This window comes from Antechinus flavipes, chromosome 5 (genome assembly GCF_016432865.1).
Source record: "Antechinus flavipes isolate AdamAnt ecotype Samford, QLD, Australia chromosome 5, AdamAnt_v2, whole genome shotgun sequence".
NCBI lineage: Eukaryota > Metazoa > Chordata > Mammalia > Dasyuromorphia > Dasyuridae > Antechinus > Antechinus flavipes.
The window spans coordinates 115,255,396-115,327,484 of NC_067402.1; the positions used below are offsets into that span (position 1 = coordinate 115,255,396).

A 72,089-nucleotide genomic window follows, 5' to 3' on the forward strand; every position below is an offset into this window, starting at 1 on the left:
TTCCCAGGATGTGTTTCCTCTTCATGTCTATTTTTCAGAATTCTTGGCTTTTTTCAAGAATCAGCTAAAGCATCACTTCTTTGATGTAGCATTACCTGATCCTCCTAGCTGAAAGTATTGTTCTCCTTCCTCAAATATTCCTTGATCATTTCTCTAGAGCTATTGCTTAGCCCCATGGATTACACCAATCTTTGAATGTGTTTATTTTCAATAGAATATGAACTCTTTGAGGGCAGGGAATGTTTCATTTTTGTCTTTGTGTGTCCAGGACCTAGCACTGTATCATATATAATAGGTAAATGAATGGAAGCTTAATGAATCTTTGTTGCATTTATCTGAATTAGCATTATTTGTATATGCCTCTTATTTTCCTGTGGTTCTTTGAGAGTTAGACTGTCTTATTTATCTTTGTGTACCCTTCAGCAACTGCATGTAATAGCTCAATAAATGTTGTTGAATTGAATTATCAAGCAATTCAAGGTATCAATATGGGGGAGGGAGGAGGATAGAGAATTAGGACTAAGAGTGCTCAGGAGAAGCAGGAATAACAATATCAAACTCTGGGACTGGCAAGAATATTTGTCCTAATAGTGAATAGCATAATGTGCCATTCCTGTGCCCCATCATTATATTCATAGTGTCCCAAAGAACCTTGATCTTCTCCCCTCATAACCACTTTTTAGAATTCCAACTTGATAGTAAGAACTCTCAAACTCAGAATTAAGTCAGTCTAGCAATTCTTTGCCTTTCAATTCTCCTAATACTGATATGGACACCCAAGGCATCTGGCTTTCTTATTAAGGTCTGAGTTGAGTACCATATCTTGTATCTACGATTTTTGCCAGTATTCTACAATTGGTTTTCTGTTAGCATTGTTTCCCATTCAATCAGCTGGATGCAATTAGCCATGCTATGTCATGATATCTACACTTATTGACTTGTTCTAGAAAAGAGACAAAGGAAGGTGATGACTTTCCCTAGGTTTTAGGAAAATGGTGAATTTGGTTTGATGCTCCTCATTTCTCCTATTAGGTTCAAAGCTCTCTATTTCCCTACTATAGCAGGGATGGAAGTCCATGGAACATGTGCATAATAGAGCTTAGGAGGTCCATTTCATAGAACATATGCCTGAGTTGCCCAAGCAACTTCCTGGGACATGTTTGACTCAGTACTGAAGGACTTGGCACTTTGATATGACATAATAAATTCTAGGTCATTCATTGGTTCTTTCCTGTCCTCTGAAAGAGGTTTCATTTTTTAAAAAAGGAGAGATGGTTTCTGGCTCATTCTTTTCCTTAGGCTTTCCCACTAATTTAAAATGTCAGAGCATAATACAATTTGAAAAATTGCTAAATTGGCATTTCACCTTGACTCTACACTGTTAAAACGATTTCCTTCAGGTTCCAACCTCATCTCCTCCTGCTGGTGGTCATCTTCATTTTTAAGATGGTAATAATAGATGTAGAGAGAGTATTGTCATGGGCCAGGATAAGACCAAGAGACTGCCTAGGATTTGCTACATAATGCCATAATATCAAGCTCTGCCTTTTTTCTTTTAATCAAATTTTAATTTAATGCTGATTTATTGTACATAATCTTTTATTTAACATTATAAAAATAAAAGTTGGTTTCCTCCTCTTCCCTTCACCTGGCTCATTATTCTTGCTTGTTTTCATTTACTTGTTTGGTTAGACATCTAGTGGCCAAGAACCATAAAACATGAGAAAGTAACATCTGAGTTTGGGTTTTGGGCTAACAAGCCAAGATTCCAGACTCAAGTTAATTTAGCCAAGTCCTATCTCTTGGGCTTCCCTTTATTGTCTCATGGGAAATTTATAAAGGAAGAACTACTTGTCATATAGGAGACAGAATAGAAGGAAGGAAGAAAGGAGGGAGGGAGGGGAAAAGGATAGAAGTTTGTCTCTCCTGTGTGTGTGTGTGTGTATGTGTGTGTGTATATGAAAATCATTTGGGGCCATTCAGAACCACAGGACATGGCAGCCCAAAATTGCTAAAGTGATTTTGGGTTGAATTAATAAAGGCATGAAAAGGGAGAATTAGCCTGAATTGGTGAACAAAAAGCTGCCCTTGGAGTCAGGAAGAGCTGGGTAGAATAATTAGCTTGGTATAGTGGATAGAAGGCTGGACTTGCAGTCAATAAGATCCAAGTTTTCAGAAATTTACTGGTTGTGTTACCAGAAACTAGTCACTTAACCTCTTAGCATCACAAACAACTCTAGAAGGCTATTATAGAGCAACCTACAAGGGAAAAGGGAAGTCTCATTACCAAAAATTCCCTACACCAATGCACTCCCAGATCTAATCCAAATTTATTTGAAATAATTAAGACAGTGTCCAGCATAAGAAAGATGATAACTACATCGAAGCAAATGGAAGGCTTTAATTGCAGTATCTCCTGAAAGATTTTTAAAAATTATTTTCAATTAATAATCATTTTTTCTCCTTCCCTACACACTACAATTGGAACACCAAAAAAAGCAAAGCTCTTGAAATAAATAAGCATAGTCAAGAAAAACAATTTTCTACATTAATGACCTCCAAAGATGTATGTGTCATTATGCACATTGTATAATCACCTTTCTGTCAGGAGGTAAGCTCTATCCTCAGCCCTTTGGAACTGTGGTTGTAAAAACATGAATAGGCGTTCTCTAGTCTTTCTAAGTTTTTGTCTTTATAGTTGTAATATTACATGATGGTTCTTTTTCTGGGAAGCAAACTGCCCTGCACTGTTCCTAGGGTAACCTTGGGTGGAAGGAAGTAATGTTGCATTAACAAGTTGATAGGGTCTGCACAAGCACATTACTCAATGGTATAATGTTATAAATTGTTCTCCTGGTTCTGCTTACTTCACTATGCATCAGTTCATAGAAGTTTTCCAAGGTTTTTCCTGAAACTGTTATCTTTCTCGTCAGAAAAAGGATACCCTATTGTCTTTATATACCACAATGTGTTCAGTCACTTTTCAGTTGATGGGAATTGCTTTTGTTTACAGTTTTTTGTCTATATTAAAAAATATAAATGGAAATAAAGCTCCAATATGCCTTTTTATGTAATTGGGTTCTTTTCCTCTCTTTAACCCCACTGGGCATACACCTACTAGTGATATTATAGAATCAAAAGATATGCAATATCAGAATATAGTTCCGAGTTGTTTTCCAGATTATTTGTACTAAATCCTAGACCTGTCAATGGGAGATCAAGGTATCTTCTCTTCCTTTAGTTTCTCCAACATTTGGAATTTTCATTGCTTAATAATTTTACCTAGTTGATTTCTATGAAATGGAAACTCAGAATAGTTTTTTTTTTCAAGGAATAAGTATTAATTTTTTTTCTTGCCCTTTTCCTCTTTCTCCCCCTTCAGAAAGAAGAATATATATATGGCAGCTAGGTAGCACAGCAGATAAAGCACTGGGACTAGAGTCAGGAAGACTGTGGTAGGGCAAGTCATTTCACTCTGTTTGCCTCAGTTTCTTCATCTGTAAAATGAGGCAGAGAAGGAAATGCCAAACTACTCCAGTATTTCTGCCAAGAAAACTCCAAATGGGATCATGAAGAGTCGGACTCAACTGAAATGGCTAAACAACAACAAAAATGTATGTATATATTTATATATGTAAATGTATGTCAGAAGGTGGGTAGAATGTTTCATCATGAGTCTTCTGGAAACATAGTCATCATATTGATCATAGTTCTTAAATCTTTCAAAGTTGTCTTTACAATATTGCTATAATTATAATGGTTGTTCTGCTTCCATTCATACAAGTTTTCCAAGTATTTCTTAAACTCTCTTCATTTTTTATGGCACAATAATACTCCATGATTCCACTATTCTACAATAGTATTCAATACATATACCATAATTTTTCAGCTCTTCTCCGATCAATGGATATCCCCTTACTTTCCAGTTCATTGCTATAATAGAAAGAGTTGCTATAAATATTTTTAGATCTTTTCATTACATTTTATTTATTTTAGGTCCTAAATATGTATAGGTCCTTTTTCTTCTTTGATCTCTTTGTAGTACAGGTGCAGTAATAATATGTCTGGGTCAAAGAGGGTCTAAAGTTTAGTAACTTTTGAGACATAGTTCCCAATTAGCATTCAATTTGATTTGTCTCATTGTTGCCTTCTCTATTTACATTGTTGTGGTCATTGTATGGATTGTTTTCTTGGTTTTACTTATTTCACCTTCTATCAGTTCATATAAATCTTCCCATGCTTCTCTGCTGATTTCTTTTACTAACTTATTCCCAAATTGATAAGCACCTGAGAAATTCTATATTTTTACTATATATAAAGAATTATAGTACTAGAAGAAGCAATAATGGGGATTGCTACTTGGTATTTAATTTTGACCAACCAAAAGAAGATTGATTAAGAAGAAGGGACTCAAGGGACAGCTAGCTGGTGCAGTGGATAGAGCACCCGCCCTGAACTCAGGAAGACCTGAGTTTAAATTTGACCTCAGATACTTAATATTTCCTAGCTGTGTGACCTGGGCAAGTCATTTAATCCCAATTGTTTCAGGAAAAAAAAAAGAAGAAGGGACTCAGAACTTTCTCAGGGAATGGTCATGCCATTTCAGAATTTACTTAGAGTTAAGGGAGGGAATAATTTCCAAACTTATTTGTAGGCATACTTGTACTCCTGACTTTAGGAAATCATATTTCAATAAATTTCAGAAAAAACAACAATAATCCAGCATGTATTTTTATTCTTTTTCTAAAGTCTATTATATTTTGAGTCCTTCTTTCTTCACCATTCCCCACTGGAAAAAAAAATCAACAAACTGTACCAATAACAATTTAAGTACAGACAAACTCTGTCTGTAAGGCAGCATATTAAATATGGGAGATACAGAAGCAAAAGAAAAAATAGGCCTTGCCACCAATGAGCTTACATTCTACTAGAAATAAATAATAGGTATGATCTCATGAAGAACCTCTCCCAGGGAAGACAACTCAGCATGTAAGGAAGCCTTGCAAAAACAAAATTCTGACAATATCATGGAAAAACGATCCCTTTGAGGGAGAAAGGGAGATGCGTCAGCAGCTTGGAGCCCTTGCAGCTGACTGTTTATAGCTTCACAGCAGAAGTGCCCTGGGGATGCTAGGACACAGACTTGGCAGACTAACAGTCTCCTCCCACTTTGGTCCAGCTTTAGCCAGGTCTGTAGATCAGTTGCTGGTCTAGTTCCTTGATGCTGGTGATTCTGATCTGATTCTTCCTTGTTTTGATGGGGACTCAGGGCAGACTGATGATTGGTTACTAGGTGTTGTTATAGTCAAGCACTCCTAGGGAATTCAACTCCTGCTAACACCTTAGTGCTGTCTTTCTGATTTCTATGCTGGTTCAAGGAAGAGAGATTTTTTTTTTTTTTGTATATTCTTAAGGCAATGGGAATACTTTGTGGGGACCCTGTTTGTCTATATCTTTATAGCTGGCAGGAGTTAGGGGAAGATGGTCTAAGCTAGCCAGGATCCTGGGCATAGTCCCTGTTGTTAAACACAAGCCCTAGAGTAGTCTGCCTGTATTTGGTCCAAGAGTATGGAAAATCGTACACTTAATAGGGGAAGCTGGTGGCTTAGTAGATAGACTTCTAGATTAGGAATCTTGAAAACCTGATTTCAAATGTGACCTCAGACACTGGCTGTGTGACCTTTGTTTTGTTTTGTTTTTGTTTTTGTAAAATGAGAATAATAATAGCACCTACCTCCCAGAATTATTGTAAGAATAAAATGAGCTAATATTTGTAAAGTGCTTAGAAAAGTGCCTGAAATATGGTAGTCACTTATATAAATGTCAGCTATTATTACTGTGAGGTTCAATCCTTTTCCTATGATCCTTAATGATGGCTACCAAGGAATCTAATCTAATCCAATCCAATAAATACGTATTAAGTGCCTGCTATGTTTTAAGCATTGTGCTAAGCACTAGGGAAATATTTAATAGAAGGAAAGACAATCCTTACTTTACAGAAACTTACAATCTAATGCAGGAGGAAGACAACACACAAAAGGAGACAGAAAAAGTAAGGGAATGGTTGACAGGGGTATCCAGCACAGAAGCATCTTGTTCTGTAAAAATCTCAAGAAAACTATACAGCCTAGGATGAGTTGAAGCCAGGGGTGTGCTGGAGCCAGTTCTTACTGGCTTGAGAGAAATGATTGTTACCTTTTATGTGTGGGCAAATGCCAAAGCTCAGAAATTGGCAAATTCTATAAATCAGGGTTAGATTTTGTTTTGTTGATTATATAGACTTAAGAGAGTGATGGAAGAAAATTGATGAAAAAAAGTTAAATTTCAAAATGTGCTTGGCTTATGTTGTGAGTTTTTTTATGGAGAGCTTATTATGTAAGAATATATAATACACATATGCACACATTTATATATTATATAAACACATGTATATGCACATATATACACACTATACGTATTTTGGCTTACAAAAATAATAAAATCAATGAAAAGGGGCTTTGAAAAGATCCCTTTCAAAATAAAAATAGAAGAATAAAGAAAGGATAGACCTACACATAGAGGAGATGGTATAATATTAACTTGTAATTTAAAAAAAATCAACTTGTAATTTGTTTCTTCTTTAAGAGAATAATTTCCAAACTTGAAAACTTAGAAGAAACATAGTTAAGTTAAAATTAAAATTCAAGATAAATAAGGCATAAGTAATTACTTATGTGATTTAGAACATTTTAAAATATGATTATAGATAGCTTTGATTTATTCTTCTGAAAATGGTTTGCTCATGTCCTTTGACCATTTTTCAATTGGGGAATGGTTCTTACTTTTTAAAATTTGGCTTGGCTTCCTATATGAAAACCAAGGCCTTTATCAGAAGACTTGCTGAAAAAAAACTGTTTTCCCCAGTTTCCTCCTTTCCTTCTAATTTTGGCTGCATTAGTTTTGTTTGTAAAAAACCTTTTAATTTTATATAATCAGACTTATCTATTTTACTCCCCTTGATCCTCTCTATCTCTTTTTTTTAACATTATTTTAAAAAATTAATTTATGGGATAAAACAAGCATTTCCATGACATAGCACAATAATACATAAAATTGCAAATCTCTCATATACAACTTGCTATTCCTTTCAAATCCACAGCAAGATTATCATGTAAATTTCTTTTTTCTCCATTTTTATTTTCTATTTTTAGAGATGGCTATCATAAAACACACACACACATATCTATATGTATGTATGTACATATATATGTGTACATATGTATACACATGTGCATATATATATATACATATGTAATATGTAAAAATATTCTATATATACTTCTATTTATCACTTCTTCCTCTGGATACTGATAGTTCCTTCTACAATGTCCTTTATGCTTATTTTGGGTATTTATAATAGAAAAAATAACTTATTTGCTCAAAGTCATTCTTTTTTTTTTTTTTTAAAAATCGGTTTATCTTGCTCTTTATTTTATTTTAAATGTTTTTATTTTCCCCCATTATATTTAAAACAATTTTTTACATTTATTTCTAAAATTTTGAGTTCCAGATTCTTTCCCTTATCCCCACCCCTAGCTCCCATTAAGAAAACACATGCAAAATTATGCAATACATTTCCATAAGTCATGTAAAAGACTCCCCCCCCTAAAAAAAAAATCCTAAGGAAAAATAAAGTTTTTTAAAAATGAGAGAAAAAGTATGCTTCATTCAGTATTCAGATACAATCAGTTCTTTCTCTGTGTATGGACAGGATTTTTCAACCTAAGTCCTTCAGAGTAATCATGGATCATTGTTTTGCTGAGAATAGCAAAGTCATTCATAGCTGATCATCCCACAACAAAGCTACTGCTTTGTACAGAGTACATTTCATTTTGCTTGAGTTCATGAAGTACTTTTCAGGTTTTTAGAACAGCATCCTGCTCATCATTTCCCACAGAACAATAATATTCCACCATAATCAATGGTGGAATCTATTGAGGAGAACCACTAAAAATATTTTTGCACATATAGTTCCTTTCCCTTTTTTAAATCTCTTTTGGGATTCATGCCTAGCAGTGGTATTATTAGGTCAAAGGATATGAATGATATTTAGTCCTTTGGGCATAGATCATATCTTTTGATCATTTTTCAAGTGGGGCATAGCTCTTATTTTTTATAAATTTGACTCAATTCCCCATATATTTGAGAATGAGGTCCTATCAGTGAAATTTGTTTCAAAAATTTGTGTTATTCTGACTATGGCTTCACTACACTGAATTGTTTCTTTCTGGATGCTTGCAATATTTTCTCCTTGACTTAAGAGTTCTGGAATTTGGCTATAATATTCCTGGGAATTTTCATTTTAGGATCCCTTTCAGGTGCTGATAGGTAGATTCTTTCAATTTCTATTTTACTCTCTGGTTCTAGAATATCAGCTCACTTTTCCTTGATAATTTCTTGAAAAATGATATCCAGGCTCATTTTCTGATCATGATTATCAGGTAGACCAATATTTTTAAAATTATCTCTTGGATTTGTTTTCTAGATCAGTTGTTTTTCCAATGAGATATTTCACATTTTTCTTTTTTTTTCATTCTTTTGATTTTGCTTTATTGTATCTTGATTTCTCATAAAATAATTAGCTTCCATTTGCTCAGTTTTAATGTTTCAGTAATTATTTTCCTCAATGAGCTTTTGTATTTTCTTTTGATCTGTTCTCAATTCTTTTTCTAATTTTTCTTCTGTCTCTCTTACTTGATTTTCAAAATCTCTTTTGAGCTCCTCCATGGCCTGAGATCAATTTTTCTTGGAAACTTTGGATGTAGGAGCTTTGTTTTTTTTTTTTTTTTTTAAATAACTTTTTATTGATAGAACGCATGCCAGGGTAGTTTTTTTACAGCATTATCCCTTGCATTCACTTCTGTTCCGATTTTTCCCCTCCCTCCCTCCACTCCTTCCCCTAGATGGCAAGCAGTCCTTTGCATGTTGAATGGGTTGCAGTATATCCTAGATACAATATATGTGTGCAGAACCAAACAGTATTCTTGTTGCACAGGGAGAATTGAATTCAGAAGGTATAAATAACCCGGGAAGAAAAACAAAAATGCAAGCAGTTTATATTCATTTCCCAATGTTCTTTCTCTGGGTGTAGTTGCTTCTGTCCATCTTTGATCAATTAAGGCTCTCTTTATCGAAGAGATCCACTTCTATCAGAATGATGTAGGAGCTTTGTCAAAATCATTCTTAAAACAATATTGTTAAAAAAAAAACAATATTGTTGTTATTATGAATAGTATTTTCTTGGTTCTGCTCATTTTGTTCTTATTTCATGTTAAATTTTTCCATGTTTGCCTAAGATCACTGAGCTCATCATTTCTTGTATCAGAATATTCCATCACAATCATATACTACAACTTGTTCAGCAATTCCTCAATTGTAGGGCATCCCTTCAATTTCTTGTTCTTTGCCACAAAAAAGAGCTTCTATAAACATTTTAGAACCTATAAGTTTTCCTCTAATCATCTTTGGAATTAGTTCAAATAAAAGTACAGCTGGGTCAAAGGCTATAGGCACTTTCATAACTTTTTGGGCATACTTTCAGATTGCTCTCCAAAATGGGATCTTCTCTCTGCTGTTTCATGAACTCTTCCCTTATACAAAGATCTGATAAATCAAATTGTTCATGCTACCCAAATTTGCTTATGATGCCATATTTTATGTCGAAATCATGTACCTATTTTGACTTTATTTTGGCATACAGTGTGAGATGTTGGACTATTTCTAGTTTCTGCCGAACTGCTCTAATTTTCCCAGCAAATTTATATCAAATAGTTCTTGCCCCAAAAGCTTGGATCTTTAGGTTTCATTAGATTACTATAGTAATTTACTATACACCAATGTATTATATACCTAATCTATTCCAAAGACCTACCACTCTATTTCTTAGTAAGTATCAACTTGTTCTGTTGAAATATAATTCAGGTATGACCCTGGGAAAGTTAGTTAACCGTGATTACCTCAAAAAAAAAAAAAGCAAAAAGAAATATAGTTTGAAATCTAGTATTGCTAAGTCCCCTTCCTTTATATTTTTTCATTAAATTCTCTCATATTCTTGATCTTTTATTCTTCCACATGAGTTTTGCTATTTTTTAGCTTTATAAAATAATTCTTTGGCAATTTGATTAATATGGCATTGAATAAATAAATTAATTTAGATTTAATTTTCATTTTCATTATATTGGCTTAGCCTATTCATGAGCAATGAATATTCCTCCAATCATTCAGATATGTCTTTATTTGTGTGAAAAACATTTTATAATTGTGTTCTTAGAGTCCCTAATTTCATCTTGGCAGGTATACTCCAAAGTATTTTATAATTATAATTTTGAAATGATTTTAAGTATAATTCCTCTATCTCTTCCTGCTGGATTTTGTTTGTAATATGTCATATAATAAACTCTTAATGTGTTTCCTGATCAATTTAATCTTTTAGAAAGCTGAATGAAGAAGAAAAGTTGTTCAGATTTCTAGATGAATGATATCCCGGGGTACTGAATAAACTTAAAGAATAAAAGAACTACCAAAAATCTTTGAAGAATTATGGAGAATGGAAGATGGAACAGACAAACATGACAAATTTTCTAATTTTCAAAAGACAGAGACAGGGTAGACTCTGGAAACTATAGAATGATAAAGCTTTCTAGTGATCTTTGGGAAAATTTAAGAATGTAAATAGTTATCACTTAAAAGAGAGACATAGAATACTCAGAACCTCCTTCATTCAGAAATATCTAGTTAGCTATTTTGGATTTTACAAACTTTATGAATTATAACCCTCTCCAATTATATCTCAGTTAGCCTTTATATATGTTTTATCTTTACTAATGAGTAAGATGATATACTCAGTTCATAATAAATAGTTTGTAGTATTAAATAGTAGCCTCTAACCTGTTGGTGGCCAGAATTGGACAGAGCGGGTTAGAGACAGGAGAATCAGGAATCAAATAGAAGTTTATCTTTTTTTTTTTTGATTATTTTAAAAAATAATTTGGATTGATTTTTAAATTTTTTTTTTACATTACCCAGATTTCCCCTTATAATCCCTTCCCATTCCCATCTCAGAGAACCATTCCTTTTAACATTTTTTTAAAGAAAAAAAGGAAGAGGAAAAATAAGCAAAGTTGATTATTGTATTTTTACAAATCTGACTTTATATGCAATGTTCCTCATTGCACTCCCCCCATACCTCTGCAAAGGTCTTCTCATAGCTCTTTTTTTTTTTTTTAGCATAATTTTGCAATTAATTTCTTCCTTCTTTGCTTCCTTTCTTCTTTCCTTCTTTTCTTCCTTTCTTCCCTCCTTCCTTCCTTTCTTCTGTCTCAGAAGTTTAATTTCAAAGTGAGGGAATGGCTTGCAAGTAAGGAAAGGAAAAAAGTCCTCTCCTTAGTGAGGGGATCTGAGGTAGTGTGGGGAAGTCTCAATATTTAGATCAATGGCTATGTAGTTAGCCCAGACAATGAAGAGTAACTGCAACAATGAGACAAGTTTGATTGATAGCAGGTCTTCATGACCAGAAGGATACTTGTCCGTGCTTGTCTAAGCTCAGAACACCTGGTGCTGGTCAAAGCAATACAATAATTATGTAAGTTTTGCCAGAGTGTGAGATCATCTGGAGGGCAAGTACAAAGAATTATTGTTATGCCAGGCTCAGGGCACAGCTTGCTGCTGGGTTTTTGCTCTGGAAATTGGGGTATCTCCTAATATCTTGACATTAGTAACTATTTTAATTTGTTTAAATAAATAACAGTAACAATAACAACAAAATATCTCACTCCCAAATCTCAAGCACTTTTATACAAACACACATACATACTTTAAGAAGAATGGACCTGGATCAGAACATGTGGAACACACATGCTGTTGTTCAGATATTTCAGTCTTATCTGTCTCTTCATGACCCCATTTGGTGTTTTCTTGGCAAAGGTACTAGAGTGATTAGAGATTTCCTTCTTTAGCTCATTTTACAGATAGGGGAAACTAGGGCATTTAACTGGGGTTAAATGACTTGTCTAAGAACACATAGCTAGTACGTATCTGAGGCTAGAGATAAATTGAGACTTTTTTTCTGATTCCAGGTCCAATGCTCTATCTAATGGGATCCTCAATCCTTGGTCCTTGGTAGCTAGGTGGAATTGATAGGAGAGAGTCTGAATTGCTCTCCAGCTACTCCTGAGACAACCAGGGAGAGAACTGATTTGATCTCCTTAAATGGACCTTTTATTCTTAAATAGGACTTTTGTTTCTTGACACTGACAAAATCAATTTAACTCTACAGTTAATGTATCTAATCAGAAGGCCAAGTTATGATGTCAACCCCTGAAGTTATTTTTCCCCTGTGAAAGAACCTACCAGTACTTGATCCCAACCCTAATTTCTTTAGGAATTTAGTCCACTTTATGGAGAAACAGCCTACTATATAGCAGCAAGTTCTCTAGGGACTTTATTTGCCTTATGGTGTCTTCTCTTTGTTATGGTGGGTTCATTAGGAATTTCTCACACCTTATGGAATCTCCCCCTTAATGCCATCCTCCCCCTGTTCTGATATTTTCCCCCTTGTTAATGGCTAAAAATCCCATATGGAAAATAGCTAGTAGCAGCATAATAAACTTTGCCTCTTGATTTAGAGATGGTTTAAGTCTACAAATTTTTTTGAGACACTTCGAGATATTGGCCAAAAATCCCAATATACTTTTGGGGTCCAACCCCTGCTCCCCACATTTGGCAGACTGTATGAGGAGTCTTGAAACCCTAATATATTTTGGGGGTTCAGCTCTTCTGCAACTCCATAACCCATTACATTTGCTGTGTCATCTCACTGACTTTATATATAGCCAAGATTCTGAATGAAAATTGGATACAGAAGAAACATACAATTAGGGTACCCATATGGAGGGGCCATGCATTCCTCCAACACCAAAAGGCAGCCTGTGATTTCTTTTGATGTCTTCACTCTTAATCTCAACCAGTCTCTGGGGAGTTTAATAACTGATAAGCTTTTCCTCAAGGAAGATCATTTCAATTTTCATAGCCTTTTCTTTCAGAGTGCTATTGTACCTCATTTATGGTCCTTATATGAAGTGCTCTCTCTAAGGCTAAGATTTCTATTCTATCCTCTACCTATGGTAAATGCTATTTAAGTTTCATGCCTATAATGAAGACTACAATCCAATCACTACATAGTGCTTTGTTTTATATAATGGCGCAATTATAATATAATTTTATCCCTTACCAACTGCAAGTTTCTTGGGGACAAGGTCCCTGTATTAACTTTTCATTTTCTCCCAGAACTTAACAAAATGCCATCAAAACAATAGACACTTAACCTTTATGCACCTGAGTATCCTCATATTAAAAAATGAGAAATCTGAATTTGATGACCTATATGATTTTTTTCAGCCCCAAATTCATAAACCCATGGTTCAGTGATCTGTATACTGCCTTTATAACTCTCTATTCATTCTAAGACAAATAAGTTTTTTCTTTGTTTTCCATACTAAACATTCTGTATTTCTCCAACCAAACCCCATATGGCATAATCTTTTTATCCTCATGCCATCCCATTTACCCTCTTCTAGCCACAGTTCACCTTATCAATATCTCTCCTAATCTATGGCACTCACATACAAACAAAATACATTACACATGGTCTGAAGAGCATAGCACAGAATGGGACTATCACCTCTCTTATTCTAACTACTATTTCTATGAATAGAGTTTAAAATGTCAAAAGCTTTTTTAACAGCCATATCAAATTATTGAGTCTTATTGAAATTGAGGTCCACTGAGACTCCTCTCACTTCACCTGTTCTACAAGAACTGTTGGGTCATCAAGTCTCCTCAGTCCTATCCTTGATCTTGTAAAGCCTAAGGATAGGATTTTATATTTTTCCTAAATATATTTCATCTTATTAGTTTCAGCCCTAGGTTTCAACTGTCAAAATCTTTCTGAATTCTAATTATGTCACACAAAATCTTAGCCTTTCCAGCTTTATTTTATTATCAAATTTGGTTCCTATGCCTTCCATGTTTTCATTCAAATGAGTAGAAATGTTGATAAGCACAGTACCAACTTATGAAGCCAACAAAATGCCACTAGAAATTTATTTCCAGTTGCATGTTGATCTATTAATGAGTATATTTTTGATCTCACTTCTGAATCCATACAATATTATTATTCATCTTGCATTTTGTCAAATGTCTTTTTGAAATGTATATAAACTATGTGTAGAATTCCCCTAATTTACAAGTCCAAAAAAGAAAAAGTCTGGCATGACTTGTTCATTGTGAACTCATCTTAGCTCCTACTAAGTTGAGAGAGAACTACGAGAGGATTGGGACAAAGTTTAACTGTTTTTTAGCCTTATCTAACCAAAAAAGTAGTGACTTTTTTGCAAAAGCCTAAGAGGTCATGTTAGGAAGAAGTTAAAATAGCTTCTTTAGCACAACAGAACCTAGTTCTTTAGGAAGTAGCACCCTGGGCAAATTTATCTCAGTCAGGAGGTATGAAAGGACCTAAAGAGTTTTTGTTTGTTTTTTTTAAACAATCTTCCATAAATTAGGTGACAGCTAAACTGAGAGGGGGCAGCAACAATAGCTATAACTCATATTTACATAGCACTAGTCCATTTAAATTGTTTTAAAAAGGGGAAAAGGAAGTTAAAGAGAGTTCAAAGTATAAAACTGATCCCAGTTTTAGGTCTCTGTACTTTCTGGATCAGGATAGCTAAAAAAAAAAAAAAAGAGGGTTTTAGTCAGAGTGAGAAAGCTAGCTAAGGAAAGATGTAACCTCCTTTTACCCCCCAATTTTATTACAGTGTAGTGACAAAGACATTTTAAAAATTATTTTTGATTTTCAAGAGGTAATTGAGATTAAGTGACTTGCCCAGGATCACACAGCTAGTAAGTATTAAATATTTAAGTTCACATTTGAACTCAGGTCCTCCCCTCCAGGGCAGGTAATCTACCCATTACCACAGACAAAAAACATTTTAATTGGCTACTGAGCCAGAATCAAGAGGTAATGTGGAAAAATCACTAATCTTGGAGATAGGAAAGATCCGGCTTTACATTTCAGCTTTGATGCTTATTAGATATATGACCATGGACAAGTCACTTAACCTCATAGCCCATTTCTATGTCTGTATCTATAAAATGAGAATAATGTCTGTTGTTCCTATATTACTAGATTGTTATAAGAATGAAACAAGTCTTTGTGTTTTGCCAAGCAAAATAAAGCCTAACCTATATTTGATATTATTGTAAACCTGTATGCTTGCATGGAAGCTGAGGAACTTTAATCTCTTTTATGAAGACATAGACAGGAAGCAAATTGTGATGCTCTTAGAGGAAACCCTGTGTGGGGACATGAGCCAAAAAGAATGCAGTTTGTGAGAAACCCCCACTCTTAAACTTGGACTTTGATTCTTAGCTATGGAAGATGAATTAGATTTGTTTTATATGATTCCCAGTGTAAATTTCACAGACAGGCAAATTTTCACTGATTATAGGAAATTCATATTATTTAAAGTGATCCAAAAATGGAATAGACTAATTTGTGAGATTGTCAGCTCTCTTTCTAGGGGTCTAGCTGAATTTGTTAGGAATGTTAAATAGGGATTTCCTACATGATATGAAAGATTGGACTAATTGAACTCTAAGGACTCTTATAATTCCAAGACTCCACAAATCTATGATTGTTATGTTAGTCATTAAATTATAGGTCTCTCATTTACTATGTGACTCTAGACTAATCATTACACCCTTTTAAGCCTAAATTACATCACATAAAAAAACGAGGAGGCAAACTGAATGATTTCTAAGGTCCCTTCACAGAGCTCATTTCCTAATGAGAGAGACAACAAGCATGTACATGTAACATTTAAAGGGGAGGTAATCTCAGAGCAGTGAGGAAAGGCTATGGCAGAAGGTGGAGCTGTATCTGAATTATGAAGAAAGCCAAGGAATCCAGAAGGTGGAAATGAAAGAAAGCATTTTAGGCACAGGATGTGTTTCCTTCTATGATTGTCAATTGAGATAATTTAATTGCTCTGTAAGAAATGACCAGCAGGATGAATACAGAGAGGCTTGGAGAGACTTACATGAACTGATGCTAAGTGAAATGAGCAGAACCAGGAAATCATTATATACCTCAACAATGATACTGTATGAGGATGTAGTCTGATGGAAGTGGATTTCTTTGACAAAGAGACCTAACTCCATTTCAATTGATAAATGATGGACAGAAGCAGCTACACCCAAAGAAAGAACACTGGGAAATGAATGTAAACTATTTGCATTTTCGTTTTTCTTCCCGGGTTATTTTTACCTTCTGAATCCAATTCTCCCTGTGCAACAAGAGAACTGTTTGGTTCTGCATACATATATTGTATCTAGGATATACTGCAACATATTTAACATATATAGGACAGCTTGCCATCTAGGGGAGAGGATGGAGGGAGGGAGGGGAAAAATTGGAACAGAAGCGAGTGCAAGGGATAATGTTGTAAAAAAATTACCCTGGCATGGGTTCTGTCAATAAAAAGTTATATACATATATATAAAAACTGAGATAATTTAGCCAGTCAGCTTTATATAGCTCTTAAAAATGGGTATTTTTAAAGGTGATATAGAAAGAATAGTGGCTATAAACATTTTCCAAAAGTTTGAAACATGTCTCCTACAAGTTCATACAGGATCCAACAAAAAGCAGGTTAATGGCTTAGAGTGTAAAAAAAAAAAAAAAAAAAAAAGGTAATTTATAGCTCTGGGTTGTTGGAAGTATTTCTCTCCACTTTGTGGGATATCCAAGATATTTTCCTTGAGCATAGTGTAAGTTCTTTGCTGGATTTTTGATAAGACTATGAATCTTCACTCAGTCCGTGGCTCTTAATTTGAATACTGCCACCAAACTCTTCTGGCTGTGGAAAGTTGATTCTAGATTCATGGATAAGATGGGGAATCTTAGAGACCTTTTCAAACTCTGAAAAACCTGAGCCTCTCCTTCCATGGAAGCAGTTCCTTCTGTTAGGAGTTTTTATTTTTATTTTTAACTTTTTTTTTTTTTTTGGTGTCTTGCCCAGGGTGACACAGCCAGGAAGTGTTAAGTCAGAGGGTGGATTTGAATTTGGGTCCTCCTGACTTCAGGGCTGGTGTTCTATCTCTTAGGAGTTTTACTGGAATGCCAAGATCTCTTCAGACTTTTGAATAATCCTGGTTCTAATAGTTTAGCTTGATACTTTATAGATGAGCTGCAGGGAATGACCAAGTTTCTTCAGCCAGTCTAAACAGAGACACACAAAATTTTCCAGTGCATAGTTAATCTAAAGCCTTTGATTGATTGATTGGTCAGTGAAGTTTTGTTTTCACCCTCCTTAAAGTGCTGAGACATCTTGACATTTAGTGAGTGGGGAAACTGATGGATTTATTCAATTAGTCCCACTCTTACATTCTTTGGGAAAGTGAGGGATATACTGGGAAATGTAAGTGACATGAAAGCAAAAGATATTTTAAAACATTTGCTTTAAGAAATAACAAAATAAAATGAGAGGAAGGGGCAGGGCTGGGTGATCTCTAGTATCTTTTCTAGTGCTGGGATATTGTGATTTTTGTGGTTGAAAACATTCTACTACTGAAATAGCTACTTTTCCAATCAAATGGGACAATGGTGAATGTCACTATTATAGAGTTTTTGCATTACTGCTGTACGCCAGTAGAGGGAGGAATTATTTTGAAGTCACATAGGATATAGTGAATTTAAGAATGAGACCCCAACAAGTTTAAAACTAAAGTAATTTCTAAAACAAATTTGACTTATCTTAATGTCTCTTCCAAATTTCTTTTTTTAAAATTATTTTTATTATCATAGGTAAAAAAATTTTTAAACAATACTTTCAAAAAATTTTAAATTCCAAATTCTTTCCTTCTCTTCCATTTTTCCCTCCCATTTTTTTTTTCTGGGAGCTCTGCTTGTAGCTATTATAACTTTATTGTTGACTTCTAAATTTGTGTCTTGATCTTCCCTGTCACCATAGTATCTTTTTATGGTCAGGTTCTTTTCTTGTTGTTATTTGCTCATTATTCCACCTTATTTCTTGATTTGGAATTTTATGTAAATATAAGGATCTATCTCAAATTACAGACTTTTTCTGCACTACTGCTTTCAGATTTAATTCTGGGAGTTTGGAAATGTTGGTACTTTCAAAATGGTGTGATCTGGAGAGAGGAATAGTCATTGCTTTCTTGTTCTGCACTCCCTACCAAGGAAGGATCCTTGATCCTTTGGCATTGTAATCTACATTGTTGCTTAGGAGTACTAATATCTTGGATCCAGAAGTCTTACTGCCCCTCAATCAAAGGTTCCATTTCCTCTTCTTTTTTTAAAAAAAAGTTTTATTTTTATTTCTTTATTTTATTTTTCTCTACTTATCTGTAAAATGATTTTTTACATTCTTTTCTTAAAACTTTTGAGCTCCAGATTATCTCCCTTCCTTCCTGTCCAATTCCCACTCTTTGAGAAGGCATGCAATCATTCAACTTAATAGGACTTAGCAGTAATAATATTCGATTGATTACTTGGCTTTCCAGAATTTAGGATCATTTCCATGCCATAATGATCCAGGATTTTTTTTGCTTCTGGGTCTACAGAGCTCACTTGACTTTGTTGGCCAAGTTGTAATTGGCTTTCAAATAGAGCAGACTCTTATCTTAGCTCTTGTCTGCTGATCTAATTCCTTATGTTTTTCTGTGGAGAGAAGAAAGAACAACAGGATATATAGGTGTGCATAGATAAGCTCAACAATACACCTCCATTTCCTCTTAATCAAAAGTGTTCCTCTCCACTTTTGAACCCAGTAGGTAGAAACAGTGGGGCTGCCTAACAGTATCTGGTCCTGTATCAGGTCCTGTATCCAGCGCTTGCACAGGGATGACTGACAATCTCTTTGAAGATGGTATAGGGGAGACAGTGGCCAGAAATAATGGGGGCTCTATACCTGGAGAGAACCATGACAATTTCTCCCATCACAAACCTGAGTTCATCAAAAATTCCTGGAGGGAGAAGGAGAAAGTGCAGAGGAGTATTGTCTTTTCCCTTTGGGGCTGTACTTAAGCTCCTCCCTGAATCTGAGCTGCAGGTGCAAGAGTTCCTAAGGGACAGTGGTGAGTTACGCTGTGGAAACGGCTGTATCATACCGGTAACCAGGCTGGGGCTGTGAGCCAAAACAAAGGGGGCCCCTGGAGAGCAGCAAAGCAGGTCCAAGTCTCCCTGGTAGAAGACACTGGCAAGTTTACCTACATTGAGCTAAAGGAATTGGGCTTGTGATGGTCTGAGGACTGTGACAACTGAGGTCTGAGTTTCAGCTCCCAACAGGACTGAGACTAGAGCAGGGGATTTGTAGAGTAAATTCTCAGTCTCTTTGGAGGTCAAAAAGAACCCCAAACTGGCCACAATGACTCATACTTTCTTTCTTTTTTTTAAATTAAAGCTTTTTACTTTTCAAAACATATGCATGGACAATTCTTCAACATTAGTCCTTGCAAAACTTTGTGTTCCAATTTCCTCCCCTTGCCCCACGCCCTCCCCTACATGGCAAGTAGTCCAATATATGTTAAACATGATAGAAATATATGTTAAATTCAATATATGCATACATATTTATAGAATTATCATGCTGCATAAGAAAAATCAAATCAAATCAGTAAAAAAGAAAAAGAAAGAGAGAAGCAAAATAAAATGCAAGCAAGCAAAAAAAAAGTGAGAATGTTATGTTGTGAACCACACTCAGTTCCCACAGTCTTCTCTCTGGGTGTAGATGGCTCTCTTCATCATTGATCAATTGCTACTGGTTTGAATCATCTCATTGTTGAAGAAAGTCACGAATGACTCATACTTTCCACAGCGCTGGCACCTCCCTGCCTGTTGCAGCCCTCTTAAGAGCTCAAGGCTATGAGTCCTTTGATCTCAGAGGTGAGATGAATGAGGTAGGAGATTCAGAATGTGAAAAGAGCTCCAGTTTATTATGCATCACAGCCTTGTTGATATACATTTTTGCAAGAGTGATCAAAGCATGAACAGTAGCCAATCCCAATCCCCATTCAGAGAAGCAGAATGGGTTTTGCGTATGCTTGGTGTCTGCCAATGGGAGGAGAGCCGATCCAGCCGTGTAGCAACCCACTCACAGGCGAGAAACCCTGTTCACGCATCCCTGCTCACAAGCAACTACACTGTGACCCTCAGGCTTATCCGTTCCCATGTCACACATCACTGCTCCTAGCTCACAAGGGCGTTTCTGCAACGTGGCAAAAAACCTATTGTGCACCAAAGGTTGAGGTGGCCTCTGTACTCCCTCTAGGAGGGCCCCATAACTCAGCAATTCTTCCTTTTCATCTTTTAGATGAAAAAGTCCTTTCTTGAGCTGCAATCTCTAAAAGGATGATGGAGAAAGATCTATAAAAGCATCCTAATATTACAGGGCAATAATAAAGCAATAACAACATAACACACAGGGATAGTTTATATAAACTTTCTATGTCATCTTCAATTGTGGTATTGAGAAATAAACCATTCAAATGCTTCTTGATACTGTTTCAATTATAATCTTGTCCTGTATGATTATACAGCAAAAGGGTTACACAAACCTTTGTATATCTTTAATCACATTGTAATTGAGCCTAGAGTTTCAATAATTCCACTTCTGCTTCTATTTCCAATGACACTTCTTTTAAGCCTTTTATCATCTGATACAATTGTTCATCCATCTTAGCTTGTCAGGCAAAACTAAGACATTCCTAAATAATTCCTCTATATTATACTATACTGTTTTGTACATTAGATAATGAACATTGCAAGAGAAACTGATGAAACCAACAGAATGATACCTAATATGACACAGCTAATATATCTCTTTTTTCTAATGGGACTGAAGTCTGTTTCCTTCTTTTCTATTATGGTATTGGGCATTTGATCAGTCTTAGTATAACACCATTTCTCACTTTTTACAGAAAGCATTGATACATGAGCTCTAGTGACAAATACAGTCTGATTTTAATTTCATTCTCTAGACAATCACTGACTATACAATTCCAACAAATAACATTGTAAAAATCTAATGTTTCTTTGGTAACAGTTACAGTCTCCCCACATGAACGTATATTTCCCTTCTAGACAAGCTTTGGTATAAAACTGGTATCCAATTCTCGTGCTATTTGTCCAAAAATCAGGGGGCCAAGATGTTTTTCCATGTGCCAAACTGCTGGCCCAATTCTTGAGTGACCAGAATGTGTCCCATGGAGGCTTGTGAGGGGCCAACCTGATGACCCTTTATGTAGATACACCACTGCAACCCTCCTGTGCAGATGAAGGTGTCGCTATGGGAGGGCATCCCCTCCATGTCTAGCATGTGTCACATGATACCCTATAACACAAACCCATATATACAGAAAGCATCTAGTTAGCTGTCTTGGCGGCACATCTTCTCCTCCTATTGGACAGTTGCTTCTTCCTTCTTTTCCTCTTCAGTTCTATGGACAACTCTGAGATGTCTGGTGGGAATCCATTACTGAAGGTTTTGCCCTGTGGAGATACAAGCATATCCTGGCCCCGCATTAGAACCCTAGAGGGTCCCTCCCATCCTTCAGGACCCTTTTTCATTACCATGGTCTTGTTCTTAGGGGAATGATAAGGTGTTATCTTTTATTTCTTTTCTATGTTCACTAAAATTATTTCATAGCTGGACTTAAATTGTTTAAATAAAATTTTAAGTAATTTATTGTGTATACTGCTTTATCTATATCTTTCTAAGTGACCCTACCTCCATCTCCCTTTTTTTGTTTTTTTTATAAATCTCTTGAGGGTCTGATTAGTCCTTTCTACAATGGCCTATCCTGTGGAGTTGTAAGGAATCCCCAAAATATGATATATGGAGAATTCCTGTAAGAACTGTTTTAATATTTTTGAGGTATATGGGGGTCCATAATCATTCTTGATGTGTGTGGGATACCCATAGTAGCAAAACAGTGAAATAAGTGATTTATTACATGTGAAACAGCTTCCTCTCATTGAAAGGATGCAGATAAAAAGACTGAATAAGTGTCAACTATAACATGAATGCATGTTTTTCCATATGTGTAACATCCATTGCCATATATCATTTGATCTGCCATCTCTGGGGTTAGTCCCATCCCCACAAGTCTTTGATAATTATATGTTGGTACTGAGAAAGCAAATTTATCCCTGTCCTTAGGGTGAAGAGAAATAGGGTAAAAGCAATCCTTAACATCTATTATCCATAAGGGCCAATCCCTGGGAATCATGTTTGGGGGTGGCAAACCTGCCTGTAAGGAACCCATGTCTTTCAGAACTTAGTTTACTTGTCTCAAATCTGTTAACATTCTGCATTTACCAAATGTTTTCTTTATTACAAATACAGGGGAGTTCCATGGGCTTTTTGTTTCCTCAATGTGTTCTAATTCTAATTGTTCTTATACTAATTGATATAGAGCAGCTCTTTTTTCTTCAGTCAGGGGCCATTGCTCCACCCATACTAGTGTGTTGATAGTCCAAGTCATTTTTGGAGTGGTGGAAGCAAAAACCCCTTTTAAAAATCTGTGATGATTTACACCCCTAATTTACATCCTATAGGTTAATATGTAAGCCATCTATTATTAAAAGAAAAATGGTTCCTGTCTTTCCATCTTTTTGCCAATTTACTGGTTCAGCGAATATCAAAGTTCTCCCTCTGGAGTCCTCTTGGAGGTTATCTTGACCATGTAGCAGAGCTTGACCGTGCAGTGAGCGCTCTGGCACCTTTTAAGAGCTCATGGCATATAATCCTTTGATCTTAGAGGCAAGATGAATGAGGTGGAAAACTCCGAGTGTGAAAAGAGCTCCAGTTTATTATGCTGTATAGCCTTGTTGATATACATTTTTGCACGAGTGATCAGAGCATGAACAGTTGGCAATCCCAATCCCCATTCAGAGAAGCAGCTCGTGGGCTTTGCGTATGCATGGTATCTGCCAATGGGAGGAAAGCCGATCCAATCATGTAGCAACCCACTCACAGGCGAGAAGCCCTATTCGGGCATCCCTGCTCACAAGCAACTATGCTGTGACCCTCAGGCTGAACCCATTCCCATGTCACACATCACTGCTCCTTGCTCAACAAAGGCATTTCTGCACTGTGGCAGAAAACTTATTGTGCACCAAAGCTCAAGGTAGCCTCTGCATTCCCTCTCGGTGGGTTCCCATACCCTAGCACCCACCTTATGGGCAATTTCTCCCCATGTTTCATATTCCTTCTTTATGCTGTCTTTCCTCATTAGAATGGATCCTATTTGAAGATAGGGACTGTCTTTTTTAAAAATTCTGTTTGTATTGGGCTTCCTAATAAGTGCCTAATAAAGGCTTGTTGGTATGATATAAAGTAATACAATTCTCATTTATATAGTGCTATGAAATTTGCAAAATGCTCTTCTGTGAAATTAGGTACTATGAGGATTATCATCCCATTGTACAAATAAGGAAGCTGAGGGTCTAAGAGGGAAAATCCAAGAGCCAGAATTTAGCTATTCTTGATTCAAAGACCAAGAAAAGCTTGTTTTGTCTCTACGACACCAGCCAGCTCTCTTAGAGTTTCTCAGCTTTCTGCTGCTCTTGCTGAACTTTGATCTCAGACTTAGCATGGAGGGATTCTGTACTCAATTTGATCCTAAATGTCTCACAATTTCCAGGATCAGACCAGTTTCACTGTGAGAATCAAGGTCATTGATCAAGAGGTTAAAGGGTGGTAGGGGTGGGAGTATGCATTGTCAGCTGGGTCACTCCATTGATAAAGGGCTGCCTGGGGAAAGAATGAGGCTGTTACTTTAATCTCAGTCTTGGAGGCAGAGTTTAATGTAATAGCTGAAAGAATTCCTAGCAATCATAATGTTTATATATTACATTTATAAAAGCCCTCTGCTCAGAAGAAACCTAGGAGATAGGGTATGACCCCATGTAGGAGAATAAGAAATTAAATATCTTGCCATAGGTCACTCAAGGGAAGAGGGTCTCAAAGTCAGGCATTTTGCCTTCAAGCCCAACACATCACAATGGACTGAGAGCCATCTAAGAATAGAACCATGATAGTACAGTGAATGAGATCTCTGACCTGTGGAGATATTGAAACAGAGACTTGTTACCTCAGTATACTGTAAAATGTAATTCATGAAGAACAGTAGTGGGATCAATGGCCCATTGAGACCCCTCAGACAGTCAGTTAGGAAGTGGTATCCTTGGTTGTTGGAGCCAAGAAGACTCAAGTTCCAATTTTTCATCTGATTGCCTCCTGCCAGTGTGACCCTGGGCAAATGATTTAGTCTCTCAAACAGTTCTGGCCATTCTCTAAAACTACAAATAATAAGAAAGCAGCCAATCTCAGTTAGGGTGGGGAATTTCCATAAAGAGCCAAAAAGCAGTTTTTCAAAATTGCAAGATTCTCTGAACTTACCCAGCAATATCACTACTGGGTCTCTATTCCAAAGAGATCAAAGGAAAAGGATCTGTGGGTACAAAAATAATTATAGCAGCTCTTTTTTGTGGTGAGAAAGTATTGGAAATTGAGGGAATGCCCATCAATTGAGAAATGGCTGAGCAAGGTGTGTAAATGACTATGATGGAATACTATTGTGTTATAAGAAATGATGAGTAGGGTGTTTTCTGGATACCATAGGGAAACTTAAATGAACTGATGCAAAGTGAAATGAGCAGAACCAGAGAACAGTAACAGCAATTTTGTACAATAATCAATGATGAATAATTTCACAATCCTCAGCAATACAATGATCCAACATAATTCTGAAGGATTTAGGATGAAAAAATGCCACCCACTTCCAGAGAAAGAACTGATAGAGTCTGAATGAAGACCAAATCTCACACACACACACGCACACACACACACACACACACACACACACACACACACACACACATCAATTTCCTTATTATTCTTGGGGGGTTTTGTGCATGTGTGTGTTTTCTTTTGCAGTGTAGCTAGCATGGAAACGTTTTGCACGACACATGTACAATCTATATAAAATTACTTGTTTTTTCAGGGGGAGGGAGAAAAGGGAGAAAGAGAATACGGAACTCAAAATTTAAAAAGAATGTTAAAATTTTTGTTTACATGTAATCAAGAAAAGATGAAATAAAAATTAAATGTAAAAAAAAATTATGATCTTAAAAGTTTATAGTTGGTGGAACAGCTGTTAGAGCAAACATTATAAGTTGTGGAATACTGCTTAGAGGGAACAGAGGTCCAAGAATGATGTGGCATCTGAAGGGGATATTTCTGTACTGGGCAGACAGCTGCCTTCTTAGGTTATTTTCTCTCTGGTCCAACAGATATAGGTTCCTTTTCTCCACACTACCACTATGAAACTGAAAGGAGAGAAAGAGTTGCTGAAAGTAGCAGCTGGTGGGCCTTTTGTACATTCTCCTATGCCCTCTGATGGCTGCCTTCCTCACCAAAGAATAAACAGCCTATTAGGGAAGAAAGTGGATTGGGAATGACAGGGGCCAGATCAGAAATATTCACTGTGTCAATGCCAGCAAGTTAATTTACCTTGAGGAAGCTCAGTTTATTTATCTGTAAAATAGGGATAATAATGCTTTGAGACAGCTAGATGGCACACTTCAACATCATCAATAATAATAGGAACTATTACAAAGCACTTTAACATTCAAGTTAAGTTATGCTAAATTCATTTGAAATGCACAGCAACTCTGTGAGGTGCTAGTATTATTCCTGTTTTATGGATTAGGAAGCTAAGTGCTGAGAAGTTCAATGATTTTTGTGCTGATCCTGGAGCTAGTTATGTTTTTGAGGCATAATTTGAACCAGATCTCTCATTCCAAGATTTCTATCACTCAGATGTCTCACCAAACATATTAGTTGTGTGACCCTAGAAAAGTCACTTAAGTTTGCTTTTCTGCAAAATTGGGAAAATAATCACACCTACCTCAGGGTTGTCAGGAAGATCAAATGAGATAGTATGTATAAAGTCCTTTATAGACCTTATAATCTTAAAGATCATATAAATACTATTATTATATTAATTATAGTCAATAATATTAATACTACATAAGTATAATTAATATTAATAATTAGTTATTACTATAATTAGATTGCCTATTATTAATTATATTACAAATATATCCATAATTACAACACATTAATAGTAATATAACAATATATAAAATATTAATAATATATGTTATATTATTTATATTATTAACTATATTCATAAGATTGATGCTGTTCAGTCATGTCTGGCTCTTCATGGCTCTGGGGTTTTCTTTGAATATTGCAGTAGTTTTCCATTTCCTTGGCCAGCCAGTGAAAACTGAGGCAAACAGGGTTAAAAGACTTGCCTAGGACCACACAGCTAGGGTCACCGAGTTCCTAACTCCAAGTACAGCGTTCTGTTCATCGTGCCATCCTCACAAGATTACTGTACTTCAACCCAGATCTCCAAATGCAGTGCTAGCTTTACCAATGAACAGCTTTATTTGGCTTCGACTCTGGTGGTGAAATTTCTGAACCCCTCCCTCCCCCCATATCCTTGGAGGGCTGCTTCCCTCTGGCTGCAGAGCCCTGTCCTGCAGGCAGAAATGTTCCACTGGAACATCAGGTCACTGATGTGAAGGTCGGAGGGTGTTATGTCATTTGATAATGTCAGGGTCTTTCAGTGGAGGAAAAGTATGTTGTTTGCACATTGCTTCATTTTGTTCCCTGATCTAGGAAATAAGTGGGAAAAGGGGAGAGAGCAAGGCTCCAATGGAGTTAGTGCTCAGGGAAGGCCTTTCTTTGTCACCCACAGACAATAAATAAGGGCAGTTAGACTGTGCACCATACAGAGAGTCAAACCTGGAAGATTCATCTTCTTCAGTTACTAGCTGGGCAAGCCACTTAATCCTGTCTGCCTCAGTTTCCTCTTCTGTAAAATGAGCTAGAAAAGGAAATGGGAAACCACTCCAAAATCTTTGCCAAGAAAACCTCAAACTGGGTTATGAAGAATCAGAAATAATGGAACAAGCCACCAAAGGGTCTTTTCTGAATGCACATGTAGAACGAAGGGACTGGAATAGTCTTTTAGATCCCTTGCAGCTCTGAGTCCATTCTCTTCCTGGGGGATTTTGCATGTAATGAGCTGTGGGGTCTAGGAGAGGAGGTCCCTATACCACATGAACTCCCATATCCTCAGGTATGGTGCATCAGGTGGAAGTAACAAGTTGCCAGAGCTCAATCTCATTTGCATGCCAATCTGCAAAAGAGCTGAATAAAGGAAAAGAGTATTTAAGCAAATAGGGAACTACAAGGGGACAGTGATACTGAGATGCAAATGGCAGTGGGGAGAAGGATGTCTAGGTTCCTCTGTCCCTAAAGTCAACTTCAACTCAATCCCAGAATTCAACTATCTGCATTAGCCTATGAAATGAGTCACAGGTGTGCAGATGTGTGGGCTCTAGAATCCCTGCACATCTGCTTCTCTCCACCATTTGGATCTCACTCACTTCAATACAATCATGGTACAGACACCCAGCTCTCAGTACCAGAAGTCTCACATCATTAGTAACAGCCATTGCAATCCTGGAGTTCACTACCTTCCCTTCCAAATTTCTGAGTCCTACTTCCTCCAGTAAAGCTCTTCTTTTTATTTCCCCCCTTTCTTCTTCCCTTTTCCTCAGTTGCTGAGCTTCTCACTTCAGGGTCTCCTCCCTCCCCAGTCTCTTTTTAGATATAACATTTTCTATTTTTCTTTTATCTTAACAACCAACACTAAATAAGATCGTCATTTCCATATAGAGAGCAGAACAGAAAGAGAAGGGTGTATGTGAAACTACGAATCTGCATAGTGAACAGCTTGCTTTTCTTTCTGCGTATATAATAAATTCAATGGTTTATTTTCAAAGCTGCTCACAACCCTCTTTTCCTGCCCCCTCTTCTTCCTTCCACTCTCTCCACTCCTACTGGATAAATTCAAGAAACATAAGTGCTAAGAAACTGGAGAAATGGAAACTGAAGGCTTGGATTTGATTTCACAATGGTCCTTGGTTTTATTTCTTTCTTATCAGAGCCAGCCAATGCAGAGTTAAGTCTGGAGTCCTAGAAGGCTAGTTCAAGCCAGCCTTCAAACTTCAATATCTGTGTGACTCTGGGCAAATCACTTAAATCTTATCTGCTCAATTTCCTCATCGGTAACACTAGGGATGATGATAGCATCTATTATGCTTCCAAGGATGTTGTGAGAATGGAATGTAAAGCATTTAGTAGAAGGCTCAGCACACAGTAGGTGCTCAATAAATGATTGTTTCCTTCCTTATGTCAAAGGCTTATTAAGAGCTTCTGGACATTCCCATATTTGCAGCCGAATTTTTTTTATTTCCCCAAATTTGACCTGATCTGCGCCCCTCTGGAAATTCTTCTGCCTACTATTAAGCTCTTGTTTACTCCATTCTTTCTGTAATGACTGAGTTTCTTTGTTTATCACACTAATACTTCAGTGTACAATCTTCCCTAAATTATTCTGTTAACACTATTTATTAGACTGTCACGGTATATAACCCTGTGTTGACACTGCTTACTCCAATCTCTTCCAGTTCCTCCCACCTTTTCTTGCTGGAAAGTGTGTGGATGTATGTGTGTGTGTGTGTGTGTGTGTGTGTGTGTGTAAGAGACAGTGAGAAAGAAAGAAGAGAGGGGAAAAAGAGGAGGGTGAGAATGGGAAAGAGAGAAAGGAGACAGAAAAGGGGGAAAAGGGGGAGAAAGATGGAAAGAAACAAAGAAAAAAGAGAGGTAGAGAGAGAAAGAAGAGAAGGGACAGAGAGGAGAGATGGTAAGAAAGAGAAGGAGAAAAAATGAGAGAAGAGAGGAGAAACAAAGAAGAAAGAGAAGAGAAAGAAGAGAGGAGAGATGGAAAAAAGAGAAGAGAAGGAGAAAGAATGAGAGAGAAAGAGGAGAGATGGAGAGAAAGAGAAGAAAAGGAGAAAGAATGAGAGAGAAGAAAGAGAAGAGGAGAAAGAATGAGAGAATTAGAGAAGAAAAAGAAAACAGAGAGAGAAAGATAGACAAAAAGACTTGGAGCTCAGGCCTTTCATTCAAGCTCCTACAATTAAATTTTAATAGAATCAGGGCTAGCCTTTTTTTTTTTTTTTAAACAGAAAATGACTTCTTGAAATATGGCTCCAAAAGTAGGGATTTCTGCTGAGTCTGAGCAGAAAAAAACTGAATGTCAGAACATATATAGGAAGCATCCCCAAGGTCACCCCAAACTGATAATTGTAGAAATGTTCATAAATATTTAGGACTTAAGAAGAACAAGTTAGACTTAGATAAACTTCACTAGTACCTATGTGTTTGTTCACTTTTCGTGGAGGGACCTGATCTACTGCACTAGAGGAACAAAATATTTGAGGTGCCAGTCCTGCTTTATCATTTACTAGATTTGGAGTAAACTGAAAATCATCTCTTCAGTTTTCTCTTCTGCAGAATAAGGGCCAGGAAGTAGAGCAGGAGAGTTGAAATCAAGTAGAAATGAAGACCATTAAACCATACATAAGGATCCTGATGGGCTACAAATTGATTTTGAAAGCCACATATTTATATATTTCTTTTTTTTCTTATTACCACATTAAATCAGACAGAAATTATGTTTTAATCTGGTTCTGGCTGCCCTCTTGGGTTTCTTTGGGTCATAGAAGCCTCTGGCCACCTGTTTGACCCTCTATGTAAAGGATTTTGTTTCCTCTAGGTCTGTGATTCTTATTTTAAATAAGAGAAAAAATAGTTGACAAACCAGATGAATCGCTTTTTTCTTTAGCACCAGTTTAGGTGACTCCCAGGCATTTGATTTTCCTTTTTATTCACATTACTCAAGTTATTAACATTTTCTGGCATTCATTTTTCTCATCTGTAAATTGAGGAAGTTCAGTTACCTGGACTGTGAGGTTACTTAAGTAATCTTGAATAAGTTATTTTTTTAAATAAAGCTTTTTATTTTCAAAGCATATACATCAATAATTTTCAACATTCACCCTTTCAAGACCTTGTGTTCTGATTTTTTTCTCCCTCCCTTCCTCCTCCCTCCTCCCCTAGATGGCAAGTAATCCAATATATGTTAAAGATGTGCAATTGAATAAGTTATTAAACATTTCTCATTTGTAAAATGGAGTTGGCCTAGAAGGCCTCAGAGTTCCCTTTTAAACCAATGCTCCTAAGATTATTTCATTCAACAAATATGATCACAGAAGTTTAAATATTTAAATCAAGTATCTCTCCTGCAACTATTTTTCCTTCCTTCCTTCCTTCCTTTCTTCTTTCTTTTTTTCCCCAAAAAATTCCCCTTGGTACACTTGATACAAGTGTAAATATCAATTTACTGCAAAATTTTACATTTTACAACTAATTCCTTGGGGTATCCAAGATTATTTTGTTAAACTGGAATTGTTACCATGAACATATTGCAAGAAATTAGATTTATAATCTAAGAGATCTAGAGAAGAACGAGTCTCTCTATATATGATCCTTTAGTGTTTTGAACTCAGCTGGGGAAGTGATATTTTCAAACTACCCAGCTTCTTTTCTAAGTGATATTTTGGTGGCTGGTTGAAGGATTTTGGTGAAGGATTAGGGAGCCCAGGGAATTGGAAAACTTCCAAGAAGCAGGAAGACTTAAAAGATAAATTGCTACTTGATGAGGGAACTAAGGAACTAGAAAAAGTATAGAGAATTATTATTGGAAGCCTGGGATGGAGCTTCAGCAATGACACACTGAACTTTGTGAGACTGTAAACTCTCTAGGGGTCCCTTTTCATATCTTTAAAATCAGAATGATAAAATTTCAGCTTTCTTTTACATTCAGGATTGCTGTGGGACTCAAAGGAGACAAAGTACCTCTTACAACTGTAAGGAGCCATAGACATAATCAAATGGGGCAAAGTACTTTGCAACTGTATATATACATATATAAGTTGATCAGTCATTTCAGACTCTTCATGACCTTATTTGGGGGTTTCTTGGCAGAGATACTGCAGTGTTTTGCCATTTTCCTTTCCAGCTCATTTTACAGGTGAGGAAATCAGCAGGATTAAATGATTTGCTAGGGATTACAAAGCTAGTAAATAAGTGTTTAGTTGCTTTTACATACATACACAGGTGCATTCATCCAAACATATACATATACACACACACACAATCATAGATACATATGCAACTATGTATAGGGATATATATATATAATGTATGTATGTGTGTGTATATGTGTATGTATATGTATATGCATATAAAGTAATTTCTTTCCTCTCTGTAGCTAATAGCATTGTGGATAGAGTGCTGAACCTGGAGGCAAGAAATCTTCAATTCAAATTTGTTAGCTGTGAGATTATAGGAAAGTCACATAATCTCTGCTTACCTCAGTTTCTTCATCTGAAGAATGGGGACAATAATGGCACCTATCTCCCAAGTTTGTTATGAGGATAAAGTGGGATCTTTGTAAATATGTTACTAACCTTAAAGAGTTATAGCTATTAAATATCTATCTATTTATCTAAACTTATACAGATATGGTTCTTTACATTTGGGACATACTTTGCTTCATTTGATTTTCATATATCCACATAAATATAATTATCATTTTCCCCTACTCTGAACTCCCGTAATCATTCAATCATTGTCTCTCCTAGAGTCATTTGGTGAATTTGCTACTTTGCCTTATGTTTCAGGGTCCATTTTCTGTTTCCCAGCTGAATCATTAGTTTTTGTTTCCCAACAGAATCATTAATTTCTTAAAGCCAAGAATGATGTCCTACACATTTTCATGTTCAAAACCTAGCACAGGGTCTTGTATGTGGCAGACATTAAGTAATGTTTGTAGAGCCATAGTGATTAATTATGCATAATACCTTTCCCCCTCAGATACCCAATATTTATTGAGTAGGTATTAAAGTTATACTCTAGCATCTCGTGGCATTGAGATAACTCTGGAATCTCAAAAGCTGTGTGAGTGCAGGACCAGGTCATTTGTTATTTTTCAATCATCCAATTGCATCAACTCTTTGCCATCCCCATGGACTAATACTGCCTATGGGATTTTCTTGGCAAAAATACTGGCGTGGCTCGCCACTTCTTTCTCCAGTGGAGTAAGAGGAACAGAGCTTAAGTGATGTGTCCAGAGTCACTCAGTGTCTGAGGTTGGAGTTGAATGAAGGTTTTCTTGATTCCAGGTCCAGTGAATCATCCAACTGCCTCCTTCGGTGTCCTACCAAGCTGGATATGTTTCTAACATGGGCTGGCAATGAATTACATTTCCACTGTCTCATAACCACCCTAGCTATATGTAGAGAGGTCACCAGGACATCAGTCAAAGTGTGAAAATTTTTCCTAGTGTTGCAACTATCAAGACCAAGTGTGAAAATTTTTTCCTAGTGTTGCAACTATCAAGACCAATGAGGAGGGGGGGGAGGATCCATTTCTACAACACTTTAGGATTTGCAAAGTGTTTTATATCCTTTTATCAACCCTGAGGTAGAAGCTATTATTGTCCCCATTTTCCATATGATACAACTGAGGCTGGGAGAGACTAAGTGAATTGCTCAGGCTCATACAGCTAGCTAACAAGTAACTGAGGAAGCATTTGAATTGAGGTCTAATTCCAGGCTCCAGGCTCTCTCCATGGGCCATCTAGTTGCCTCATCAACTGAAGTTATAAAAAGGCTGCCATCTCACATAGAGGAAGGGCTCATCCCTACCAACTAAGTGACAAACAAGTGGCCCCCACCTCTCAAAAAGTTTGTAGTTTATTTCCAGCTCCAGGAGCAGTAGATGAAGTTTTTGGTCAAGGACCTCCAGCCTTAGAGCTAGAGCAAAGGGTTCATTTGGCCCAAGAGCCCAGGCCTGAGCAACTTTCTCTACTGCTAGGTCAGAATCAGATTTAAAGGTAATTGGTAAATATTTAACAAAATAAAAATACAAAGGAATGTAGTCAACATTAATAGTTTTCTATGTCAATATACAAACCCCACCCTCCACCCGGATCCCAGGGATCCTCAAGTACAGTTTACTGCACATATCTATTTGAGTTTGACAAGTGGCCCCCCCCACCCCTCCCACCCGGCTTAAAGTTGGAGGAGCTCTTCTGAACCTTGGTCTTGGGTTCAAATGCTTTCATCTTTCATTAATTTCTAAACCTGCACAGTGAGCTTTAATTCTGGTGATTCACTTCTCTTAATTTCTATGTCTCCTATGAATTACAAATAGAAAGGACCTATGGGATCATTTAAGTCCATCCTCTCATTTCATAGATGGGGAAACTGAGGCCCAGAGAAGGGAACTGGGTTTGCTCTGTTAGTAACAACTTTAGGATTTTAATTTAAATATTCTACCTCCAAATCCAATAGAACATAAACTCGTGGAGGGCAGAGACCTTCTCACCTTTTATATTAATAACAGTAATAATAGCTAGCATTTACATGGCATTTTAAAGTTTTCCAAGAGCTTTGCAAATAGCTCATTTTATTCTCACAATACTGAGAGGTTTTTATTGTTTCCAGTGGTTTCCACTGTGGTTTCTAGTGAAGTCAACTTTTGGTGACCCAGTTTAGGATTTTCTTGGCAAAAGTATTGGAGTGTTTTGACATTTTTTTCTCCAAATCATTTTACAGATGTGGATACTGAGGCCAACAGAGCTAAATAACTTGTCTGGGGTCACACAGCTAGTTTAGTACTTCTAATGCCTGACATATAGTGGGCAGTTAATTATCTGTGGATACATTATTGAATACTCCAAGCCTGGGGAGTTTCTTTCCTAGAGTTTACTTGGGAGAGGAGACCAAGAAGTCATACTATGTGTAAAGGGAGCTGGAGGTGGGGAGAGGGCAGGAAATAGGGAGGAAATGGCGAACACATGGAATTTTTTCATGGAAAACAGGGAGCTGGCATAACAGATGAATGTTCCAGGGTGAGACTGTAGCAAAGGTCCTTATGAATGTAGACCGTTGTTCTACTTTCTCTACCACCAACAGGTCCCAGGCCAAGCCCTAATTTGGTCATTATCTGGAACCTGATTGACTCAGATTGAAAAGTAAATAGCATCATTTCTGCTTTGGCCAGAAACCCTGAGGGTCTTCCCCCTCCCAGATTCATTCATTCATTCATTCATTTATTTAGATTTATTTTTAGACTAGGCTTAAGAAGAGATTCTTTGCCTCAATTGCTTCCTAATCTAAATCACTGAATGAATGGGCAAAGCCTCAGTCAAACTGAGACTTGTGGGAGACCCTAGCTTAAAAAGATCAAGATCTCCCATAGTTTCCAGGGCCATCTCCAACGGTCCTGATCTGTATCTGGCCCCTGGACCCAGATGGCTCTGGAGGAAAGAATGAGGCAGGAGAGCTCACACAGCCCTCCCCCCAGACGCCAATTTCACTTGAACGTCACGGTATCCCCTCCCCATGTCACGTCCTCTTCCAGAACTCAGGACAAACAACTAGAGTTCCAACCCTTCGTTTTACGGAACAGAAAACTGAGATTGGGTGACTCGCCCAAGATCACAAAGCTAGTAAGCTTCAGGGACAGGATTTTAACCCAAGGGCTCTGATAAAAGAGTCAGGAATAGAACGCTGATATAAAATTATTTGCCTTTTGTCTCCACGCGGGGGAGGGAGGATTTTCTTAATTTCTAGGGTAGTCGGATCCAGCAGCGGTTCGGAAGCCTGGCTCATCCCGGAGCATCCAGTCTCAATCAAGCCTCCGGATTGATTGAGTTGGGTGTGCGTGTGCACACGCTCCCTCCACGCCCCCAGAATCACTATGCAGTCACCTAGGTAACTTTCCCTTTCCCAAAGTGGAGGAGGAAATTGAAAGAATGACGAAATACAATTCAGGTTTATTAAAAATAGAACACAACCACCTCTCCCAAATGATAGACAAGCTCTGCTGTCCCCGGGGTCGGTTGGAAGACGGCCAAAAAGGGGGAAATGGGCCAAGCGTTGAAATCTGGGTTTCCCTGGTTGAGGGAGTAAAAGGCTCTAAGCTTGGAAGGGATAGAGAGATCCAGAAGAGGCCCAAGATGGGGCCGGCCAAGGGAAAGCGAGCCCCACTTTCTGTGCCGCGGAAGCTAGAGAGCCAGCGTGCCCGGCTTCTCCTTTCCCAGTTCCGAGCCTGGGCCCCGCTCCTTCAAGTCAGTGCTTCGGTTTTCCCCTCCCAGACGAAGGGAAAGGAATCCTTCAAATGGGCTGCGGGCACACATTCCTTCTCGGGGAGCCCCCTCTTTTCCCCGCCCTACTCCACTGCGCCTCCGCTCCTCCCCGTCGGGGCCCCGCCCCTTCCCGGGGCCCGGGGATTTGGCGGGGGCTCCTTTCCCAGCCCCGGGACGGGAGGCGGAGAGGCTGCAGCGGGCGCATGGAGGTGCCGCTGCTGCAGCCGCCGCCGCCCCGGCACTGGCCCGGGCCGGGGCCGGGGTCGGGGTCGCCGCGAGGAGGGGGAGCCGCGGCGGCCGTTCCAGAGCCGGGAGCCCGGGGCCAGCACCAGGGACACGAGACGGCGGCGCAACGGTACAGCGCCCGCCTGCTGCAGGCCGGCTACGAGCCCGAGAGGTGACGCCCGGGGCGGGGCTTGGGTGGGGGGCGCGAGCCCGGCCCTAGAGCTCAGGAGGGGACCCACCATCGGGGGAGGAGGCGGTCTGGAAGCGACCTCCCATACTGCCTCCATCACCTTCATCCCCCGCTTCCTCCAATGGCACGGCTTCGCCGGTACACTTTGGATGGGGATGCAAATGCAAGTGCAGGATTCCGCAGGGCTTGGGGCAGGTGCGGTGGGCCATTTCACTCCAACTCCTTTTCCTTCCCGATCCAGAGCGGGTAGAGGGCTGTAGGCATGTGGAAGGGGCGACCCCCCGCCCCTCCTCCTGGCCCAGCCCTATAGAAACTTTCTTTAGAGCTCTTTGGCTACCCTCTTCTTGGACCCTTTCTCAAAACTGGGTCTGCTTAGTAAAGAGGGCCTCAAGGGCTGCAGAGACCCTGGTTTACCCGGTTTGACTTTGGCAGGGGGGACACGGGGAGGCTGGCAGATGAACAGGCATTATCCTCTGTTCACCCTGCACCTCCTCCAATCAACAGGTATGATGGGGGCTGGAAGCCAAGCCTCTGCAGGATCTCTATGAGTATTTACCGCTGTTAATGATCATGGGAGGAGGAAAGCAGCCAGGGTCCTTCTAAAAGGGGGAATCACTGGGGAGAAAAGGACGCAGCGGAGCTGGACTGTAAAGGAGACAGCAGCTAATCTATGGATTTGATCTGCAGCCTGAAATGTAAACCCTACTGGTAGTCCTTCCTGTCCAGAGGATTTGGGCTCCTTTGCCGGCTCCATCTGCTGGTGCTCAGCAGCTCGGGGAGGTGACCCTGGCAGCTGGATTTGGGGGGAGGGGGTCCTCTGAGGGAATTAGCCATGCAGCTCCAGCTTGGGGACTGGGTGCTTATGTAAGAACTTTTAACAGCTTAACCTCTAGAGCACGCCCCTCCCCCAACTCGACAAGTAGCCTCAGGCTGTCACACAGTCCTCCCCCTCCCCCTCCCAGCATCTGACCCAGGACATCTTCCCCCAGGAAATCCTGCTAATGAAGGCCCTGGGTGAGGTGATGGGGTCCTCCCTTACTGGGGTGAGGGTGACTAGAAGCATTATGTACACACAAGTGAGGCTGCTTCTACAGATGGCAGATTTGGTACCTATTTCTGGCTCTGAATGTAAAACCAGGGATAAAAGTAAATTCCTCAGGAAGGATCATTATTTTTACTAGTACAACTTAATGTGATATCCCATAATTCTACGGTGGCTTCATATTTGCAGATGCCTTCCTTTCAGCAGGAGGCAGCTTTTAATCTTACTTCCAATCCACAGAGGAGGAAACTGAGTCTGATTTTTCCCAAGGTCATATAGCTAGTCTATGGGCAGAATCAGGATTTAAACCAGAATCTTTGGACTCCAAGGCCAACACTAATCTCCATATTCCACATTTCTGAGTCTAGGTTAAGGCCTTTCTGAGGGATATCATCTCTGCCTGAAGGAGGACATTTTTCCTATAAGACTTGCTTCATTCCTCTGTAAAGAACCTCTATAGCTCTAGCTTTCACATCAGCAACTGCTGAACTGGTTCTAAGGCTGTTCTCCCTTGCTCCAGCCCAATACATACGTTGGGAAAAGAGGGAAAACCTTTGTCTTTGAGAAGCACTTAAGGAAAGCCGGGGATGGATTCCCACTCTGTTGCTTAGCATTTCTGTCACTGGATAATATCATGGTTAATAGCTAACGGTCATATATGGCTCTAAGGTTTACAAAGCACTTTACTTACATAATCTCATTTGATTCTTACAATAACCCTGTGAAGTAGGTGCTATTATTATCCTGAGATGAGTTAGATGATTTGTCCCTCACCACACCCCTAGTGATAAGTGATTGAGATAGGATTTGAACTCAGGTCCAGGGAATTGAATGATCATTAAGGTTCATTCCAGCATTTTGTGCCCTAGACAGTAGGGTATTTTTTTGCCCCAAGCTAAGCTCCTAAACCCATGTGTCTTGGGAGCAGGGCTGGAGAAAAGCTCTCTCTCTCATTGTTCTACGCCAGCTATTCCCTGGCAGGAGAACCATGGGACACACAGCTCTGGGTTGGGAAATCTTGATTTCCCTTTCCCAAGGAAGCAGCTGGAGGTCAGGAAGGAGGAGGAGGGAACATCATAGATTAGACAGGTTCTGAGCAAAGTAGTATGAGCAGCCTTCCACAAGTGATTTTTGTTTCCATTCAGTTGTGTCTTTACTCCATTTGGGGTCTTCTTGGCAAAGATACTGATGTGGTTTGTCTTTTTCTTCTCTAGCCCATTTTTACAGATGAGTAAACTGAGGTCAGTAAATTAAAGTGACTTGCAAAGGATCATTCAGTTAGTGTCTTGAGGTAGGATTTGAACTCAGGAAGAATAGTCTTCCTGACTCCAGGCCTGGCACTACAATCACTTTGCCAGCTAACTGCCCTGGCATTGGCAGTAAAAGGAGGAAGGTATATGTGGGTCACTAAGGAGTCCAGTATTCCTTTTTATCTTGGGTCAGAGGCATTTCACTTCAATGAGACTCAAAATACCCATCAGTTATGGGACTGTCATGTAATGTGTAAGCTAGGCAGCCAGCCTGACTTCAGAATCTGAAGACCTGAACCATGCCCTGACTGTGTAACCTTGGCCGTGTCACAACCTCTAAATCCCCTTCAGACAACTCCCTAGCAAGAACTGGGGCTTCATCTGCATTGTAGAGGGAATTTCCCCTCCAGAAGATTTCTGCCCTAGTGAAACTACACTGGATAAGTCCACTGAATAATGTTCAATATCTGGACAGGAATGATAAAGATTCTCTATATTGCAATAGTGAGGGCAGGATGTCTGTGTGATTTAATCCCAGCCAAGAACCAGAATCCAGGTGTTGTGGTTAGCCCCAAACCTCACTTGGCTGTACCTGTCTCACAGATGCCCTAGGAGAAAAGAGGGCCTGCAGCAGGCCACCAAAATGGGAAGAGGTGGGGTGTGAGCACAGAGCTCCACCTGCCTCTAGAAAAGATGATGCAAAAAGCCAGCTGGGTGGGAAGAGGAGGCTTCTAGGGGTCACCCCCTCTAGAGTTGCAGCTGGTGGCCATAGGCCTACAGTCAAGAAGAACTGAATTCAAATCCAGCCTCCCCCAAAATGACCAGCTCTATGATATGGGGGAAGTCGCTTAACCCTGTTGACCTCAGTTTACTCATCTGTAAGAGAAGCACTTACCTTCTAGAGTTGTGAAGATCAAATGAGATAATCGTAAAGTGCTTAGCATAGTGTTTGGTATATGGTAATCATTATATAAATGTTAGCTATTGTTATTATGTCTAAAGTGGGGATAATAATAACACTTATCTTCCAGGATTGTTGTGAGGATCAAATGAGATAATTGTAACTTGCTTAGCATGTACAGTAAAGATAATATAAGCGTATGATGATGATGATGATGAAAAATGGCACTCTCTTCCAGGGTTGTTGTGAGGATCAAATGAAGTAATTATCAAGTGCTTAGCATAGTTCCCGGCACATAGTGAGGTAAATGTTAGCTATTATTCAGGCTGAACAGGATTCTGAACCCAGATCCTTTGACTCCATGCCCAGTAATTTTTTTCCCACCAGACCTCTAATTATCCTTCACTATCCAACCCTTCTGAGTAGACATCCTCTCTCCCTTCCCCAAGTGGCACAAGCTTAGGTATTCTTGCCTCTCTGTCTGGTCTTAGTCCTTGACCTGAGAGTCAACAGCATAGACCAGCAGGGTGCTAGTCAACTAAGATCTTCCAGAAGCTAACTTCTTGACTCAAATGATCATAGAGAGTGTGAGCTATGGGCTTGAAAGTGCTAGGAACTCTATATTGTCTATTGCCTGAGGTGAAGGTGGTATGAAACCTGTGAGATTCCCTCAAGTTTCCTTTGCTGTAAACTTTGGGGGTTGCTCTGCTTTCCATTTATCTTCGATCTAATTAGGCATTGGGAGCCCTCAGTATCTAGGATCACCTCCCCCAATCCGCTCTGACCTTGCACAGATGGTAGGAAGAGCCTGTGTTTTCCCAGCAGGTTCCCTGGAGGTGTCATTAGCCGATATCCCAGGGAGGATCCCGGGTTGGAGGCCAACCCTCCCCTAGAGATCCCTCTGCCATCTTACTATCACCACACTATCACAGAGTAAACAAAACCCAGGCCCTCCCAGGGATGGCAGATCTGGGCTGGGCAGGTGCACAAGAGGCCAACAGCCTCCCTGGGCCTTCACTCAGGGTTGAAGAGTGACGCCCAGGACTGTTCTGAATCTGTCTGGGCCAGTCTGATGACCGAATTCTGGGCCTGGATCTTTTCTGCCATTTCTTCCACTTCCAAAACTCATCTTAGATTGAGAACTGGATATTTAGCCTAACCTTGAGATCTTTCAATGAGATGAGGCTCAGAGAATTTAAGTGACTTCAGATACTGTACAGGTAGTGTAAGTAAGAAACTAAAGATGTGGACTTAGGCATTCTCTACCTCCAAGGTGAGAGATGGGGACTGGTCAGTGTAAAGGGCTGATGATCAGGCTAAAATCCCTCATATGAGAGAGGGATAATGAAGCCTGGCTTTGCAATTTGGGCTTAAGTTTTCTTGGTCTTAAAATTTCTCTCTTGATTAGTACTAGTTATTTATATAAGTTACAGAGAAAGTTCCCAAAGGCATCAGTAGGAGATCTTAAGCTTCAGGAGCTTCCTACTCACATAGAAACCACAGGTCAGGCCAATTATTAGAGCTGAGTCACCTTGGAGTTGTTCTCTTTCCTGAGAATCAAGGGGTAGCATGGGTTAACAGGGCCACAGCAGGCAGGAGGACCCAAGGAACCAGGCAGGTTAAAATTCCACCCCAGACTCTTCCTCCTGGGGTGACCTTGGACAGACTGCTTCATTTCCAAAAAAGGGGTCGAACCTGGAGGTCTCTTTGAGCTCTATTAATAGCAATCATGGAGCTATTTAAGGTCTGCAAAGCTCTTTACAAATAATTCATGATCACCTGGGAGACAGGTGCTATCATTAGCCCACTTTACATTTGGAAACTGAGGCAGAAAGAGTTTGAGTGTCTCGGGGCCAAACTTGAATTCAGATGGTCTTGATTCCAGGTCTAGATGGGATGCATAGTTTGCCATTTGCTGTATCTGATGATCTGGGCATCCAGCATTCTGCTAGAAGAAGACAGGCCGCTTCAAAAGCCGAAAGGTTTAATTAAAGGTCCAGCTTCGGGCACACTCCCAAATCCTTCATCCTAACTCACACGCCTCCCGGCATCCCGCCGCCTCGACTGGTGACACTGCATTTTACCCTGGGGCTGGAGCAGCCTCAGGGTCGAGATGTGTGAGCTCTGCAGCCCCCTACGGGCAGTGCCTGAGAGCAGCTGCCCTACTAGCCCCACCCAAGCCCCAAAGGGTCCGATCCAAAGCGTGGCCGCTGATTCGGGAGCCGAGCTCCTCTAGACCTGCGGGGATTCCGGGGTTCTACGCTGGCTGGGTTTTAGGGCTGCCTGAGAGCCGGCTAGCGAGGCCCGCGGCGGGGGTGGGGCGAGCGTGGGCTGGGCTGGGGTTGGCCCAGCAGCCCCCCGCAGAGGGACGGTGAGTGGAGGAGGGGGGCGGGCCGGGCGCACGCAGCAGGGGCTCGGAAGGCGGGTCGGGACGAGGGGCGGTGGAGGGGGCGTGTCCCGGCGCTGGCTCGGCCCCTTCCTCTAAGCCTTCCTCCTCCCCCGCGCTTCCCTCCTCGCCGCCCCCTCCTCCTCCTCCTCCTTTTTTCCCCTCCCCTCCCCAGAGCTCCCTCATTGCGCCCCCGGGCCCGGGCTGACTGCGCGCGCCATCCCGAGCCTGGACTCGCCGCCCGGTGCTTCTTTGTGCGGCGCGGCCGGAAAGACTAGAAGAAGGGCGACGGTCCGAGCTCTGGCAGCCGCCGCAGGCAGCCTCGCCGCAGCCCCCGGCCCGAGCACGGCCGCGCGCTCGGGGCGTTGATGCCGGCTCTCCGTGTCTCCCAGCAGCATGGCGGACTACCTGATCAGCGGCGGCACCGGCTACGTGCCTGAGGACGGGCTCACGGCGCAGCAACTCTTCGCCATCGCCGACGGCCTCACCTACAAGTAAGTCCGCGCGCGCCGAGGGCCTCAGAGCCGGCGTGTCCGCGTTCCCCCCCGCCCCCCCTCAAGCGGACCTCCCCTCTGCGCCGCCGCAGAGCCGACCCCCGCCCCCACCTGCCCCTGCAGCCTAGCGGCTCCCTCCCCCACGCGGGGGGTCCTCGTGCCGCTGTCCACTGGCTGCCCCGCGGCGCTGGGGCTTGGGCACGGGGAGGAGAGGGGCGCGTCGAGCGGCCGCCCCGCAGGCGTGTGTCTCCCGCCCCTCCCCAGGCACCCTCCCTCCCTGCTTGTTGACACCCGGGTCAGCAGATGTTTGTGTACCCCACCTACTGTGTGCGGGCGAGGTGGTCGGTCCTCCATATGGTGCGGATACACAGGTGGCAGCGAGTCTGCAGGCCTGAGGGCTTCTGGAGCTCCTGCGCTGCCCCGGAGGGCCGGAAGGGATACCATCCTTTTCCTCTCCTTGTGGGTTTCTTGAGTAGTCTCGTGGAAGGGACAATGGTCGTTGCTGAGAGCTCCCCAGGGACCCCTGCCCTCCGGGTGTCTTCCCTCCCTGGATATCCAGGCCCCCCGCCCCGCCGTGAGCATTTGCTGGCGGTGGAAGGGCCCCTGGAGCCCATCGGAGAGGCGCTCCGCTAGTTGTCATCCACCGAGGTAAAGGGTCCACGGGCTTGAGCCGCCTCTCCTCCTGTCCTCTTCTACTTGTAACGGCTGCTTCAGTAGCCCCACAGGTTGGCACTGGTGCTCACTTTGGTGTGAACAGTTTTGTCCCCAAGTTTCCCTTGGCCATCTCTGCCCGGTATTTGGGGGTGTGGGGGAAGGGAGCGGATTCCTCTTGGTCTGCGGCTCTTTTTTGTTCCCCAGGCCCAATTCCGGCTGCCTGGCTGGCCGCAGGCCTGGCACTAGCCCTGGATCCTGGCTGCAGGGCCGGGCACATGCCAGACAGAAGCATTGGAGCCGGGGGCCGAAGTCGCTCGCAAGCCAAGCGGTCTCCTCTTCTCTCACCCTTCTGCCTATCCAGTCCCCTCTTCTGCCCGGTAGTCCTGGTGAACACCAGAACTTTATTTTCCTAATTGGGGATGGGGTTAAGTGACCCTGGCAACAGGTTTTTTAAAAATCCTCCCCAGCTGAGTGATTGGAGGCAGGTTTGTTGACCTCTGACAGGTGGTCATGAGCTCAAGGCACCTTAGCTCATTAGCATGGTGCAGGACCTTCCTTTATACAGTGGAAATGTTCAGCCACTCATGACCCTAGGGGGAAATGGGCTTTAATTCATACAATGAAGGAATTGGACTAAGATTTTTAATGCCCCTCTCTGATTCTGTCACTCAGAACTGCATCAGTTCCAGTAGGGAATGTTAAGTGCTGGAAGTCGAGTCATGTTGTCAACTGGTATGGTGGATAGAGTACTGAGCTTTGGGTCAGGACTGTCTAGGTTCACACCTTTAATAGTTATGGGACTTAAGAGGGATAGACTGGTCTCAAATGTCCCACCCACCTCAATCTAAATTCTGGATTCTATGTTGTGAGAATGGATGAAATAGACCTGAATTGAGAGATCATAGAGTGGAAAATCTTGATATTTTAGCTTTTCCTTTCCCAAGATCCTAAAGAAATTTGAAGTTTCCCCTCCTTTGTTCCTTAGCTCTTTGCTTATCCTATGCTTTTATTGAAAACAACCAGGAGAACTAAGGCTAAACTTAACACTCCAGGAATCAGCCTGCAAAAAGAATGCAGGAGGCGTGGTGCTATCACTGCTGAGAATGGGGGGGGGGGGGGCACGCGTAGATTAGGGGCAGATGGAGGACCCCCTTCTCAGGACCTGACAGCCTGAATTTGCAGGAGCTGTAGGCCAGGTGACCGGGAAAGGGTGCCTGTCTGTCCCTTCTGTAGTCTGATGTGGCACCTCTCCTACGTGGCTCTAGTTGGGCCACTTTGCTTAGCACTGTGGGGAGTGGCTCGGGGGTTTGCTTTTGGGTGTGTCTGGCAGACTGTATTCTGTTAGGTTTATACTGCCTTGAGCCCTGGGGCTACAAGGCTTGGTATCTATGCTCTTTCTAATTTAAGAAGTGACACTTTTGGGGGCAAATTCTTCCTTCCCTTCAATCCCTAAGCCTTGGCATTCTGCTCTCTGCCCCAGGTTTCCTGAATCATCTCCAACCAATAAGGTCCCATCTGAAATGTTCTCCAGTCTTCCTTTTAGTCCATGTTCTTTCTATAGCACACATAAAACTCCTTGACTAGATCCTATTCCGATTACTACATTTCCTTGGGGACTGAAAGCATTTCTATGTTCCATTTAGACCCAAGTTGGATGACACTGACTAAACCTAGAAGTCATTTATAACCCTTCAAGCGTTCCCATACTACTCAGCCTATGAATTACTCAAGGCTGCTGATCTCTTGGGGTGATAGGGAGCTTTAGATTCCCTCATCCCCTCAGGGAGTTCCCCATACAAGTGAAATTATAGGTTTAGATCCCAAAATTATATTTACTGACCTAGACCTAAGGATTCATAAGAGTTATTCTCAAATAAGTTCTTTGGGCTTTTTTTTTTTTTTCCATCTGCTTTGTATGGGAGGAAAAAAAAAATAAACAAGGATGGTACCATCTATAGGTGGCCACATGGGGATGATTTTCCTGTACTGGCCACCCCATGGCATTCCACACCTTCATCTAGTAGGAATTTTGTAAATTCAATTGACTGGGAAACAATAAACAATAGATTTTTATTGACCCAGGAGAGTCTGGTGACTTGATTCATCACCAAGCACCTAAAATGTGTATTAGGCAAAAGGGAAATCATTTTGAACCTCACTAGCAGTTCTCTGCAGCCTAATAGAACTTAGGAGACAGGGACAGAGTAACTGCTGCCAGCCACAAATGCCACCTCATCTTAGTAGTAATTCACATCTGGGCATGGGCCATAAGGGATGTTGAGAGAGGGGACCAGAGGGCATCGTTTTTGTTGACTTTCCTAATATTAAGGATGACTTTTTATTTGAAAGGACTTTTTTTCTCCTGCCTCTATTCCCCACTTAGTAATCATAGCTTATCTATATCTCAACAGTGATTTCCTGATCCTGCCAGGATTCATAGACTTCACAGCTGATGAAGTGGTAAGTACCTCTTTTGGGTTTATAGCTTTGTGTTTAGTGGGGAGTAGGAGACACCTAGAGTTTCCCCACTTGGTTCTTTTACAAAGGGAAAGGGTGCCCTCATCTTCTAAAGCTCAGATCTTCCAAGGATTCCATCATCTTGCTAGGACACAATCTATCCTGCTTAGATCCTGTCCATGGGGGCGTTTGCCTTTGGTTTTAAAGGCTTTTATCTTTCCCTGCTTTCCAGACTTCCCCTGATTCCTGGCATTTCAGCCTACTGGACTTCCTGGCTCCCTGAACCAGTTTGGCTTCCTACATGCAGAGAGATCTACTTACTTAAACCCTAATTACCTGTTCCTCTTCTGCATTGTCATCATATCTGGGTTTCTGCCCCTGCCTTGATAATTTTTTTGTCACACTAACCCAAGTCTTAATGAATTTGAGAGCATAAGAATGCATTTCCCTCCCCTCCCCCCCAGAGTTTATTTACAAGGAAAAAAGATAATATACTAATTCAGACATAATATACTGGGGGGTAAGATAATTAGATAGGAGCAAAGTGTTATAGGCTAGAGAGCTAGTCCTGGAATAAGAAGCCCCCAACAACTATCTCAGTGGTTTTAGATCTGAGGTTTTTGTGGAGGCATTCAGGGATAAGTGACTTGTCCAGGGTTATCCAACTAAGTTTTTTTTTTTTTTTTAATAATAACTTTTTATTGACAGAACCCATGCCAGGGTAATTTTTTTTTTACATTATCCCTTGCACTCACTTCTGTTCCAATTTTTTCCCCTCCCTCCCTCCACCCCCTCCCCTAGATGGCAAGCAGTTCTATATATGTTAAATATGTTGCAGTATATCCTAGATACAATATATGCATACAGAGCCAAACAGTTCTCTTGTTGCACAGGGAGAATTGGATTCAGAAGGTAAAATAACCCAGGAAGAAAAACAAAAATGCAAATAGTTCACATTCATTTCCCAGTGTTCTTCCTTTGGGTGTAGCTGCTTCTGTCCATCATTGATCAATTGAAACTGAGTTAGGTCTCTTTGTCAAAGAAATCCACTTCCATCAGAATACATCTTCATACAGTGTAATTGTTGAAGTATATAATGATCTCCTGGTTCTGCTCATTTCACTTAGCATCAGTTCATGTAAGTCTCTCCAAGCCTCTCTGTATTCATCCTGCTGGTCATTTCTTACAGAACAATAATATTCCATAACATTCATATACCACAATTTATCCAGCCATTCTCCAATTGAAGAGCATCCATTCAATTTCCAGTTTCTAGCCACTGCAAACAGGGCTGCCACAACCATTTTGGCACTAGCCCTGGATCTCCTGGCTGTAGGGCCAGGCACATGCCAGATAGAAGCATTGGAACCTGGGGCCAATGTCGCTCACAAGCCAAGCGGTCTCCTCTTCTCTCACCCTTCTGCCTATCCAGTCGCCTCTTCTGCCCAGTAGTCCTGGTGAACACCAGAACTTTATTTACCCAATCAAATCCCACCTATTGGGTCTATAAATACTAGATATATAAACTTTTCCCCCCTTTAATCCAGAGAAAATTACCTCCTGGGCTAGAGATCTGATTTATTTTATCTAATTTATCCCAAAGTAGAGATAATGCCTTCTGTCTTTGGCCTTCAGGAAGGGGATAGAGTTGGAACTGGGAGCCTTTTTGTTGTTGAGCATTAATTTTAGTCAGATTCTTCCTGATACCATTGGGGGTTAGATGCTTTGCCATTTCCTTCTTCAGATAAGTAAACTAAGGCCAGCAGGTGAAATGACTTGCCCAGATATACAAAGCTAGTAAGTGTCTGAGGCTGGATTTGAACTTGGGAACTTGACTTCCTGGGAGAAAAAAACAAGGGTGGTGCCATCTCTAGGTGGTAGTAGGGATGGTTTTCATACCCTGGCCACCCTTCCTGGGCATTCCACACAACACTGGGAAACAATAAACAATAGATGTCTGTTGACTGTGACAATCTGAAATCAATCATTAAGCCTTAAGGGCTGGCACTCTTTCCACTGTTATACCTCCCTGGAAATGATTTAGAGAATTCTATGCCTCTTCTGACCAAAAAACAAACCCAGACCCCCCCCAAAACCCAGCGATTCACCCAAACCAAAATGCCAAGAAAGTGAAAGATTGTTCTGCCAGAGTAGATGGAAGTTTAGAAGGAGTGAGAGAGGAGGCTTAGGATGTTAAGACTGGATGAAGGTGAATTTGCCAAATCCTGGGCTCATAGCTTAGGTCTTAATTGGGAGCAAGAAAGAAGCAAGATTGTAGCAGTAGAGCTGAAGGGGCCTTTTACTTCAGCTGGTCTCATCCTCTCATTATCCAATTGCCTAGTGTTGAAGAGACATTTCTAACCCGGATTCTTTGATTTGAAAGCCAATGTTTTTTTCTATTGTACCCCACAATAATTTTAGGAGAAATAGAACTGATTTTTTGGAGGTCCAAACTTGTGAGATGCTTAGCATTGGGAAGTCTTAGTGAAGAAATTTCATTCTTCCCTCTACTTTAGTACCTATCAGCAGTTCTTCTGCAATTTTGAGAATCACACAGGGACAGTTAAATGACCTGATCAGAATCAACAAGCCATGTGTCAGAGATAGGATTTTACCTTGGGTCTCCCTGACTCCAGGAAACCAGACCTAATTCTGGTGCTACACAAGGGATATTTTATATAGGGGGCAGTAAACTCTTTAATCCAAGAAGCAAAAAAAGTATCCATCTAAATTGTTCAGTACTTCAATGGAACTGTGATTTCATTAATAAGATTACCTCTTCCAGTGATACAGAGTCTGATCCATTCTTGCCTGCCCATGGTGTAAGACTGCCATAATTTAATCACAGGAGATTTTCTTAAAATGCTGGGATTTTTTTCCAGTTTACTTTTTGCCGATGGAATACTTGTTACTTAAGCCCTTGATTTTGATGTGTGATTAGCCCCATCTCTTCAGGCCTGCAATTCCTTAATGACAACTTTTATGCTATTTACTTTAAAAAAATCTTTATATATTTTTGATTAAAGCTTTTTATTTTCAAACATACCTAAATAATTTTCAACATTCACCTTTGTAATGCCTTGTGTTCCAGTTTTTTCCCCTCTTCCTTTCCTCACCCTTTCCCTAGATGGCAAGTCATCCAGTATGTTAAACATGTACAACTGTTCTATGCAAATTTCCACAACTATCAAGCTGCACAAGAAAAATTAGATGAAAAAGAAAAAAATGAGAAAACAAAATGCAAGCAAACAATTAAAAAGGTGAAAAATACTATGTTGTGACCCACACTCAGACCCACAGTCCTCTCTGGATTTGGATGGCTCTCTTCATCACAAGACTGTTGGAACTGTAGGCCATTTCTTGAACAGAGTAGATGATTTATTCAAAAGCAACATTAAGGGACAGATAGGACATTTGGGGCAGCTAGGTGGCACAGTAGGTAAAACGCCAGGCCCGGAGTCAGGAAGATGCGTTCCTGAGTCCGAATTTGACTTCGCTTATTTCCTGTGTGAGTCTGGACAAGTCATTCAACCCTGTTTGTTCTCAGTTTCCTCATCTGTAAAAAGAGCTGGAGGAGGAAATGGCAAATCATTCCAGTGTCTCTGCCAAGAAAACCCCAAGGGGTCACAGAGTCAGACATGACTGAATAGTTTCAGGATGTCATTAATGGGTCCCCTGCCCCACTACATCCCACCCCTCTGTCCCCGAGACAGACCACTGGGCTGGGCGGCACTTTGCATGTTTGGTATCTGAAGAAGGAAGGGTGAGGGGCCTTAACAAATGATTTTCTTTTCTATCTTCAAACCACACCTCTCTTGTTCTTCTCCCTGGGCTTCCCTCCATTCCTGCCTTTTCTGCCTCCAGGATTTGACTTCAGCTCTAACTCGAAAGATCACTTTGAAGACACCATTGATCTCCTCTCCGATGGACACTGTAACTGAGGCTGATATGGCCATTGCAATGGCTGTGAGTGGGCCTCGGGAGTGGGGGAGGAGGCGGTGGAGGCGGTGGGCGTGAGTGGGCCTTGGGGGTGGGGGAGGAGGTGGTGGGCGTGAGTGGGCCTCGGGAGTGGGGGAGGAGGCGGTGGGCGTGAGTGGGCCTCGGGAGTGGGGGAGGAGGCGGTGGGCGTGAGTGGGCCTCGGGAGTGGGGGAGGAGGCGGTGGAGGCGGTGGGCGTGAGTGGGCCGAGGGAGTGGGGGAGGAGGCGGTGGGCGTGAGTGGCCGAGGGAGTGGGGGAGGAGGCGGTGGGCGTGAGTGGGCCGAGGGAGTGGGGGAGGAGGCGTGGGCGTGAGTGGGCCGAGGGAGTGGGGGAGGAGGCGGTGGGCGTGAGTGGGCCGAGGGAGTGGGGGAGGAGGCGGTGGGCGTGAGTGGGCCGAGGGAGCGGGGGAGGAGGCTGGGGGCAGCGGAGCTGGTGGGTTTGAAGTTTGGAAAAACTGATGGTGAGTTGGTTGGGGGTATGGGGAGCACCACCTGTTGATTCTGACTGCTCCCCATTCCTTCCAGCTAATGGGCGGTATTGGTTTCATCCACCATAACTGTACCCCCGAGTTCCAGGCCAATGAGGTGCGCAAGGTCAAGGTGAGTATGGACTCTGGATGGACCCTCGCCAATAGGACACGTCCCCCAGACGTTTTGCTAACGCCCACAGGGACCAGGCTGCTTAGCAAGGGCGGCGGCGGCGGCGGGGCAGAATCGGGCGCCCGTAGGAGCTTCCAGCCTCATTCCTGCCTTCTTGTCCTCAGAAATTCGAGCAGGGCTTCATCACCGATCCCGTGGTGTTGAGCCCCTCCCACACAGTGGGGGACGTTCTGGAGGCCAAGGTGCGGCACGGCTTCTCGGGCATCCCCATCACCGAGACGGGCACCATGGGCAGTAAGCTGGTGGGCATAGTCACTTCCCGCGACATCGACTTTCTGGCTGAGAAGGACCACGCCACCTCCCTCAGCGAGGTACACCTGCTGGGCGGGGCTGGCGCCGGCCTGCGAGAACTCCACGCCCTCTCCGCGGGAGCCCCCCCTCCGCTGAACCCCGCCCTCTCTGCGGGAGCCCCTCTTCTCCACGGGAGCCCCTCTTCTCCGCGGGAGCCCCCCCCTCTCCGAGGGACCCCCGCCCTCTCCGCGGGAGCCCCCCCTCCGCTGAACCCCGCCTTCTCTGCGGGAGCCCCCCCCTCTCCGCGGGAGCCCCCCTCCCCGTGGGAGCCCCGCCCTCTCCACGGGAGCCCCTCCTCTCCGCGGGAGTTCCGCCCTCTCCACTGGATCCCTCCCTCTCCGCGGGAGCCCCCCCCTCTCCGAGGGACCCCCCCCCCGCCCTCTCCGCGGGAGCCCCCCCTCCGCTGAACCCCGCCCTCCCCGCGGGAGCCCCGCCCTCTCCACCGAATCCCCCCCTCTCCGCGGGAGCCCCCCCCTCTCTGTGGGAGCCCCCCACTCCCCTCTCCGCGGGAGCCCCCCTTTCTCCGAGGGACCCCCCCCTCTCCGCGGGAGCCCCGCCCTCTCCGCGGGAGCCCCTCCCTCTGGCTGCCTCTGACACCCGCTGCTTCCCCCCCCAGGTGATGACGAGTCGCAACGATCTGGTGGTGGCGCCGGCGGGCGTGACGCTGAAAGAGGCCAACGAGATCCTGCAGCGCAGCAAGAAAGGTACGGGCCTTGTGGCACTGCCCAGGACGCCCTTCTCTGCAGGCGGTGGGGGCATCTAAGGGCAGTTTCCCGATGGATTTTTATTCTCCTTATTCCTGCTTTCCCGCGTCCTTCCTTTGCTTGGTTCTAGAAAGCCTCCTGACAGAAGAGCTGTTAGGGAGTGGGACTAAGCTCGGGGCCGGGTAGCTAGCAGAGGGGAAGGTTGTTAGCGTTCCCCTGGGAGAAGCTGGCGGCAGAGTGTTCCCTCTGGGCGCCGCCCCTAGCCGTTACTCTCCTGGTTCTTCTTTCGCCGGCAGGCCTGGGCGCTTCTCTGGGTTGTGCGGCGTTCGGGCCCCACGCTTGCTTAGCCTTCCCCTCTCGGTTTCGCCTTCACTCCGTCTGTGCCGACCAGTTAGTTTCCTGGGCCTGGCCATGGACCCCTTGAGGGCCTTCGGGGAGAGGGGCTGGGCCGGGTCCTCTGGAAAGCAGGCCCGGGGCTGGGCTGGGACTCGGCCCACGGGCAGAGACTCGGGTTCTGGCGCTGCCATCTCGGGGTGACCGTTGCCATCGGAAACCCTATGCCCCCCTCATCTCCCCCACTGATCAGTCTTTGCCCACTTTCCGTACCAGGAAAGCTGCCTATTGTCAATGACAGTGACGAGCTGGTGGCCATCATTGCCCGGACCGACCTGAAGAAGAACCGGGATTACCCCCTGGCCTCCAAAGATGCCCACAAGCAGCTGCTCTGTGGGGCCGCCGTGGGCACCCGGGAGGATGACAAATACCGCCTGGACCTGCTGACCCAGGCGGGCGCCGACGTCATCGTGCTGGTGAGCGCCCGGGCACAGCGTGGGGGGGCGGGGAGGCCTGCGGGGGACCCGAGGTGCCATTCATTCCTCTTCCCAGGACTCGTCTCAAGGGAATTCGGTGTATCAGATTGCCATGGTGCACTACATTAAGCATAAGTACCCCCAGCTGCAGGTGATTGGTGGGAATGGTGAGTCTGGGCCCCCCTTCTCCTTAGGGTTTCCTTCCCCTTCGGGGCGGGGGGAGTTGGCGGTCCCCAGACTGTAACCCAGCGGGTGTTCTGGGTCAGGGGGGTTCCCGGGCGGGCACCCAGCTCATTTTTCTGTGCCCCTGGCCCACAGTGGTGACGGCGGCCCAGGCCAAGAACCTGATCGATGCAGGCGTGGACGGGCTTCGAGTGGGCATGGGCTGTGGCTCCATCTGCATCACCCAGGAAGGTGAGCGCCCCCTCCCATCGGGTCCTGCCAGCACTGGACACACGGGCCCTGCCGATGGGTCACGTGTTAAGTGAGAGATAAAATTTAAAAAGCAGCGCTGGTTTGGAGTTAGCAGAACCCGGTCCCCCTCTTGGCTCTGAGCCTTAGGAGGGTTGTGCCTTTGAACGAGGCACTCTCTGGCGCCCAGACTCCTCATTTGTAAAATGGGGAGGTGTTACGTGTGGCAGGAGCTCAGAATAGAGACCTCGAGCCAAGGAAGCACCTGGCAGTGGTTGGCTTGGAAATGGAGAGAATGGCCCCTTCCCCAGAGTTTCTCAGTTGTAGCGGGTGCTGCGGGCCGGCCGAGCCACGGCGCCCTTGGGAGCAGCATTTTTGTTAGCACAGCCTTCCTCGATGCTGCGGCTGGCTCCTGGCCCCCCTTCCTTACCTGCACGGTCCCTCTCCTCCCCCAGCAGCCTTGGGGGGGGGCACTAACAGCCGGGGGCTTTGCAGAGGTCTGTCTGTTACTCCTGTGAGGCGGGAGGTCTCGGACCCCGCGACGGGGCTGCCCGCCCAGCCGCTTCTCACGGTCTCTCTCCCCCGCAGTGATGGCCTGTGGCCGGCCTCAGGGCACCGCCGTGTACAAGGTGGCAGAATACGCCCGGCGCTTCGGAGTCCCCGTCATTGCCGATGGCGGCATTCAGACAGTCGGGCATGTGGTCAAGGCCCTGGCCCTCGGAGCCTCCACGGGTGACTGGCAGGGAGGGCGGGCCTGGGAGCCGAGGGGGGCTGGGACGTGGGGGCCAGCGTCCGGAGCTGGTCGGCTGATCCTTGCCCTTCACAGTGATGATGGGCTCCCTGCTGGCTGCCACCACAGAAGCCCCTGGCGAGTACTTCTTCTCCGACGGGGTACGGCTCAAGAAGTACCGCGGCATGGGCTCCCTGGACGCCATGGAGAAGAGCAGTAGCAGCCAGAAGAGATACTTCAGGTGGGGGCTCCCCTCCCAGCATCTCCACTCCCTTCTCGCGGACACCTGGTCCTGGGGGCAGCTAGCCCTGCAGGGATTTATCCTGTCTTAGACACTTAATTGTGTCACCCTGGGCAGGTCACTTGATCCCAGTCACCTCCCCCAACACAATTTTTTTTAACGAGTCCAGGGGAGCTGGGAGGTGAGGGTGAGGGGCAAGGGCTTCCAGGGCTGACTCGGACTGCGTGCAGTGGGAGCAGTAGAAGGCCTCGTTCTTTATTGTGGGACTCTGCGACCCATTTGGGGTTTGCTTGGCAGAGATACTGGCCTGGATTGCCATTGCCTTCCAGCTCATTTTACAGATGGGGAAATTGAGGCAAAGAAGGCTAAACGGTACCAGGCCACGTGGTTAGTAGGTGTCTGTGGCTGGATTTCACCCTGGGTCTGTCCACCCAGCTGCCCCCGGGCATGAGGCAGAAGTGATTTAGGTGCCAGAATTTGATCCTGAGCTCAGAGGGGAGCGGCTGAGGGAGGTTGACTGGCCCACTATAATAGGGACAAACTTGAGAAAAGGGAGCTGTGTGAGGCAGGGAGGGCCTGGGGAAGGAGGTCCCCGGGATCTGAGCGGGGGGCGCAGCAGCAGCCCTGCCTGGGAGGTTGGCTCTGGTGCTGGGGGTCTTTGCCGTCCTCCCCGCCCGGGAGGGGTTTCTGAGCTCTCCTCTGCCCCTGCAGTGAGGGGGACAAGGTGAAGGTCGCACAGGGTGTCTCAGGCTCCATTCAAGACAAAGGCTCCATCCAGAAGTTTGTGCCCTACCTCATCGCTGGCATCCAGCACGGCTGCCAGGATATCGGTGCCCGGAGTCTCTCTGTCCTGCGGTCAGTACTGCTTGCTGGGGGGAGGGGGCGCGGGGAGGGTGGCCTTCCCCCCCCCTGCCACCTTGCCCTTCCTTCCCCAGATCCATGATGTACTCTGGCGAGCTGAAGTTTGAGAAGCGGACGATGTCGGCTCAGATCGAAGGCGGCGTCCATGGCCTCCATTCGTAAGTGGGGGTTCTCTCTCCCAGCCTAAGGAGCACGGGGTCGGTCAGGATATCGAGGAGGGCAGGCAGACCCCCGAGTGGAAGGTTAGGCTGCTTAGTTCCAAGGCCTCTGCTTTCCTTTCTTGCCCGAGTCTGGCCCCGGTGAGTCCTCAGGTTGGCTCCGTGGGGCCGGGAAGCCCCCACCCACCTGCAGGATTCCCCACGAGCCAGGTTTCTGCCCCCCTTCCCTTCCCCCTTTGGCACAGGAGCGGTAGCTGCGGGCACCGATTGTGCCCACCAGAGGTGGCTCGCCTCGGGGCTTGGTGGCTGGCAGCAGGAGCGCTGGGGCTGCTGGGGGCTGCTGGTGCTGGGCTCTGGCTGGTGGCGGAGCCTAGATGCCGAGGGGCTTCGGGTCGGGCACCGCATTCACTCAGGGCGCCTAGAGTAGTTTGGGTACGGGAGGGGTGAGGGTGGCGCCGAGACCAGCTGGCAGCAGGACGGGGCACGTGGCCCTGGCACCTGCCTTCCCTGGCACCAGGCGGGCATCTAACCTGTGTCTCTTTCTGCCCTGCCCTCCCGTAGCTATACCTTTCTGCCATGTAAGTAACTGCGAAGCCCGGGGCCCAGAGTAGAGTAGAGTAGAGGAATTAGCGCGGGCCGGGTGGCTGGGGGAGTGGTGGGAGCGGGCTGGGTAGGCCTGGGACTACAGCCGCAGCACACGCCAGCCCGTCCTCTGTCTTGGCTACCTCACCACCAGAGCCAGTGGGCAGCGGAGCTGCCTCGGCCGGGCTTAGCCACGGAGCAGCCTTGCCCGGGAGCTTGCCCAGATGCCAGCGGCGCTGGGACCCTGTAGCCCTCTCTCCGAGCCAGGGGAGATCTAGGGGCGCAGCTTGTGATGGGTTCTCCGGGGCTGGTAGGGAGGGCCTGCGGCCTCGGTAAAGGGAGGGTCCGATCCTCCCAGACCAGCCCTGCGGGCACGTGCCAGAGATCCAGTGTGGGCACTTGCCTGCCTGGTGGGGAGCCCAGCCTGGAGGGGATCTTGTCATTTGTGGAGGAAACACAAGACCAGGGGTCTCCCATCTCGTCCAGCCCACTCCTTTTACGATAAGAAAACTGAGTCCCATAGAGATTCAAATGGCTTGCCCAAATTCAGGCAGGAGGAAAACCCCCAAGTGGGGGACTAGAAGCCAGAACCGTGTTCTCCCGCGCCAGTCACAGGCACTTGCAGGCGGGGGGAAGACGGAGAGCTCCCCTGACCCCCCCACGTCCCATGGAGGGCACAGCGGCTAGAACCACTGAAGCGTCCCGCCCCAGCCCCTGCACCCCGGCATGGGGGGCACTGCTGGCAGGAGCGGACCAAGGTTGCCAAGGAGACGGGCCGGGCGCTAACTGCCTTGTCTCTGCCTTCTCTCACAGTTACGAGAAGCGGCTGTACTGAGGACGGCGCTGGTGGCCGAGGAGGGGCTGGAGGAGTCCCTCGGGGGGCCCCGTCGGGCTCCGCCTCCCTCCGTAACTGAGTGGCCCCATGGATTTGCACTACGGGTTCCCAAATCCTCGCCTCCCTGGAGGGGAGCAGGGAGCTGGAGTTGGCCCCTTAGGAGGCTGTGGTCTCCCCTCTCCCCTCCCCCTCCCCCTGAGCCAGGACCACTCTCCCCAGCGGCCTGGAGAGCCCCCGGCCTCGTCCTCTCCCAGGAGCAGCTCTCTCAGGCCCCTGTGAGCCCCCCAGCCTGGTCGCCCAGGGCTGGCGCCCGCCTCAGGTCTCTCGCTGCACCCTGCTCCTCTCCTCCACGTGGGCCGTTCTGAGGCCCTGGCGCCGAGGCGGGGACGGAGGCGGCTCGGGGGAAGGCCCCCGCCCCAGCATTCCCAGCTTCTTCCCAGTAGGGTGCTTCCCGCCCCCTGGTCCCGCAGCGAATGGTGCTCTCCTTGGCCCCGCCTCCCCCTGCCCGGCTGCAGTCCACTTCCTCAGATTGTGGCTGTCGGGGGTCTCCAGCAGGGAGACCTCGCTCCTCCTACGCCCCCGCCCCTTGCCCCACCAGCCAGAGGGAGGTCTCTGCCCCCTTCCCCTGGTCCCTCAAGCTGCCCCCAGGGACTTGGTCTGAAGTCTGCCCTCCCCGGCGCCGATGGGAGCAGAGACTGCAGAGAGGGAGAAACCCATCCATCTCACTTCTTGCTGCTCCAGCCCATAGCCCCCTCTCTGTCCCCGGTCACGGCTGAAGGCTTTAACTTTGCACACTTTGGGGCCACGGTTGTGTTGTTGTGTATTAAATAAGCTGAATAAAGCAAGCGGGTCTCCAAGGAGTTCGCCTTCCTGCTCTGTCCCACTGGGGCCTGCGGCAGGCCGCCTTCCTGCTCCGTGAAGGGTGCCCCTTGTCCCGACTTTGGGGGCGCAGAGGCCTATGCCAGAGCCGCTCGTTCCCCAAGCCCCAAGGTCGCCGGTGTGAGCAGTTGGCTCCTGGCCGTGCCCCTCTCTGAGAGCACTCCCCACCTGGCCGGGCCTGGGCTGCCCAGCTCCCACAGACGGAAAACCCTCCTGCCAGGACCTTTGGGTGGGCAGCTGTCCTCCGGTGGCAGGAGGGGGGCACCGCCAAGGGGAAGGCCCTGGCTAAAAGGAAGGAAAATCGGAGATTTCCCTTTAACCTCCTCCCCCCCCCTCCCAATTTCTTCCATTGCTAATACATGTAAGACCGGCAAACTCATACGCATTCTGACTCAAATGTAAGGAGACTGGCTTGGACTTGCCCATCCTTCTGGGATGCGAGGGGGCAGTGTGGGAGTGAGCGCCCCATGCAGAGTTAGTTCCTGGTGCGGGAAGTGTGGGATTTGGGGTGGGGCAGAGCTCTCCTGGCTAAGGGACGCCAAACGCTCTGATCCTCGGCTTGTTTTCAATACAGGCGTAAGAACACCTGTCTCGGGGGAATGTGGTCCTGCGGGTGTTGTAAGTGCCTTAAGTCTGAGTGCTCATTTCTCCCTTAGAACGGGGTCCCTGCCAGCCACCATTTGGGACATCGAGTATTAATGTTAGTCGTGTTGCAACTGGTTAAGCACCGGGTCTAGAGTCGTGAAGACCCGAGTTCAAATCCACCCTCAGCACCCTCTGGCTCTGGAGAAATCCTGAGCTAAACTTATTGACCCCCGTTTCCTCATCTGTAAAATGAGCTGGAGAAGGGCCAGTATCTCTGCCAAGAAAACCCCAAATGAATCCAACATGATGGAACGTATCATATTTCTATTTTGATAAATGTTTCTAAAATCTTAGTTCCAAACCTGCCTCATGTATTTAAATCACAGAATGCATAGAATTATAAAGGAAAATTATTGTGGAATTGTTTTCAAAATACTTTAAAAAATGAGGTAGACAACAGTGGGTAGAGCTCTGCATAGTTGGGAGGAACCGAGTTCAAATTCAGCCTGAGATGCTGTTGGGCAACTCCAATTACCTCCAAAGAAAGAGTTCATGGAGCAGATTAAGAAGCTCTGAGGCTCCTGGAAACCCAATGAGAAACACGTTAGAAATAGTGGAACTTGGAGAAACCCACAGAAGTAAACGGCCAGAATTGGTAAACCCTCATTGGATCACAAGACAAGCTTGGTCCGGTGCCATCTTGGGCCCCTTCCTCAGTCACGGTCCCTTCTCCCCAAAGTACCCACCCCCTGGCCTTTGAAGAGGGGGAGATGGCCGAAGTTTGGTACTGGCTGGCCCAGTTTGGAGCAGAACAACACACACACGGGACCGTTTGGAGGGGAGGGAGCGAGAGGGAAAAGCACAGCATGTGGAACTGGGAGCAGAGCTTCCAGCCATGTCTCTCTGGACGGCAGTTTCTCCGCTTGTAAAATGGGAGAGATTCTCTTCTAGCTCCAAGGTTCTGCAGGCTCATGAAGCATCCTAGAAATGAGGCTTTTTTTTTTTTTTTTTTAACTTCCTGAGGCACCAGCTCCTGCTCAGAATCTATGAGAAGGTCATTCATGTGGCTTAAAGGCTTTCACAATTCACCTTCTTGATACTGTTGCCTAATTTATAACTACATGAGGTTTCTGAACATCCATCCTAGTCTCTCATTTAGCCTGTTTTATTCCCTGGCTTCAGATATAGATTAAACTAATCTGTAATTACCTGCTTCCTTTTTGGGGAGACTCCTGTTAACAACTGGCTGCCTGAGAGTACCTGCTTCTTTTCCCCCTAAATATTACCTACCACACAGACCAGGGAAAATAAAGCTTTTTGGGTATTATCTACAAGGAAAGAGAGGATATACAAATTCAGAAATAATCCACCTGGGTAAGGCAATTAGAAATTCAAATAAAAGAAAACGACCTCATCTTCACTGGATGCTACTTAATTTCTACGCTTTTCCATCCAGCTTCCTCCCCAGAACACTTCACCAATCTGGGAATCGCCCATTCACCAATTTTCCAATCCCAAGATCATTCTAAGCCAATCACAAAGGCTCATGATTATCGGGCAGGTGGAGGTGTTCCATTCACGGTCCTGGATAATCACTGACTAATTCCCCAGGCTTAAGGGAAAGACCCATTCCCCTCATCTCAGAAAAAAATGTAATAAATATAAAGATGAGTCCCTCACATACACAGAATGAGTGGGTATAATGCCAGCCCATTCAAAGCCAATGGTGGTCTGGCTCACAGTGCAGTGACTCCAACACTCGAGACCCATGGGGAAGGATAAACTCGTTCCCAAGGAGGGCAGCGCCATTAGGAAGAGCTAGACGTGTGTCCAAATCGGGATTTGGCTGGCTGCATAGGCTGATAAGGTCAGGGTCCCCCCATCCTGCAGCGGAAGCATCCTAAGAATATCCCACTAGGAATTGTGTGGATATAGGCCTTGGGTAATGGGGACATTATTAGAATAACCTGCAGAGAACTAAGTGTTTGAGCATGGAAGGAGATATGATTTTATTCCTTAGTATTATACCCTTCCTCCACTATATCTTTACTCAAATTTTTGAGTATGAGGAGAAGATGTCCAGGCAGCATGAGACAGAATGACAAGTATATTTCCAGTTAACAAAAATCTATTTTTTCCCCTTTCTTTTCTCCTTCCCTTCTTGAATGAAAAAAGAAAAACAAAATCTTTATAATATTCAAAGTCAAATAAAATAATTTGCCCCATTGGCCCTGTCCAAAAATGATCACCTCCTCCAACTTAATCAAGTCCCAAGAGGACAATTTACTTTTCTTCTCTCCCCGCCCCCATTACATGTAAAACAAGGGGTTCCTTCTTGAGCAAAAACCATGATTGTTCAACCTTAGAATGACAGATTAAGAAACTGAGGGCACATCATAGGCTCAAAATTGGAAGGAGTCACAGGTCACTAAGTTTAACCCATAGATGGATTGAAGTCCTTTCTATAAGAAAGACAGAATAAGGAGTAGTGGACAGAGCACTGGATTTGGTGCCAAATCCAGGATTAAAAAGCCTAAATTATTTATTTATCAATATTTATTTATTGATTATTTTTATTTTCTCAGTTATATGTAAAAACAACAGTTGTATTTTAAAAAAACTTTTTTTGAATTCCACTTTGTCTCCCTCTTTCCTTCTTGAGTAGACAAGCAGTTTGATACAGATTACACATGTGCAGTCCTTCCAGTGCCTAAAATCCTTGAAGAATGGACCAACCAAATATAGGCTCTGCCAGATCCATCTCAAACTCATCGGATCCAATATAGAACTCATTACCTTTCTGTAAAAAATCCTTTCTTCTTCCTAGCTTCCTTATCATAATGGACAATAATGCCATCTTACCAGTCATCTTGGCTTAGGAGCTTTGACTCCCCTCTCTCACACACATTCCACATAGTCTGTCTCCAAGTCTTATAATTTCTCCCTTCACAACAACTTTTCTCTATGTCCTTATCTCTCCATTCACTCAGCTATCACCCTGGTGCAGGTTCTAATCACTTCATGCCCAAACTGAGGCATTCGACTTTGAACAGACCTTCCTGAAGCCTTAAAGTCTGTTCCCCACCTAACGTGCAGGTCTGACCATGTTACAGCTGAATTCCAGCGCCAGATCAGATGTAAAATCCTTTAGTCTTTAATACTCTTTACAATATGACTCCTTCCATATTTTTCAGTCTTCTCATGTTTATTCCCCTTGAAATACTCAGCTCCTTTCAGAATGGCTCCAATCTCACCTCCTGCAGAAGACAGGAAAGGTCCCGGTTGTAAGAGCGGATGAATCCTAGAGAGAAAGTACTGAGTATATCTCATATATTTGTGGTCTCTTCAATTAGAATGTAAACTCCCTAGGGCCAGGGACCATTTACTGTTAACTGCACTTGCTACTCCGATTAATAAATGCTTTTTGATTGATTTAACTATAGCCCTGTCTGTCATCAAAGAGCCAGCTGTCAAATACTGAGAGTTATCACTATCTGGCTTTAGATTGGTGGATCTTTTAGTCATCCAGCATCCAACATGTAGCATGTTGGAGCCTTGAGGGCTTGCATCAATAAGATCACAGGTGGTTGAAGAATTGAAATAAATAAGAGCTAAGACTGGTGGGAGTAGATAGGTTAAAACTGGAAGAGCTTTGAAGATCAGAAGGTCAGGAAAGGTAAATAACTTTTGCTTCAGGCCACATAAAAGAGCCAGGGCACAAGGCCTTTCCTTTAACTTCATCCTATGGTTAGAGCATGAATTCTAAATCTTTTGAGCTATGGGTCCTTTGGCATCCTAGTAAAGCTTCTGGTCCCCTTTTATGGATAATATTGTTAAATCAATAAAATACGTAGGATTATGAAGAAAACCATTTAATAGTAGTTTGATTTTTCCAACAACATGTTAAGACAATTTTTAACATTCATTTCTTAAAATAATTTTAAGTTTCTCTGTCCAAAGGGCAACAAAAATGCATATTCTTTGATCCAGCAATGTCTCTATCCTATATCCCAAAGAGATCATAAAAGAAGGAAAAGGACCCACATGTGCAAATATGTTTGTAGCAGCTCTTTTAAAAATCAATTTTATTACTAACTTATAATCCAATTATAACTTTATTTATTAATTCAATTATTTAATAAATATTAATATTTAATAATATATATTAATAACATTTAATTATTAAATTAATCAATCAATAAATAAATTTTATTTTGTGATTTAATTAATAATTTATTATTAAATTTATTAATTTTTATTTTATTAAAGCTTTTTATTTTCAAAACAAATGCATGGATAATTTTTCAACATTGACCCTTGTAAAACCTTGTGTTCTCCCCCTTTCTCCCCATCCTCTCCCCTAGATAGGAAGTAATCCAAGATATGTTAAACGTGCAATTCTTCTATACATATTTCCACATTTATCATACTGCACAAGAAAAATCAGATCAAAAAGGGAAAAAATGAAGGAAAATAAAATACAAAATACAAGCAAATAACAAAAAGAGTGAAAATACTATGTTGTGATCCACACTCAGTTCCCACAATTCTCTCTGGGGGTGCAGATAGCTCTCTCCATCACAAGACCCTTGGAATTGACCTGAATCATCTTATTGTTGAAAAGCGCCACATCCATCAGAGCTGATCATCACATAATCTTGTTGCCGTGTATAGTGATCTCCTGGTTCTGCTCATTTCACTTAGCATCAGTTCATGTAGGTCTCTCCAGACCTCTCCAAAATCATCCTAGTAGCTTTTTTTTATAGGGGCAAGGAACTGGAAATTGAGTGGATGCTCATCTACCAGGGAGAAGTTGAATAAATTATGGTATATGAATGAAATGAAATCTATAAGAAATGGTGAGCAGGCTGATTTCAGAAAAGCTTGGAAAGATCTGCATGAACTGATGCTGAGTGAAGTGATATTGTCTCCAAGAGAATATTGTACATAGTAACAATAAGATTATGTGATGATCAAATGGAAGGGACTTGGCTCTTCAACAACGCAGTGACTCAAGGAGAGAGAATTGTAGAGACAATGTGGATTGAAGCATAGTAAGTTTCACTCTTTTATTGTTTGTTTGCTTGTGTTTTTTCCCTTTTGATTTGATTTTTCTTGGACAACATGACAAATATAAAAATATGTTTAAATGGATTGCACACATTTAACCTATGTCATATTGCTTGCTGTCTTGGGGATGGGAGAGAAAAGAGAGAGGAAGAAAATTTGGAACGCAAACTTACAAAAATGAATGTGGAAGGGCAGCTAGATGGATCAGTTCATAAGCACCAGCTCTGGAGGCAAAAGGACCTGAATTCAATGTGGCTTCAGACACTTAACACTTCCTAGCTATTACTTAATTCCAATTTCCTCTCTAAAAAAAAAAAAGCCCCCAAAATCCCAAAGAATGTTGAAAACTATCCATACAGATATTTAAAAAAATAAAATACTATTATTTTAAGTTTTAAATTTTCTCCTTTCCCCTTTCTTAAAATGATAAGCAATCATATAGATTATACATGTGCAATCATGTAAACATTTTCATATTATGTTGTGAGAGAAGAATCAGACCAAAAGGAAAAAAATATATAAACCAAAAATAGTATCCTTCGATCTTTATTAAGATTCCATCGATTCTTTCTCTGGCATGTTCCATTCTAAATTTATTAGAATTTTCTTGCATCACTGTATTGCTGATAAGATTTAAATCTATCCAAGTTGATCATTGTACAATGTTGCTGTTACTGTGTACAATGTTCTCCTGGTTCTGCTCACTACACTTTACATCAGTTCATATAAGCCTTCCCAAGGGAAATCATTTATATTGAAATAAAAATATTTTTTTCATAAATCCCTATATGTACAGAGGATCTCAAGTTAGAAAACTCTGCATTAGAATATCTTATTGGACTTGGAGGCAGAGCACATGCGTTCAAACTGAGGGTCTTCCGTTCACTTTTTGGTGATCTTGGGCAGCTCCCTTTACTTCCCCCAGTTTTTGTTTTGTCAGATGAGGGGATGAACTGTATCATTTTCAAAGTTTTGTTCTATTTTTTTGTGACTTTTTTCTACTACTACTCTGTGTCCTGTATTCATCACCCCAAGTGCTCCCTTTTCCCTGAGGAACTGAGGTTGTAAAAGTAACAGGCAAAGACCCCCCCAGCTTTTGCTGGGTTCCTATGTGCCCTGCAGCTTGTCCACCAGATGGCATCAGCATCCCCTGGATGCCAGCTAGAAAAACTGAAGGCTGTGGGTTCTCTGAACCTGAACTGGATCCCCGTGTGGTCCAAGCTTTAAGAACTGTCCTTAGGCACTAATCTGGTCATGAGGAGAACAGCTCTGATGACCTAAGGAAGAAGAAGGAGGAGGAAGAGAAGGAACTAAAGAACAGGATAGTGGGTGGGAGAGAAGTGGAAGCTGGCTCAAGGTGATGCAGGATGGAGGGGAGGGAGGATGCTGTGGGGATGAGGAGGCTCAGGTGGCCCCAGGTGTCAAGTATGTATATGGATGTAGGGACAGAGGAAAGAGCAGTGCTATGGAAACAGCAGCCAGCCAGCCAGCCACCAGCAGTGGATGAGGAGGGAATGTGAATAACTATATTTCCAGCCATTATTGATGGAGGTTTGCTCCTTGCAGCTTAGCAACCACGAGTGGATTGGGAGGGGGGGTGTTCCTACTCTGCTCTGAAATGATCCCAGGAAAGCCAATGGAGCAATGAGTCTTCCCTTTCCTCCCCATCCCTGGGAATCCCAGTACTGGCAGCCATAGAGTCATAGAGATAGGGAGCTAGAAGCCACCTTGTTCAACTTCCTGAGACTGACTCTTTTTTTCTGTCTAGCTTAATGATCTGGATTAGTTCACAGATCCTCTTCAGAGCATTGGGAGTCTTGGGGCTGAAGCTAGAATCCTGCTGGTCTACAAGAGGTTGGGAGGGTGCAGGTGCTGTTTACTCTTACAGGAGGAGGGGGTACAAATGTTGGAAAAGGCAATGGGACAAGGATACTGCTATAGCCACAGGATGTGGGGCTAGGAAGTTGAGAGGGATTTAACTAGGCTCATTTTGCCAGAGATGGAGCTGGAAGCGTGGACGATTCAGGAACACACTGAGGTTAACAGGATAAGTCAACATCACCCCCAAAGGAACTGGAGTTTTATCAGGAAAGGAAGTTGGAAGCTTAAGGAGAGAAAAGAAGTCCAAGATAGGACAGGACTGATGGGTGAGGAGAGGACTCAAATTCCAAGACTCTGAGAGGAGACTGAAGATATGTTTACAGCTATACCAGAGAGTACCAAGAAGCTAAGACTAATATTGGAAGGGACTGGATGGGAGAGCCCTAGGACATCTTGCTAGGGTGGAAGTCACAGAATATTAAGGAAGGGTGGGCTCAGGGAAGACAGAGAAGAGGGAAGAGGAACAAAAAAAAGGAGATGATAGGAATAGAGAAGAGATTCCCGGAGTCAGGGCGAGGAAACTTTGAAAGCTGAAGAAGGACGGAGGAGACTGGACATTAGTCTTTCCCTCCAAATGGGAGTTTTTTGGAGGTGCTCCAGGTAAGGATGCTTGTGGTCAGATCACCTTTCCATTGCTAGAGAGGGGGACACCAAGGGACGCTGAGTGAATGAAGGGAGAGATTCCTGAAAGAGAACAGACACTTGGCTTCTACTTTTACTCTGCCCTCAGCTCTCATTTTTTTGTGTGTCTCTTCTGTCCATCTGACCATCCCCTCACCTTAGTTCATTCAGTCTGTGTGTTCTCTTGTCCCTGGCTCTCTGCCCTTTGTGGCCATCCCCATCCCAAGGCTGGCTATACAGAAATCCCTTTCTGGGCCAGTCAGGCGGATAACTCAGGGCTGACAGGCATCCGGGCAAGAGTACCTCTAAGCAAAGCCATGGGTGAGGTCATTGGGGCTGGGCACTCAGTGCCAGCCAGACTCCCTCCCCCCACTGGAGCCTCTTTCCTGTCCTGTCTTTCTGCCCAAGATGCTTCAGGCCTCTAATTCTCCTCCAAAAGTCGACGGGTCCTTCCAGTATCTCAGAGGGAAAATCCAATTTCAGGGGCATGATCACTTGGAGAGGGAAGCGTCTGAGCTCTTTCCAAAGCCCTCCTCAACTCCATCTCTCCTCCAACCCCTCATGTCCAACTGTACAATTCACGGGGAAAGGGGCACTTTTGTTTCTCATCAGCAGATTTTGTCAGTCACCAAACTACTCTTATCTATAGAGGGAGAGGTGGAGGGTGTGGAAGACAGAGAGTGGATCAAATATTGCCTTTTGACTCCTTAGAAAGGGCTCTCTGTCCTAGAACCCAACCATATATTTTCCAAGAACATCTACTCCGACCTGCCTGTCCACAGCCCAGAGACTCTCCTTTGGGGATGTTGGGGCCCTCATTAGAGAAGCTCAGTCATAACAATTCAGGCTTCTGGGAGCATCAGGGAATGATCTGTCCTCCAAAGAAGCTGAAATTTGCTGTGGAGGGATCTTACTCTCCTAATCTCTTAGTTTCCTCTTAATCCCTCCTCTACTCCCTTCCCACAGCCAGCTTTATCCTGGGTGTATCGTGCTGGCTGTAAATGGGGGAGCTGGGTTCCTGAACCTGGCAGAGAATGAATCCCATACATTCCCTTCCCTTATCAAGAAGGACAGATGCCCTAGGTTTATCTCAAATAAAAGGATTGGGCAAGTGGTATTCCCCAGGGATACCAGACTAGGATTTTTCTCACACTTGCTTCAGACTCTCCACTCTGCCCTGAGTATAACCCTAGAGAAGCACCCTGGGGTCCTCTTTCATCCTCCATTACTCCAATTGACTGCGCCTGTATTCCTAGTGGGCAAGCTAGCTCTCTTCCATATAATTCCAATTGGGGCCAGTTCTTTAACAAGCCATGTCCCCCCTGACATGCTAATCCAAACTACCCCCTTCCCATCCCCTCCTCTCCTCTCCCTCCTTTCCTAGTATCTGCTTTGCCTTTATCTCTTCACTCTCAACTCAGAGACATGACATCACTCTCCTCCCAGCTGTAACCCACTCTGAGAAGGAAGAGGTGGAGGATCCCTTTAGTTATCTTTATGGAAGGGCTGGGATCCAGGAATCCTGACTTAGCTAAGGCTCATCTTTAGAATGCCCAAGTCTTGAGATAAAGCTTTCTGAACTTTTGATTCTGGTTCATAAAGCTTAATATATGTATATTAAATGTATATTAAATGTAATTATGTATAAAATTAAAAATTAAATATGTTTCAAAATACTCTATTCACCTGTAGCCTGAGATACAGGAGCATTTCTTGTGGGCATTGTTTTCCAGATTCCCCTAGCATCATTTCTGGTGATGCTCTTAGCATCCAGTGTTAGGGACACAGTAAGGGCTTGATAAATGTTTATTAATGAATGATTGGGAGCTTTTTCCTTCCAAGAGTTCCTTGCACAGTAACCACACCAATGATCATGGGTGGGATGGGATGGGAATTGGAAGAAAAGACACAGGGCAGAATGTTGCTCTATTTAATTTTATAGGTCATTTACTGGCACCCAATAGAAGTGAAGCCAGGAGAGATCTGGGTGAATTACTGAGTTTACTACTAGATGCTTTTACAATGGGCAAGTCTTTATTTTTTTATGGGCTTTTTATACTTTTTCCCCACTTAACACCTTTTTTAACCCAAGAAATTTTTCTGTAACCCCAGATATATAAGTATATATAATAGGTATACAAATAAAAAATTTGCTGATAATAAATCATAATTTCATGATCCACCCAAATCAGTTATAAGACCCCATATGAGTTACAACCCACAATTTAAGAAGCTGGACTTTAGAGGATCAAAGCTGATAAGAGATGGTTGGAACCTTTACAATGCTTTTTAACCAGAGTCTTCTCTGCCCAAATATTCCATGCTATCCCTCCCTCACACTCCTATTAGAGATCTGCCCAGGGGATGGTCTCAGTTGCAGTGGCTCATTTGGAAGGTTCTTCTCTGGAAGCCCTGGGGCAGAAATGCCTTGGTCTCTAATGACTGTCACCTCACACAGGTGCCATGGTTAGTATCCTTTTGGGAGAGAGAGATTTGCTGGTTAATAATCCTCTTATTTCTGTAATAAGAGCATCAGATCTCAGAGAAGGGCTGGGATGGGAGCTAGGGTCAGAAGACAGAAATTCTGGGAATAGCAGAGAGGTGAGAGACCCTGCAGAAGGAGCTTCTGACAGCTCTTCATCCACAGTTGGAGATAGGAGAGAATGGTTTTCTTTTCCTGCACAGTGACTAGTTTTTGGTTATGATCATAGTAATCCTGGGCCATTTCACAATCCAGGGCCATCAACATTGCATCCCCTCCCCAACCCCAAGCTTGGGAGCTCCTCAGCTGTAGCTTCCCCTGTCAACACTCCCTGCCCCTACTCTGCTCACCTTCCTGGGAAATGCAAATATCTACCTTATATTCGAGAAGAGAAAAAGTCCACATCATATGTCACTATCCTGGCATTATTTCTTTTTTTTTTTAATTTTTTATTTAATAATTACTTTATATTGACACTCGTTTCTGTTCCGATTTTTTTCCCCCTCCCTCCCTCCACCCCCTCCCCTAGATGGCAAGCAGTCCTTTATATGTTGGATATGTTGCAGTATATCCTAGATACAATATATGTTTGCAGAACCGAACAGTTCTCTTGTTGCTTAGGGAGAATTGGATTCAGAAAGTATAAATAACCCGGGAAGAAAAACAAAAATGCAGATAGTTTACAGTCGTTTCCCAGTGTTCTTTCTTTGGGTGTAGCTGCTTTTGTCCGTCATTTATCTATTGAAACTCAGGTCTCTTTGTCAAAGAAATCCACTTCCATCAAAATATGTCCTCATACAATATCGTTGTCGAAGTGTATAATGATCTCCTGGTTCTGCTCATTTCACTTAGCATCAGTTCATGTAAGTCTCACCAGTCCTCTCTGTATTCATCCTGCTGGTCATTTCTTACAGAACAATAATATTCCATAACATTCATATACCACAATTTACCCAGCCATTCTCCAATTGATGGGCATCCATTCATTTTCCAGTTTCTGGCCACTACAAACAGGGCTGCTACAAACATTTTGGCACATACAGGTCCCTTTCCCTTTTTTAGTATTTCTTTGGGATATAAGCCTGGCATTATTTCTAAGGATAGCAGCTGAAGTTTATTTCCTAGAGTAGCTGCCATCTTTAAGATAATAGAAATTTTAGACATTCAGAGGATAATAAATTTAGAAGTGGAAAGAACCTTAGAAGTCATCTAGTTCATCCTCATGTTACAGATGAAATAACTAAGGCTTGTGTCCATTGTAGTGGTGGTAGTGCTGCTACTGCTGGTGGTAGTTCCTTCTCCTCCTCCTCCTCCTTTTCCTCCTCCTCCTCTTTTTCCTTTTCCTCCTCCTCCTTCTTTTCCTACTTCTCTTCCTCCTTCTGTTCCTCATCTTCCTCCTCCTCCTTTTCCTACTTCTCCTCCTCCTCCTCTTCCTATTTCTCTGTCTCCTCCTCCTCCTTTTCTTTTTCCTCCTCCTCCTGATTTGAAGTCAGTAAGATGAATCAGGTCTGACACTCTACATTTTTGGTCACTTAAGTGCAAATCTGTTCTCTGCTAAAACTTTACTAGCCTTCCTTCTTTTTTTACAGGACCATCCCCATCTTTCAGACAAACTATTCCATTTTGACCTATTCAAACAACTGTATCCTAACCCTTGCCTTCTCTAGCAAGCCACCTCTTTTCCTAAACCAGTTATTTTCTAATGATGAATGTTGGAAGGGATTCGGGAAAACTGGGACACTAATACATTGTTGGTGGAATTGTGAATGGATCCAACCATTCTGGAGAGCAATCTGGAACTATGCTCAAAAAGTTATCAAACTGTGTATACCCTTTGATCCAGCAGTGTTTCTACTGGGCTTATACCCCAAAGAAATACTAAAGAAGGGAAAGGGACCTGTATGTGTCAAAATGTTTGTGGCAGCCCTGTCTGTAGTGGCTAGAAACTGGAAATTGAATGGATGCCCATCATTTGGAGAATGGTTGGGTATCTCTGGTTCGCCATTGTCCTACTCAAAGTTTAATCTAGGAAATCTCATAGTATAGCTTATGTATAATCTGGTCTCCATAAAGATAGGTAACTAGGTCTTTAATTTCCATATAAGCAATCAAGATGAATGCAAATTCAATATAACACAACTTTTTTGGAGGGGTTGTTGGCAAAGCAATTGGGGTTAAGTGACTTGTTCAAGTTCGTACAGGTAGTGTTAAAAGTCTGAGACAAAATGTTTGCGGCAGCCCTGTTTGTAGTGGCTAGAAACTGGAAATTGAATGGATGCCCATCAATTGGAGAATGGCTGGGTAAATTGTGGTATATGAATGTTATGGAATATTATTGTTCTATAAGAAATGACCAGCAGGATGAATACAGAGAGGCCTGGAGAGACTTACATGAACTGATGCTAAGTGAAATGAGCAGAACCAGGAGATCATTATACACTTCGACAACTATACTGTGTGAGGATCAATTCTGATGGAAGCGATTATCTTCGGCAATGAGAAGATCCAATTCAGTTCCAATTGATCAGTCATGAGCAGAACCAGCTACACCCAGAGAAAGAATACTGAGAAATGAATGTGGACTGCTTGCATTTTTGGTTTTCTTCCCAGGTTATTTTTACTTTCTGAATCCAACTTTTCTTGTGCAACAAGAGAATTGTATAAATATGTATACATATATTGTATTTAAGACATACTTTACCATGTTTAACATGTATTAGACTGCCTACCATCTAGGGGAAGGGATAGAGGGAAGGAAGGGAAAAGATAGAACAGAAATGAGTGCAAGGGTCAGTTTTGAAAAATTACACATGCATATGTTTTGTATATAAAAAGTTATTTTAAAAAGTCTGAGGCAAGATTTGAACTTCTGTATCACTCTAGAGAAAATTCAAAATATGCAAAGAAGCCCTTCAGCAAATATAGAAAATAATAAAGAACTTAAAACTGTCCTTTGGTAAATGAAATTCTCCTTCCTCTCTAGCAGTTTCCATTTTCTTCACAGTGTCTTAGAATCTTCTGTATGCAATTCTACTGCATGGTTCGGACTTTTCTCAGGGGGATTTTACCTGGTAATAAAATCCCAATGTTCTGTTGGATGCCTTTTCCCCACTGTGTGCTACATTAACCATATTACTACCTTGCAGGTTAAAATTTGAACTCCTTTGAGGGTAGGGACAAAGTTGTTGCCTTTATTTATATTCTAAAGTGATTAGCACAATGTCTGCCACATAGTAAGAACTTAACAAAGTCATGTTGATTAATTGAAACTTCTGTAGAAGAAAAACATTTTGGAGCTGGTAGACAGCCAACTAAATTCCTGTCAGATGGTATATATCTGAATAGTTTGATGTAATATCTAGAAGCAAAGCCAAGATCCTTTCCTCTCCTAAATTATGGCTACAATCTTTTATTGCTCTTCAAGCTGCAAGGTTGGTATAGATAATTGTTTTCTTTTTTCAATATATACTTATACTTAGGAAATTTCCCTTTCCCAGGTAGAAGGCTGGATCTCCAAATTCTTGAATTTGGCAATCCTCCAAAGCTGGAAGTGTTCAAGATATTTCCTTTCTTTCTATGATCAATCTACCCTGCAAATTCTCCTTCTCTAACTGAGAAGCTGGAGTATAAGAATGACAATACTCATGAACTGCATTCTGGGATTACATGGGCAAATGTGTAGTTCTTATGTACTTCTCCAGATCTTCTGCCATGACTTAGTCTAGAAAGGTCCATCTTCCCCAGCATTTAGCATACTACTTGACATGAAATGTTTATTGGCTTCAACTGCTACATCTATGATGATGACTCTAAAATCTGTATCTGTAGTCACATAACTTTTCTTTAGATGTACATCTCATCTCTCCTAGGGGAAATTTATTGATACCTTGAACTCATTAAGTCAAGAAAGAAATGTCAATAGTCATATGAAAGATCAAGTGATATAAAAATACTCTAAATTGCTAGGAATTAGAGACAAGCAAATTAAAACAACTCTTGAGATAGCACCTTATACCCATCAGATTGACTAATATAACAGAAAAGGATAATGAACATAAATGCTGGAGATGTGGAAAAATAGGAACACTAATACATTGTCATATATAACTGTAACAATAACAATATATAATTGTCGATAGAGCTGTGAATAGCTTTATTCTGGAGAATTTGAAACTATGTCCAAAGGGCTATAAAAGAGCTATGCTCCAACAATATCACGCCTAGATTTGTATCTCAAAGAGATTAACGAAAAAAGAAAAGGACCTATGGGTATAAAAATATTTATAGCAGCTCTCTTTGCAGAAGTAAAGAAATGAAAACTAAGAAGATGGCCATCAATTAGGGAACTGAAAAAATCAAACAAATAAAAATAAAAATTAATGAGCTGATATGGTACAGTGAAAGACCTGAATTCATCAAATCCAGCCTCAGACTCTTACCATTTGTATGATATCAGGCAGGTCATGTAACGTCTCTTTGTCTCAGTTTTCTCATCTGTAAAATGGAGATAATAATAGCACCTATCTCTTATAATTGTTGTGAGAATAAAGTGACAGAATATTTGTAAAGCATTTTTCAGACCTTCAAGTTTTATATTAATGATAGTTTTGTTGTGGTGGTGGTAGTGGTCTCTTGCTCATAAACTGCTTTTAAAAAAAAAACTACACTATTTCTGTCTATGTCATCATCAATTACTTTACTTCACAATTTACCCTTCTCTAGTTCTCACTTCTTATAGCTGATCAGTGGTCAAATCCCATCAATTCCAACTATGCAACATCTCTTGCATCTTTTCTCTTCTCCATTGTCCCTGCCACTACCAGGGAAGCAGCTACACTGTAACAGCAAGAGCGTTGGATATGAAATACCAGTCTTCTATATATTCCCTCTGCTATCTTGGGCAAGTCAATTAACTTTTGTCTGACTCAGTTTTCTCATTTATAAAATGAGGGATTGGTCTTGAAATTTCCAAGGTCTTCTCCAGCCTTAAATCCTAGTACAAGATTACCCATCTGGATTATTGCAACAGTTTCCTCATGGATTGTTCAGTTTTAGTGTCATCCCCTTCCAAAGTATTCTTCATATTGTAATCAGAATAGTCTTTTGTTTAAAAAAAAAATTTAATTTTTTTTACAGCGTTCCAGTATCTTTCCTTTTCCTTCTCCCAGAAAGTCATCTAACATAACAAATAATATTGTTTTTGAGAAAGCACATATGCTTTAATTTTTAAAATTTAAATAAGAAGAATTCTTTTAAATAGAAAGAGCTAGTACAATCACAAATTTGAAAGGAGAAATAATAGATACTGAAACAGAGGGAAAGGGCAAGAGAGTGCTTCACTGGTCTGATGATTCCAGGATCCCTACTTCCCATCCAGGTTAAAATAGTTTCCAAATAATATACAAATAGGTTGCACATTATTTTCTTATTCATCTTCTGCCTTTCAAA

The 72,089-nt window shown here is 42.9% G+C and overlaps 1 protein-coding gene across 4 annotated transcripts; it reads left to right on the top strand.

Moving 5' to 3' along the window:
* Positions 1-35,548: 35,548 nt before the first annotated feature.
* IMPDH1 (inosine monophosphate dehydrogenase 1) lies at positions 35,549-55,983 on the top strand. 4 transcript variants are annotated; one of them, XM_051961210.1, is made up of 15 exons: positions 35,549-35,662; positions 41,655-41,753; positions 44,819-44,867; positions 48,729-48,830; positions 49,367-49,441; positions 49,606-49,812; positions 50,409-50,496; positions 51,106-51,305; positions 51,382-51,472; positions 51,624-51,719; positions 52,305-52,448; positions 52,543-52,687; positions 53,399-53,542; positions 53,623-53,706; positions 55,102-55,983. In XM_051961210.1, the coding sequence occupies exons 2-15, from the start codon at positions 41,656-41,658 to the stop codon at positions 55,121-55,123; spliced, it is 1,545 nt and encodes a 514-aa protein (XP_051817170.1). In that variant the 5' UTR covers positions 35,549-35,662; position 41,655; the 3' UTR covers positions 55,124-55,983. The 4 variants fall into 4 exon arrangements, with proteins under 4 accessions (XP_051817170.1, XP_051817169.1, XP_051817171.1 ...); XM_051961209.1 differs by having other exon boundaries at positions 35,554-35,662; positions 41,652-41,753; XM_051961211.1 differs by lacking the exon at positions 35,549-35,662 and adding an exon at positions 40,172-41,244.
* The last annotated feature ends 16,106 nt before the right edge of the window (positions 55,984-72,089 follow it).

Coding starts and splice junctions, on each gene's coding strand:
- IMPDH1 (XM_051961210.1), top strand. CDS start 41,656: ATGGCGGACTACCTGATCAGCGGCGGCACCGGCTACGTGCCTGAGGAC. Junction 44,868..48,728: donor ACTTCACAGCTGATGAAGTG/GTAAGTACCTCT, acceptor TTCTGCCTCCAG/GATTTGACTTCAGCTCTAAC. Junction 51,473..51,623: donor GCAGGTGATTGGTGGGAATG/GTGAGTCTGGGC, acceptor CCTGGCCCACAG/TGGTGACGGCGGCCCAGGCC.